Source organism: Strongylocentrotus purpuratus, unplaced genomic scaffold, assembly GCF_000002235.5.
Source record: "Strongylocentrotus purpuratus isolate Spur 01 unplaced genomic scaffold, Spur_5.0 spur5_scaffold_1, whole genome shotgun sequence".
NCBI lineage: Eukaryota > Metazoa > Echinodermata > Echinoidea > Camarodonta > Strongylocentrotidae > Strongylocentrotus > Strongylocentrotus purpuratus.
Genome location: NW_022145594.1, coordinates 31,398,406 through 31,462,521, shown reverse-complemented (window position 1 = coordinate 31,462,521; position 64,116 = coordinate 31,398,406). Strand labels below are relative to the sequence as shown.

At 37.2% G+C, this 64,116-nt stretch overlaps 1 protein-coding gene, 2 long non-coding RNA genes and 1 pseudogene across 5 annotated transcripts in view; 2 read left to right on the top strand and 2 right to left on the bottom strand.

Moving 5' to 3' along the window:
* Positions 1 to 23,608, bottom strand: part of LOC100891249 (zinc finger protein ZPR1) — a 24,254-nt gene extending 646 nt beyond the window's left edge. Inside the window, exons 1-13 of one of the 3 annotated variants that reach the window (XR_004062713.1) lie at positions 23,516 to 23,608; positions 20,496 to 20,628; positions 18,506 to 18,667; positions 16,733 to 16,823; positions 11,112 to 11,182; positions 10,456 to 10,533; positions 8,675 to 8,797; positions 6,521 to 6,674; positions 5,066 to 5,226; positions 3,799 to 4,002; positions 2,785 to 2,850; positions 724 to 1,846; positions 1 to 665 (exon numbers count right to left, since the gene is read on the bottom strand). The exon at positions 1 to 665 is cut by the window's left edge and continues 646 nt beyond it. Coding sequence is in view for 2 of the 3 variants with exons in the window: in XM_030978055.1 (XP_030833915.1) it covers positions 1,694 to 1,846; positions 2,785 to 2,850; positions 3,799 to 4,002; positions 5,066 to 5,226; positions 6,521 to 6,674; positions 8,675 to 8,797; positions 10,456 to 10,533; positions 11,112 to 11,182; positions 16,733 to 16,823; positions 18,506 to 18,667; positions 20,496 to 20,628; positions 23,516 to 23,583 (1,464 nt within the window). In the remaining variant the exon portion in view is untranslated. Of the gene's footprint in view, positions 1,847 to 2,784; positions 2,851 to 3,798; positions 4,003 to 5,065; positions 5,227 to 6,520; positions 6,675 to 8,674; positions 8,798 to 10,455; positions 10,534 to 11,111; positions 11,183 to 16,732; positions 16,824 to 18,505; positions 18,668 to 20,495; positions 20,629 to 23,515 lie in introns of all 3 variants that reach the window. The other 2 variants (XM_030978055.1, XM_030978056.1) reach the window with 2 other exon arrangements.
* A 2,431-nt stretch (positions 23,609 to 26,039) lies between these two features.
* LOC764141 lies at positions 26,040 to 28,333 on the bottom strand (annotated as a pseudogene).
* Positions 28,334 to 37,353: 9,020 nt separating this feature from the next.
* LOC115921043 lies at positions 37,354 to 38,502 on the top strand. The gene is made up of 3 exons (XR_004062712.1): positions 37,354 to 37,433; positions 37,883 to 37,993; positions 38,384 to 38,502. It is a non-coding gene; the product is annotated as an uncharacterized LOC115921043 (long non-coding RNA).
* Positions 38,503 to 41,369: 2,867 nt separating this feature from the next.
* On the top strand, positions 41,370 to 55,239 carry LOC115921042. The gene is made up of 3 exons (XR_004062711.1): positions 41,370 to 41,499; positions 51,331 to 51,502; positions 52,515 to 55,239. It is a non-coding gene; the product is annotated as an uncharacterized LOC115921042 (long non-coding RNA).
* The last annotated feature ends 8,877 nt before the right edge of the window (positions 55,240 to 64,116 follow it).

The following is a 64,116-nucleotide window of genomic DNA, read 5'->3' as shown; positions in this document are numbered from 1 at the left end:
ATAATGGCCATTTATGGCACTGTCTTTTGTCAAACTCGGAAAAGAAAAGAATCGAAACATGCAAATTCTTCTGTAACACACAAACTATTCATGATCATCTGCTTGAAGCCCAATTATACAATTTCATAATCATCTAATGATTTATGTACAATACAACCACTTACATTTTTAAAATAAACATGTTGAAAATTGCACAGATGGAGCACTTTGTGCACCATCTCCTTTATCATCATTATACCAGTTTTAAGTCTCTGAAAATGAGGCAAACATACACCTTTTTTTCCACAATCTGTAATCTTTTTAAAGCTCATTATTATCTCATTATACAATTGAGCATCATCCCCCACCCCCCCCCCCACTTTCTTAATGGTTTGTAGTCTTTTCTTGAAGCCCCGCAAGCACGAGTAGACAAACATTTTGTTCGGTTACGCAATGGTAAACTGCAGCACATTTTGTTTTATGATCAGGTAAAGTGTAATACACTTCATATTTCCTATTATATCCCTCATGTATAGTTGTTTGCATTGCGATTGTACAGAGCACAAAAAAGGTATAGATAAGTACTATCTACTTGTGGGACTTGTTGTACTACGATGTGGGATATAAAACAAATATTAACCTCCTTTACTCGGGCAATGGATACAAACTACCATCGCCTCAATGATCTCGGGGCTACCATCATCCCTCGCCATGGACTTGGGAAGATAGTAGCCCCGAGATTACCTCGGCGATGATAGTTAGCACCATTACCCTCGTAGTCGATTAATATTTGCTTATCTTAAAACATAGACCTACCGGTACATGACCTTAGTTGTTAGCAGTCGCCATTCATTTGATTGTAAAAGAAAACGGTGGCGTATTTTTAGGGACGATTTAAATGTGTCATACGCGGTGAACGGGGGGGGGGGTTGTTTCCTAAAGCTGTTCTTAAAGTTACACATTCTTATTATAACATACATTTTTCATGCTTTGTTAAAACATCAGGAGAAACTTTGGGCATCCCATCTGGCACTTCATATCAAGTCATTCGCAAAGTCATACGTTACTTTAGGAACAGCATCATGAAACACCCCCCCCCCCCACCCCCAGGCCTTATATTTTTACTCGACAACATTATGCTCTATGAAGATGATGTGGCATCATTTTATGCTCCATCCTCCTCCAGTTTCCCATACTTTTTCTTGTCTCCAAGTCTGTTGGGTTAACCATTTTCCAGGATATATCAAGGGTTCAGTGACACAAAGACGTAACTCCACATTTTGCTAAAATGAGTATTTGATAGCAAAATGTTCAGAAAAACATGAGCTTTCCAGGAAATACAAAGGCTGAACTCCACCCAACACCCCATTGAGGTAAATGGCTAGTGAAACATAGACTAAACTCCTTAAGGCCCAAGTGGACCTCTATCTTCAAACCAATTTTTCTCAAAATTGCCAAAATGGAGCTACTTCTTTGTGTCACTGACCCCTTGATATATAGGACTACGACGCTAGGTTATCGTTTTGTGCACCATCTTCCCCTGTTCCCTGTAGTTTTTATTGTTTTCATGTTTCTCAAGCTAATTATTCTCATGGATATAAATTAGACTATGGCGATGCTGGGGTATCACGCTGTGCACCATCTCCCTCCTGTTCCCCATAGTGTTCTGTCCTCGTGTCCAAGAGGCTAACTATACTTATAAGTATAGTTAAGACTATGATGCTGGGGCATTTTGTGCACCATCTCCCTCCTGCCCTACATAGTTTTCTGTCTTCATGTCTGTCACACCAAGGTTGTCGTTCTCTTCCTCTGTCCTATCAAAATCTTCAATAGTCATCTCGGGGTCAGTCTCGGGAGCATACACGTTCTAAAATTCAAGAGAAGGTGGTCATGAAAAGTCATTAACCCTTTAGCAACTAAACCGCCCGAAACCGCCCGAAACCGCCCCTCCTTTTACTCGCTGAACCGCCTGAAACCACCTGTTTGTTTTCAACGCGCTGTAGTATCCATCTACAATGTATGGGGTCTACCGTGAAAATGTTATGCATGCATAATTCTTACAATGTCTACAGTTGGATTCTGCATAGAAAAATAGTGCATGTTTCATATTGTTCAGAAAAATGTCAAAATGAGAGCAATATTGCAACATCTTCCAGCGAGCCATTTTTTACAAAATCTCTAGTTGGTAATGGATTAATCTAGTCTTGACAATGGTCAAAGGTAAAAGGTATCAATCACCATTTAAAAAATATTTCGATCTGTATATTAATGGTTCAATATCATTGACTATTTCAAATTATGAACTTCAAATATTGCTTCTGAAAGGAAACAGTGGAGGTTTGAAACGCTCTCAATTACCATAAAAGCGACTTGTATGCTCTCATATGCACCTATGCATGGTTGCTTAACATTGCATAAAGTAACATAACTTAACGTAACATACCGTAACGTAACGTAACATAACATAATAAAACCTTACATAACATAACGTCACAAAACGTAACGTAACGCAACAAAACATAACAAAACGTATCATAATGTAACATAACGTAATATAACTTGATATAACGTATCATTAAATAGACTTGAAATCAACAGTACATGCACCCAAACATGCTTGTATTGTCTGTGAGAAGCTGGCTAAGGCTTTAACTAAATCTAAATTGAAAACATGGACTCATGAATAAAGAAGGACCTAACCCCATCAAAACATTTCGTTCCCAATTTTATAGAACCTTAATGTTTTGAGTTATGTTAACATAAACATAAAATTTTGGATCAAAATGAAGTCTGTTAGTAACATACCTGTAAATAGCTGTTGCCTGTTGGGTCCCTGAGTATGATAGTAACAAACAAGTCTCCAGCAATGACCTGTGCAGAAGAAACACAATTGCAGCAAAATTGTTGGAGATAAGCATGACAGATAGGAATACAATGAGAGGAGGAGGAGGTGGTGGTGGTGGTGGTGGTGGTGGTGGTGGTGGTGGTGGTGGTGGTGGTGGTGGTGGTGGTGGTGATGGTGATGATGATGATGATGGTGATGATGATGATGACAACGACGATGACGATGAAGAAATCATAATAATAATAATAATGCAGACATGTATAATGCATAACATAACCACCCAGATGGTGCTCAAGGCACTTACAATAAACAGATTAAATCTAATAACAAAAATACGCTGAAAGTGCTTACAATAAAAGCAGAAGAAAAACAAAAAACAATAATATTAATATCATAAAAATAGTTTATCTGATGATTGTAACAACTGCTCCCCCCCCCCCAAAAAAAGAAGAAATACCCAGTCTTAAATTTGTAGAACTGATATTCTAGTCAATTTGAACAACATTATGGTGACATTACCATTCAGACTATTTGAAAATCCCTTATTTAAAATATTGTCAGCTTTCAAAAAATAATCTACTTGATATTTAGCAATTGCATACACACTGTTCTTTCTTCTTTCCTTCGTGGCAAATAGCTACCAAGGCTGGAATTCCCTTTAAAATCAAAGATTTCAAATATTACATTACTTCAAAAAAATCTTTATTTCCCTGATCTTGTGTTGCCAATTCAACAGGAGGCGCGGTAGCTCAGTCCGTAGAGCAGTGGTCTCGTAATCCGGTGACCCGGGTTTCGAAACCAAGGCGATGCGCTAGTGCCCTTTGGTAAGGCTTTAATCCTCACTACCAGGTCCCTCGGAGAGGACCTAAAGCCGTCGGCCTTCTGGTTGCTTACTTACAAGCATTTATGCTTTCTTAGCAGTCAGGTAAAATAACCATCACATCACATAAGCCACATCCTTTCACATAGCTCACCGTATCCAGTCTATCTATAAAAGACTTCATCGAGTTCTGCCCTGGTGCCGCTGCGCTGTCTCCGAAAACAAGAGGATTGTCCCTATGAAGAGCGCCTTTGACATCCGCAAGAAGGCCCTCTACAGTTGTAAATTTGCCACCCTGGGATGATATTGGTTCGTGCCCAAAGTCAAGTTCTGGAATTTCAAGGGAGCACGTCCCCGACTGCAGTAAATCAATGGGAAATAACAAAAAAGAAAAATAAACACTTGAAAAGAGTTGACCAAACCTCTCTACAGCATCTTATGCATGCATTCAGTAAAAAATGTATCAATGAAACCACCTGATATTACAGTCATACCCTCAATTTAACTTACATACACTGTATACTTCAAAGTTGTGAAGTTTAGTTCCTGAGAAGGATGCTTAGAATTTTATGGACAGAAAGAGTTTCAAATAATGAGGTATTTGCCATGGCAGGAACAAGACAAGAGCTTTTGAATAATATAAGAGGTCGACAGCTGACCTTCTTGGGTCATGTTATTTGAAAGAATGGCTTGGAAAATCTTGCACTGACTGGAAGAATAGAGGGGAGGAGGAGTAGGGGTAGAAGGAGGATTCTGTGGATGAGTAGCTTAAGGAGTGGGATTTCTGCAAGTGGAATTGATCTCGGGAAGAATGAATTACTTCATAGAATACGGGACAGAGAGTTGTGGCATTCCATGATCGCCAACATCTCAGGACAAGGCACGTAAAGAAGAATACTTCTGTCTGTATAGAGAAATTATGAAAGCCATATGCAACGTAAGAGTAGTTACTCCTGACAGCCAATCACTTTTTCTACCAACAATAATTCTTACGTCGGGCCTTGTCGAAAAATGTGGAGATAAAAATGAAACAGAGGTGATGTTTACTTTTTGAAGAAAATGTTTTATTTTTCTTCAACATATGACCAAATTACTCGCCTAACAACACGCCCATTTTTTTCCCCAAAACAACGTAACTAGCTGATTATTTTTGGCTCCATTTGGTTCAGAGTGCCATGATAATTATATGAGCTTCATACTGGTTCAACTACAACCTTCATCCAAACACATCATGCAAATTATAATCCGTCAATTTAGTAGATACAGGTATATTACATGTACATGTATAGCTTTATTTCATATTTTGCCATGGTGATACTTTGGATTTCATGGTTGTCTCTTCCTTTATTGAAGCCTAAAATGGGGAGGTTCAGGGCCTGATTACTGGAATCCCAGAGGATGACCTTTGACCTATGACCTACCCTGAGCACATCTCTGCTGAGGTCGCTGATGTCGGTCATTTTGAGCGTTATCTGGCGACCTTTGTCCTCTATGCCACCACCTGACTTGATCTCGTTCGTCTTGGTGCCACAGGCGTCACACGCCATAGCCATGATGATGACCTCTTTGAAGAACGGAATGTCTGAAGTCTGGGTTAAAGGTCAAATTTCCTTTTCTTATTCATTTCTATTTTAGAAGAAGAAAAAATTACAATATAGAACTAAGAAATAAAATAAAATCTGCATTTGAAAATGGGTAGATAAGGGTTAAGGGTTGTACTTTCCTTTGTTTATTCATTTCCATTTTAGAAACAAAAATGCATAATATATTACAGGAACATACACCAAAACTTGTACTTCCATTGGGTAAAATGAATAAGATATAATGCATTTACATAAACAAGACAAATGCCTCCACCCTAGATTCAGTATAAGAAATTGATGTAATTACTTGTGACATATAACGATGAAAAAACAAAAGCCTTTCTCTTGTGGTTCTTGAGATATTGCAACAAAATGTCTTCCTATGGTGATACATATTATCACCAAGTTTGAGCCTCAATTCTCTTGTGGTTCTTGAGATACCATGATAATGAATTCATTATCTGGAATTTTCAACAGCTGACCTCTGTGACCTTTAACCTAGTAACTCCAAAATCTAATCAGATCGTTTTCCTATGGTGATACATAATATCACCAAGTTTGAGCTTCATATCTCTAGCGGTTCTCTAGAATCGTGATAACAAGGCCAATACCTGAAATTTTCATAAGTTGACCTTTGTGACTTTAACCTTTGACCTAGATACTCCAAAATCTAATCATGTTGTCTACTTATGGTCATACATACTATCATCAAGTGTGAAGTTCCTATTTTTAAAAAAATTCTTGAGATATTGCGTTAACAAGACAGCGGGACAGACAATGCAATAACATAACGCCTCCGGCACCACCTTCAGTGGGCGGGGGCATGAAAATATTTCATTAAACATAAAACACAAACAAAGAAATAAAGAAATTAATAAATATAATAAGGAAACAAATACAAATAAATAGATGAACAAATAATCAAAAAAAAGAATATACATACAAAAAAATAAATATATGAACAAATATTTTAATTAGATGCTGCTTGTAAGTGTCGGCTTGCATGGTGATGTAGATATACAGTAGGCTTGCGGGTGCACCATGTGAGAGAGAGGATTGACGACGGATAGTCAATCTGTTCGAAACGTCGAGCCAGTCATCCTCTTCAAGCGCTATAGTTCTCCTTAGAACTATAAGCTAAGAAAGATAACAGTCCTTTTCAGGACTACACACCCTTAAGAAAGATTACCGAGTCAGAGTCCTTTTCAGGACTCCTCAATCCTCTCTCTCACATGGTGCACCCGCTAGCCTACTGTATAAATATTTTAATACGATTGTATTAACAAAGGATACTGATTGGCTTCATCCGACACTTGGCAGGAGCATCACAATTGCTACAGTTGACGGCAAACTCGTAGACTTCTTCTGGTGGGGCAACGTCGTCATCGACATCGTCATTAGTAACAGCAGCAGGTGGAGCATCTCCGTTAGCGGCAGGGTCAGAATCCTGAAAGAACAGGTAAAATTGATATTATTTGAGATGAGAGAGAAAGAGAGAGAGAGAGAGGGGGGAGGGGGAGGGGTAGAAAGAGAGAGATAGGGGGGTATAAAGAGAGAGAGAGGGGGGGTAGAAAGAGCTAGAGAGAGAAGAAAGGTATGCAATATAAATATATGAGAGGAAGAGAGAGAGAGAGAGAGAGATGGAGAGTAAACAGACAGACAGAGCCAGAGGGAGGAGAGAGAGAAAGAGAGAGGGAGAAGAGGTAGAAGGAGGTAGAAGGAGGAAGAGAGGAAGGAAAGAGAAAGGGGAAGTGGGAGTGGGAGAGGGAGAGAGAGAGAGAGAGAGAAAGAGAGAGGCAGAGCCAGAGGGAGCAGAAAGAGAGGGGGAAGAGAGGGAGAAGGAGGAAGGAAAGAGAAAGGGGAAGTGGGAGGGAGAGAGACAGAGACTAATATTCATGGCAGGGTGAGCTTTAGGATTTGGACAAGGGTTGAGGTTAAGGTCAAGCCATTGGGTCAGAGTTAGGGACAGGGTTTTGGACATGGTTACAATCAGGATTAGAGTTAAGGATATAGAAATAGAGGGGAATTCTGCTATTGCTCCATTTCGTCTGTTCAGAGCCAAACGGGCTTTTACCCCAATATAAAGGAACCCTGTGTATAAAGACCATTCAAGGGTGACACGATAAGCAGTCTTTATAGGCAGGTGGCCATTGTGTAAAGTTTCCTTTAGTACACGCTTCAATGACAGAAAATATTCCCGGGGAAAAGAAAATGTGGACTTCATAGACAGGTGGTCTTTCTAGGGGAAGTGCACCCTGATAAAAATTTGGTTCAAATAGAAGCAGAACAAATTAGAAGAACAGGTTAATGAAAGGCTGAACAAATTTTGATTAAAAATATGATGGTTAAGAAATTATGCAAGGAAACCTGTTTACTTGCTAGACTTCACTGTCAGACACTATTGAGTGACTGACTGGCTTTTTTTCTTCTTTGGTAATAACTTACATGAAAAGAGTTGTAAAGGGTACATGAGCATTTGTCTACATCAATAACCCACTTCTTGTGATGGCCAAGATTAAACTGATTGAATCTTTGCGCAGCATAAAAAGTATGACCATTCGGTACAATTGTCTGAAAATCAAGACTGTTACTTTTGGGCTCTATAGCCCTAAAGTCGATTTGACAACTAATAGTTGTTATTTTCCCACTTGAAGACATTTTCAAGCCCCACCTTTTTTAGGGAAGTTCTACATTAGTATTATCTTTCAAATGCAGTTGGAATTTAACTTTTTCATTTTTTTGGCCTGCAAATGGGACATAGTACCTTTAAGGTGCATGTATGATTGAAAATTTTCTTGAGGGAAATGAACATTTCTGTTTTTTTATATTTTTAGTAAAGATCAATGGGGGCGACCTCGCAAAATAGAGTTGCCAATTGATCTCAACTTCAAAATTCATAACTTTCTTAATACTTTTGATATGAATTCGCTCAAACTTTCACTGACCTGCTCCTATCATTTTTCTGCTTCTATTACAACAAACTTAATACTAGTCTGGACTTCCCCTTAATGGGATTGGGTAACTTTGTCTCTGAAACACAATCCTAAATTAAGCTCCTGCTGCAATGATAATTATAAACCTTTAGGCCAGTAAGGAACCCCATGACTTTTACAAGCCGATCGCCTGTCTGATTATCAAGATATTTATGATTGAAAGTCAAAATCAAATTTTGCGTTTTCATAACGGTTTTCATAACACTACAGTCTATTGGGGAAAATGAGTATGGTAATACCGGTCACTCAAAGGTTTTTACTTTTTTGAGGCACTTCTTGATCATTTTGAAGCGCAATTTTTTCGAGGGCTTCAATATTACACCCTATCACAGACACTGATAACACGTAGGGCCGTGCATCACCGATTTAACACCCTTTAAGCACCCTTCTGCCTCTGAACAGATAACATCATCTTTAGCATTAAGATGCATAATAGTTTGGATAAAATGCTCACTGCGTATCCAAGCGCCTGACATTGTTCCTTGGTGCGTTCGTAATGGCTGATCTTCATGGCAGGATCCGCTTTCGGTGCCAAGGGATTCTCGATGAAGCTGTTCCCAGAAGGATCGTTCACCACCTACCGGGAGAAAGTAATAATAATAATGATCCGTTCTTAAAGTGACTCAGTAACATTGTTGAAGGTTGATGCATAAAACTGTGTAATTTGTGTATGAAATGTTACTTCTTATATTCCTTCTACTGTACTTACTCTCTAACATGCACAAAAAAATGAAAAAAAAATGAAAAAAAATCTCAAACCACAAAGATATTTATGATTTCAACGTGTGACATCCTCTAACAGTAAATTCTCCCAATCTTTTTTGAAATTTACTAACTATTTTTCCATGAAAATAAGACATGAATCAGGCTTTTTAAAATCTTTCAACACTTAAACATTGCAATGGTACGTAGAGTCATTTCATTGCGACAATTGTCACTCACCTAAAATCTAATTACATTGTAATAACATAGTCGGGAGAATTATGGAATTTATCAGATCAGTTTTTCCCAATTTGTATCATTAATAATGGTCCGCTTTCACTCAAACTGTCAGATTATCTTTAATCATACATCTAGCATTAAAGTCCCTACCTTAGAACATCTGAACAATGTTACCAAGTCCCTTTAGGCAACACATAACACAATATAATATAACGTCCTTTTGCGCTTCGAAAGGTCTCAGAATGTTATTAGCCCAGCTTTAGGTCTTGCAACCATAAGGGTCAGTGCACTGATATCAGATGTTTGATTAAAGTCTTGGCTAAGGAGCTTAGTGCTGCTGCAGGGATTTGAACCCTGCACCTTATGGTTCACAGTCCCAGAGCTTCATCCACTAGCCCACAACACCTCTAGCAAACATGCAGGGCTGCTAGCTCCAGCATAAACATGACAAATAATGATGTTGATAATAATACTCAGGATAATGGTACTTATAATGCTAAATAATCTGTATGTTATCTCTTTATATATCACACAAATAATCTTCCTGTGCCACATTGTATTTATCATAGGATAGCTATACCAAAGGGTTCAAGATAATAATAATAATAATAGCCTAATAGTCCACTCCAAATTTTATTAAACCGAAACGGAAATTCTTTTTGCCCAATTGATCGTGAGCCCGGCAGCCACTGAGCAGCGCCAGATCGACGTTGCTCTATCCCTTATTGTTGAACGCCAAACAAGGTAGCAACAACTCCCATTTTTTAACGTCTTTTGGTATGACGCGGCCGGGGTTTGAACCCACGACCTCCCGGTTGTGAGGCGGACGCTCTACTGACTGAGCCAACACTCCGGTATTTAACCGTTTCCAGTGCAAGATTACTTTATACCGGTGTTAAAAGGTTGTCATGGAGCTAATCAAGATCAGAAATTGGTAATTCTGCATACATGTAGCCACTGTGTTGCTTAAGGTAATCCTTCCATCAATCGATGCTTATTGTGTTGTGCAAAATTGCACGTGTAGCAAACAGGCAACTGTGCCAAGCAACCAAAGTGATGACAGTTTAGTAGAAGTTAGACCATTGTGTTTTGATAACTCTAAAAGTGTGCACAGCTCAGTCGAGGTACTGCTGAGAATATTTTTTTTATAGATCCTTAAATGTTAATGATGTTGATAATTTCTCTTGAAAAATCAGAACTCATTACCAGAACATGTGACTACCCTTTAAGGAAATATATAAATATAATACAGTCCCATACATTCATGTTCGTGTCCTGTGGTGAGAAACTTACAAGATGGAATGGCCTGGAGATGTTTTTCAACTTCTCGATGAACGCACCGATCTGGACTGCTACATCCGGTTGCAGTGCCTGTCATAGCAACAAAATTCAAGGCTGAAAGTGAAAAATCAAAAGCGCACCTACAAACAAATACTAACATTCATCAAACTTTCAATATTCCTTACCTTTGGCCTAACGTACCAACAAAGGTTAAAAATCAACCCGCAAACCAAATAAAAAAAGCTAACGGTCGTCAAACTATCAATACATCTTCCATTTTTGAAAGAGAAAAGCAACTTCTTTTGTGTTTAACAGATGTAGACATATTATTTACTGCATACGTCATTGATTTGGAAAGTGACAATTTTTCATCAAACAAAAATGGAAAACTATAGCCCTTCACGATTATTCACGATTACATATACATGTGTATTCACTTCACATGGTTAAATCATTTGATATGGTACATCCTAAAATGCAAATTTTTAGTTTTTTACAATGATTAAATACATTCAAGCGCTGAATAAATCATTGTTAAAGTGGTTGGTACACTTCAAGTCAAATTCTAATCCCTAACTGTTCTTTTATCACAACTGGTTAGAGCAAATGTTGAAAACAATTGTTGAAGAAAACAAAATGGTTGGCTAAGACTTTGTTTAAGTCCTTACCTTTCGTAAGGGTTGCTCTTGTTCAAGTCCCTCCACGGCCCTCTGTAATACCCCTTCCACCGTCGACAGAGCTGGGTACAAATAAATGATAACATTGTCTTTAAACACAAGGATTTATAATAAATATCCTCGGCAGTATCTATGACTGAACTTTGAGAATTATCAAAACACAATGGTCTAAATTCTATTGAACTGTATTTATAACACTAGGTTTGATTTTTCTCTAAAATTGATTTACTTAACAAGTGATTAGAATCAAGATTCTAACTGCAGAAATGAAATTTAGGTTCCTATGCTAAACATAAAGTATAAGCAATTTCATCTTTAACAGACTAATATATTTTGAAGTCATCAACTGAAAAATAAATAAATAATGCAAAAATATTGATATATTACAAAACGCTACAAAGGCTTTCGTGAAGAGGGAAAACCAAATTTATATTGTTTGACAAATGCATTCAATAGTTTTTTTCCTATCACAGTACTATAATTTGATTTAAACAGTAATTACAATACCGCCCAGAAGTTATTGGGCATGTTTTTGCGGGGCGGGTTTTCCCCGATGTGTATTTCACGATAAAATCACGATAAAATATCGATGAAATACTGATAGAATCACGATAAAAATCACGATAATTTGCACACTAGTGAATGATTTCCTCTATCGGGGGATGCGTGTAACCCGCCTAATCCCCCGATAGTCTATCGTGTTTCATGGTGCGCGTATTTGCAACTAGTCAAGTCATGTCCTCTGCAAGCGCATGTCTTGCTCATCGCGCGCGCTAAGTCTTGATATGTATGATTTGTACGCGCAGTTCCGTATGTGTCTTTGTTTACGTCACAATAGAAAGTATTCACGAGTAAACATTACACACAGTTAAATACTAGTAAAAGCCGTCGCTAAATCACCGACACTGGGCGCGGATAAGCATCGGGTACTGATGCGGTGAAGCAACGAGTAGATCTAACTATATTCAAGTTGCAAAAACTTGCATGATTTGCATTCATTGAAATTATAATTGTGAGCACAATACCTTTCATTTTCACTGCCATATTTTCTGTTCGCCTACTCCATATATGCGTATCTCATTCCACAACCATGAAAGTGGTGAATAAATTCAATTCAATTCAATTCAACCTCCACCAAATAAAATAAAAATATTCCCAAGATCGTCGCTTCAGAAAACACGCACGCGATCAGATTCTTTCATTTGCCCTATCAGTATCACTGACAAGACTGCCGTAAGAAGGGTCTCCACCCCTAAAAGAGAAAACGTCCAATCATGGACATTCTTGCCTACTGGTCACGCGTAAAAGTTGCCAGGTGGACTAGTAACCAAGGTTACCAAAACACGCGTAAATAAACATTTTTAGTGAACGGCATTGGATGATTGATAAATAATAAAATCTGTAAAAATGGCATGGATCAATTACTGTAACTGTCTTCGGAGTGTGGATTAGACCAGAGTTGAATTAACAGGAAAACATGTAGGAGAGAGAGAGATAATTGAGAGGGAGGTAGTGTTGAGCTGGAGATAGATGAAGATATTATTCGAGAAGGAAAGGAGTTATGATCGAGGTCAGGATGGGAAAAAAAAACAAATAAAATGGATAATTATCTACTTAACAGGGTTGACTAAATATAAGTAGGCAAGACACCAATACGTTAGTCTATTTTCCGTACACCTTTCTACTTCCACTCCTTATTCATCGACACTAGACGAAAACGTTCATGGGTGGAGAAATGTGACAAAGAAGAGGGTGAGAGCATGGACCTACGTATTTGGAGAGCAAGAGAGACGAGAGGAAATCCCACTAGTATCTTCACGAGGGGGGGGGGGGGGCTACACGTAATAGAGAGAGAGAGAGAGAGAGAGAGAGAGAAAGAAAAATGTTTGATGGGAGCGCAGGCTAGCGAAATCATACTAAGGGAGACATTTACGTACATTTACTTTTGAGAAATAAACAGTAGGATTATGTCTGCCACATGCGTTGAGAGCTGGCTCCCCTCGGCTGACACATCGTAAATAACAAAGATAACATTCAATGACATTTTTAACCGAAGATTGAAAACTAGGTCATTCACACCTCTTTTTCTTTTTATCATTTATAATTACTTTGTACGATGGCGATGTTAAAAAATAGGATGTTGGAAAGGAAGAAAAAAAGTTGGATCGTAGATTAAATGACATTGATTTGGAAAACTGGAACGATGAAGTTCATGAAGTTCATGTTTCAATTACAGAATTTTTAAACAGGTAATCGGTTTGGAAGAATATATGTTAAAGTTGGATTTCAGTGATAGAACATCTCTTTATAAATATCGATGTGGTAATAGTAAGCTGCCCTGCCGTCTGCACCTGACCGTCACTAAAGTCAGCCTCTAGAAATTGTAGAATTGTGTTCCATATGTGATCTCAAAGTACAAGATGATGCATTTCATTATGTTCTCGTATGTCCAGCCTTTGGCTTTGATTAACATTCGCAATTATTTGTTAAGAGATAGTCAATTTAAGATTAAGAATTAAAACAAACCTTTCAACCTTTTAGATTCATTCATGGTTTGCTGCTTCGCATTAGAATATGATATAGATTTTATTTTTAAAAGCAGACCCGTATCACTATCATTCGCGAAGTTGTGTTTTATTTTTGTGGACATTTTTACAATAATAGCTCCTGTTCTAGTCCCTCTAACGTTTATTCGCGCTAATAATATTTATAATTAATTTGCCTGATGTTGCATTCAATTCATTTATGGTTTGCTGCTTCGCAATCGGATATAAAATAAATGATAATTTTAAAAGCAAACTCGTATCATTGGCGACGCAGGGGGGGGGGGGGGTGGAGGGGAGAAGAAAAGAAAAGGAAGGAGGGGAAAAGGAAGAAGAGTAAATCTCAAAATAAAATCAAATGGACAGACGAAACAAGCAGAGAATTCATCAATCGGAAATTCTAATTTTTTCGCCAATGAATTGAATGTTTAAATGACAAGAGAGCTTGCGTACATTTCATATTGTGTTTCAAGTGTTTCTAAACAATGGGTTTGGAGTCAAGGTGTCTGGCAGCATGTGGTTATCTCAGAAGTTAAGTATAAACAGATCATGTTCGCGCCGTAAGATCACATGATCATAGTAGTGATGATTGAACCTTCGAGAGAAAACTATAAGCGCGTGCATTTTTTTAAATCTTTACCTCATCATCTTTTCTGTTTTTTTATTTCTTTGTTTTTACCTTTTCTCGAAATATAAATATGTGTATGTATTCCCTTCGCTTGTTCCTTACGGTTCAAGGAGAATTACCCCCTTGCACAATCACCCCCTTTGTTTAATTCCTTGTTTTTCTTGCTATCAATTCGATCAATCATTTTTTTGTTGTTTATCCTTATTTCTTACCATATGTAGATCTTTGTTAAGCCGTTATTATTTATTATTATTATTATCATTATTAATCATCCTTCTGGTTTATTCCTTCGTAAATGTGTTTTAATACTTTATGTTTTTCTTAGATTTCTTTCTATCATTTTATATTTTGTCCTCAATCCTCGTGTATTTCTTTGTTATTTCCTTATGACTTATGTATTACTCCAATTTTGATTACGGGAGCTTGCCAACCCAGGTATGTGTACATGTATTTAGCTTGCATGCAAACTGAATGTCATAAAATAGAGATCGAGATCGAGGGGTTTTCCAATTCCGGGAATCCCTGAGCGCGCGCACTACATATCAAATTTCAACTACTTTGTGGACCACGAGGTACATTGGCTGATCGAGATCGCGTTGCTTTTGTTTTTGATAATACTGGTTTATGAAAATGCCGTTTGCGGTCTGTGGCAAAATTTGTAATGTGTAGGGACAGGGTCAACCGATTGGTATTATGAATGAATAAAATAACAATATTTTTTTTATTATTTGGAGTTACGGATCCTTTATTTATTCTGTTAATTTTCAATTCTCTATCTCTCTTAATTATCTTTGTCTGATATATTTCACTCTTCACTCCCTTCCCTCTTTCTTTTCTGTCCCTGTCAAGCTAACGGTACCCCTCCGCCTCTTCCCTTAATTATTCACGCCTTCCTGAAAATCTCACAACATACACATAATTCTTCTAGAAATAACAGCCGCATTTATCCATAAATTCTAAGATTCTACCCACATATTAGATCTGATATGTACATGTAATGATGAATACTCTCGATTAGACAGAAATAACCGTCTGATATGGGTCATTACTCTTTGATAAATCTTACATTTGTCAACATTCCTCATACACAGACGGTGACCCTTACGGCTCGCACGACGGGGGGGGGGGGGGGGGGGGGGGTGAGCCTTTCTTTTCTTCCCGTTTTTCCTTATTCAGATCTAATTTTCCGATCAATAAATCGGACATAAGAAAGTATGTATATTTCTTAAAATTCTTACAATTTTAATCAAGTAATTGCAATGGCGAAATTTAGGCGAATTAGATCACGCGTTTATGAATATCAAAATATCACCGGGTCAAGCCGTGCTGACTCGTACGCACATGTAGGTATCGGACGTCCGGGAAAAAAATGAGCATTCATCAACTCAAATCAAGATGGCTGCACAACAAATAATGTTAACGACAAGTCTTTCTTGGATTAAACATAAGCGGAATAGCCGTCGATATTAGAGACTGAAGCTTTCGGTCTAACTCTTGATATACTCTCGGATCTCCTCTGCCATGATATGAGCTATCCCAAACATTCCTCCCCCCTCAAATAAAAAAAAGATGTCGTATCGTGGGAAAGGCCAATTAGACACCTGGTTCTTGGTTTCTGCACTTCTCTCATCGGATAACTTTTCTCTCCGCATGCGCAATCCCAAACATTCCCCGTAGCACATTGTCTCGTGTATTTATGCATGGAATGAAAAGAGCATTCATTCACGCTTTTGTGATGTAATAATCAATTGATTGTGACGTCAGTGGCAAGCGCGCATCGGTATGTTTGAGGATGCGCAGGCTCAGCAAGCGTATAAATACTGCATGCTGTGCGCAGTTCTATCGTGATATAAAAGGAAATATCACGATATGCATCGGGGATTTAGCGAGTTGATCAAGTTGAGGAAAAAAATCATGATAGAGATGAATACAAATCACGATGTTTCTCACGATAAAAACACGATAAAACCCGTCTACAATCACGCTAACCTCCTATCGTGAAACACGATCCCGCATGCCCAATAACTTCTGGGCGGTATTGTAAATGAGAAAAGGAGGGAAGAAGGAAGGGAGAGAGAGAGGGAGAGAGAGGGGGATTGAGGGAGGGAGATAGAGGGAGGGAAGGGGGAGAGAGAGAGGGAGGGAAAGGAGAGAGGGAGGGAAAGGAGAGAGGGAGGGGAGGGAAAGGAGAGAGGGAGGGGAGGGAGGGAGAGAGGGAGGGGAGGGAGAGAGGGAGGGGAAGGAGAGAGGGAGAGAGGAAGGGGAGAGAGGAAGGGGAGAGAGGGAAGGGGAGAGGGAAGGGGAGAGGGAGGGTGAGAGAGGGAAGGGGAGAGGGAAGGGGAGAGGGAGGGTGAGAGAGGGAAGGGGAGAGAAAGGGAAGGGGGGAAAGAACAAGAAAGACGGAGACAAAGATAAAGAGTAAGATCTTCAATCATACTAACATCCTTTTTGAGTGAAACCGGGGATTTCAAAATCCAGTTCTGGAATACGCACAGATGCAGAGTTCGTCCTAATAACTTGCCTGTCCATATCCTGTTGATAGACAAAAGAAAAGAAAAAACAATTGCCTCGTCATACTACAGGAAATTTATATGATACAAATTCAAAGGAGTGTTATATAAAGAACCATCATATATCAAAAGTTGTACAACATATGCAGAGATGCCAACCTTCTTCAATAAAAAAAAAGTATTCTTAAGAGCAAAAAACTGTATTTTTGACAAAAAACAATATTTTTGAAAAAATCTCTCAACTTAACATATCGCCCAATCGAGCAGCTTAAAAAACCCGGCAGTACCACGTTTAGGTACCCGGATCGGAGCGCGACGTGCATACATTACACGTGGGTCGTCGCAATGTGCGCAGTTTGGGGCCCGTATCACCATCCTGCGTGCATCGATTGAAGATGTAGGTGCATAATACACTTACGACACAAAGCCCATGATCAGAAATTCAGAAAAACATCACTAAAAAAAAAAATAAAAAAAAAAAAACGTAACAAAACATACAAAAAACGTACTGCCGTATTCATAGCGAAAAAACGGAACAAACACAGCAAAAACAGAACAGTTGGCATCTCAGCATATTCTCCTCCCACAATATGTTCTGCTGTAATTTCATACTAACCAAATTCTTAACTTTAACCCTGGCCCAAAAAGTACACATAACCCTAACCCTAATCTTAACCATGACTCTAAGCCGAAACCCAACTGCAGCCTAACCCTAACCCTATATACTTTGACAAAATAAAACCCGAGCAGTTAGTTGGCAGAGCAAATGTTAGATCACCATAGCGTAAGGCGCATGGCAACATGCTTGAATATTGGATAAATATATAATTGTATAAAAAAGCATAGTACACATTAGAAGAAACTAGTTTTTAAGAGGTCAGCTGACATGACAGCTGGCAAATCATTGGTGCCCGCTCATGGCAAGTCCAACCACATCCTTTTAAGCCAAACATTGTACAGCAAAACACATGTTTGAGCATCAATTCAAAAGGAAAAGTGATAAAGAATCAGGGTCCTGTTCTATTCTGAACGTCGTATCATAAAGGTATGATATAACTGGGCAGGGCTTATCTTGAGCATGCACTAACGATTGGCCAGCTGTCGTGTCCATTGACTTCTCAAAAAACAGTTTCTTTATACAAGGTTTGTTTTAAATACAAGGTAGTTTTCTAGTCTGCACTCCTCTTTCACAATACAAAAATTCTTATTGTGTTTCTTTATATATGACTTTCATGTAGAGGTGCAGTGGTCGAGTGGTTAAGTCGCCGGACTGTCGATCACAAGGTCCGCGGTTCAAGACCCGCCGTGGTACTAATGTCCTTTGGAAAGACATTGATCTACATTTGGCACACTCAACCCAGGTGATGTAAATGGGTACCTGGCAGGAATTAATTCTTTGAAAATGCTAGAGCAATGGCAGCACAGCTAAAGCCGGGTAATAAGTTTGGAAGCGCTTAGTGATTCTAATAAGCGCTATATAAAAACTGAGTATTATTATCATTATTATGTGAATTTCTTATAGTCTTCTGTCTTGATCTCAACCTCATAGACAACAGTCAGCCGGCTATCTATCAGTGCCCACTCACAGTAAGGCTAGGGCCCGTTGCATAAAACCATCAATGGCAACTACCATGGTTACAGGGCTCAACAGCCAATCAAAATCAAGGTTTCCATAGTAGTGATTGACATGAAAAAGTTTGTTACCTTTTCCGTCCTAATCTCGACCTCGTGGATACATCCTTGTGGTTGCAAGGCACTGGCCGGCTGGATCTCGTTGTTGGTGTAGTGACAGTGGGGGCAGTCAAAGGAACTGATGACGACAGACTTGAAGAACGGAATCCTGGTCAGGAGAAGCTTCGTCGTCCCCTGTGAGAGTGGGAGAGAAAGAGATAAGATGAGAGAGAGAGAGAGAGAGAGGAAATGGAAGAGAATAGAAAGAGAGAGAAAGAAAGAGAGAAGTGGGATGATAGTGACAGATAGAAGGGTAGGAAGGGGATGAGAAGAAGAGGGAGAAAGAGGGGGGAATAGAGAAAGAAAGAAAGAGAGGGAGAGAGGAAGAGATCAGGAGGGGGTAGAAAGTAAAATGGCATAAGGGAGAGAGAAAGACGGGAGAGAGAAAGAAGGGAGAGAGAAAGAAGGGAGAGAGAAAGAAGGGAGAGAGAAAGAAGGGAGAGAGAAAGAAGGGAGAGAGAAAGACGGGAGAGAGAAAGAAGGGAGAGAGAAAGAGGGGAGAAAGAAAGAAGGGAGAGAGAAAGAAGGGAGAGAGAAAGACGGGAGAGAGAAAGAAGGGAGAGAGAAAGAGGGGAGAAAGAAAGAAGGGAGAGAGAAAGAAGGGAGAGAGAAAGAGGGGAGAAAGAAAGAAGGGAGAGAGAAAGAAGGGAGAGAGAAAGAAGGGAGAAAGAAAGAAGGGAGAGAGAGAAAGAAGAGAGAGAGAAAGAAGGGAGAGAGAAAGAAGGGAGAGAGAAAGAGGGGAGAAAGAAAGAAGGGAGAGAGAAAGACGGGAGAGAGAAAGAAGGGAGAGAGAAAGAGGGGAGAAAGAAAGAAGGGAGAGAGAAAGAAGGGAGAGAGAAAGAAGGGAGAGAGAAAGAAGGGAGAGAGAAAGAAGGGAGAGAGAAAGAGGGGAGGTAGAAGCTTTCTCAAGGATCACTATCTAAATGCAATATTACTTTATCTACCGGTATACTAAAAATAAACTTGACTTCTTTTTGTGCAATTGCATCCTTAAAGAATATGTCCAGAAGCAATTAGAAAAGGTTGATTATATAGCAACCTAAGACTCAGTGTAAGCTGTGGGATTTTTTTAATCATCAAAATGATAATTGTTTCACATAAAAATCACATAATTATATTGATTACAAAGAAAAACACATGAATTATACTTATATCACAAAAATTAATGATACCTCTTTTAACATTTAAGTATTATTCAATTAATATATGATGGGGGGGGGGGGGAGTAATTGATTAGGTCTTACCTAAAGTCACATGTACTTCACACAGAAATGTATACACGGGACAACACACACATGTCTGGGGCATGATCGTATGGTCCAAACTCTTCAGCTAATTCTCATCACAATTCAAGTATGAAGAGGCCATAAGAGCCATTCTTTTCAGGGGAAATTGCTTCCATGATATCCTCTCACTTTAATAAAAGGAATGAAAAAGCTCACAATTTATTGTTTGCCTAACCAGGAATCCAGGGCCCTGTTTCATAAAACGTGTTATCAATAACACACACTAAGTTTCTATGACAAATCTGCTCTTAGCCAATCAAATGCGTGCGCGCGTGTGTGTTTGAGTATTTGTGTGTTCAATATCATGTAGCTTAGTATTTCCATCCTTTGTACATGTATAAGTTCCATTCTTTTTATTCACCTTGCCATATTGTTAATGTACGTATTTTGTTGACTATAGGGCCCGCTCACCCCCTTCTAAAGGGGTCCTACACCATTCATTTTATGATGTAATCAAGTTAATATATGTTAATTAAATGTACTATTACCAGTCTCTTTTTTATGTAAAAGATTATATCATGTTTTGTGTGGTTTTGGATAAAATTAACTTGAATGCTACTATTTCAGTAGCTTATAACAGTTATTGTAACTTGTTAATGACAACAAGCTTCATGAAACACTAACAGGGCTCAGAACTTAACTTCTCCTTGATCTCGAAAAATTTCACATCAACTTACATTTTCCTCACAGTTCACACACAAGCTCTCGATCTCCGTGGCCTCGAGGTCATCCAGGTCACCAGAAATATTCTTGAAGAGGGGCTGAGAAGTGGCCTGTTCTTCAGTTGCCATGGTAACTCTAGTATTCCTTCTGGGAAAAAAATTGATGCAGAAAGGGTAGTGTACATGCATGACGGGTGGTTCAAATGTCACAGTAAAATGCAGCAGCTTAAAGTTTAAAACCGCAGATGTGTTTTTAGCGTACTACCGGCACTGCACTTCATATCTTATATCATACGGACAAGACAGTACACAGGGTGACTAATGCACTTGTCATTTGTAAGACGCACCTCTTGACCCCCGGGAATGGTGCGTCATGGTTGCGTCATGTTCCCCAAAATCGCGACGCACAGTACCGTCATGGCCGCAAAATGTCCGTCACAATACTGACCCTTATGTGCGTCATAGTAAGTCACTTTACCACGTTGCGTCATTTGGTGTGTCAATGGGACCGTCACTTTCTCCAAGCAGAAGTATTTCTCAAATGTGCGTCATTGGCTAGTCATTTTCATGAAATGGTGTGTCATATGTTTGACTCAAATGTGCGTCGATGGAATGTAATGGTGTGTCACTTTCTGTGACGGAAGGTGCGTCATGGTATCAAAATGTACGACTCACATCGGTACAATGACGCACCATTCCCGGGGGTCAAGAGGTGCGTCTTACAAATGACAAGTGCATAAGAACTGACATGTACACAACATTAACATGATGGTCATCTTGTATTTTCTGATGTAATTGTTTCATCGACTCCTAGTCTCGACTCAAAAAATTATGATTCATCATAATTCACGTCGAATTAACGAATTAAAATCAGAAATTAAAGTCTTACTTTGCAAGATTTTTAAGGCATTTATCGAGCTTGAAATGTCTACAACAGCTGTCGCTAGCTATACATGCAGCGTGCGTTCATTCTGATTCTGAAAGTGACATACATGTACGTTGTACATAATTATACTGTACATGTACGTACATGTACTATGATGCTAGCTGCCTGCGCAACACACGTCGCTTAACTAGCTACCTTGAAATGTATTCAACATCAGCCAAACAAGACAAAAAATATAAACACACTGGCCCGTATTCTGAAGTCGTGTCTAACTCCTGTTTAACTAAACAGTTGTCCAAGTCCTGTCTAAGTCCCGTCTAACTTTAGTCACAAAGTCGTGTCTAATAACTTTTTTTGTATTCTAAAGTCGTGTTTAAATAAGGTTAAACACGAAGTCCTGTCTAAGTCCTGTTTAACTTTAGACAACTGCGAGGGGTTGTTTAAGTCCTGTTTAAGGGCGCGATTCTGCTGCTTTTCAACGTGTATGGTACTCTCTACCTGCTGACCCCGAATTTGCGATAAGAACGATAGTACGGGCATCCTCTAAAATTTCAAAAACGTTTTGCAAGATTTGTTCTCGTGTAGCCTGATTTTTTTCTCGATAATATCAACTATTCTTATCTACTGGTGACATCTTGGAAATTCCATAATCTCTATAATAAGCTAACCATTCTTTTGGAGAAGTTTCTTTTCTGATTCTTCCGAGCACTGAGGCACTGATAAGTGATATTATTAGTGTGTTTGTCAATCCAGTGTGTGTACACGTATACGTAAGTACGTACACAGTATAAGTACAAAGCGACATGCAGTCTAGTCATTACGTCACGATCACATCACCATGGTACCACTACCAGCACGCACACAGCTAGCTGTGCGCGTTAATTTATTTATCTGGTGCGCGCATGCATGTGCATTGGGTCTATCGTCAGAATTAACGCCTACTGGGCATGCGCCGAAGTCGTGACTAAAAGTTAAACACGACTTGCGCAGAACTTAAACAAAAATTTGGTTAGACAGGACTTAGACACGACCTCGCATTTAAGTCGTGTCTAACTAAACAGTGGTTTAACTTTAGACATGACTAAGTTAGACACGACATCAGAATACGGGCCAGTAAATTTTGCATAGTATAGTAAGACTTAATTTTTGATGTTATTTATTGCTCTTAAGTCTTAAGACTTAAGTAAAACTTAAGTATGATGCACATGCATTTCAATTGTTTCAGGCTCTTGGCGTGGTAGCTGTGCCAGACTCAAAGTTGCTTAAGCAAGCACGAGCGCTGTGTATATTAATTATTAGACTTGGGGTGGATGCAACGATAAGGACTAGGGATACGTCAGAAAATAATGGATGACCAACACAGAGCTATCAAGTATCACACATTAGGCGTGACATCACGCAGTTCGAGGGTCTGAAAAGGCTCTCACGCACAATGCGCGCCCTCGATTTAGAATAAACGCTATACCTTATACGTGTGTTATACCCTCGCCCGCGCGAATGCGCGTCGATTCATGAAAATGTCACGCATTGCTGACCTTTAAACTTGGCGTCTCTGCCAACATGATTTATTGATTAATTTACTGAGGTCAGGGTACCGTACAGTTTTCAAGAGTGACAGTTATTGCGATACGCTCACGCTCACACAGCTCAGAACTGATGCTAAACGACAGCTAGGCCTAGGCATGCATACATAAAGATCCCAACCCAAGGGGGCGTTGTGGCCCGATGGCATGCACCTGTGTAATTGAGCTATCAAACAATGGAAGTTACCAACTGATTCAGCTGAGGATGCAGGTTCGAAACCCGAGTCACGTCTTTTGGATGGTGACGTTAAAGGTCGGTCCCCAGAAGTAAATAATCATATCTGATTGATACACGTCTGTAAAATCCCAATTACACACACACACACCAGCCAGAGTACTGCGCGAATCATGTCGCTCGGCGTTGGTAACAACTGCACTGTACCCGTACCCACCCAAACCTTAGTTTTGGATTGACGATTATGATAGACACGTTGTGGCAAAGTCAATCATCGTTTCACAATTTTACTCATTCAAAGTCACATAATTAATGCTGTCAATTTATTTCTCAGCATGTATCGACATATTACATAAAGCTTAGTTCTACGTTACGGTTATCGAATACATACCTAGTTACAAAATCAGGTTTGAACTTGAAATGTTGAAGTTGAATTATCCTCTCAGTTTCGCACTGCATGCATCGCTTAGTATAGTAGAAACATGTACATATGTGCATGCAAGTCACACGAAGACTGGATCAAAAGTTGGGGACATTATTATGTGTACGTCGTAATCGCTCTGCTCTGGAGAACGGAGTACAGTCTTGCTGTGACATCACGTTAGCCTAGAAGATTCGGGGACTTTCCCCGATCGGCCGGTCATTGACGGGCGGGGTAAAAAAAATAAAGAAAATGCTGTAAACTCAGCAAGCAAACAGTTTTGGCTGTAAGAAATAATCGTTTCGTTATGTTAAAGTAAGAATTGTTTTCGGGGGGGGGTGGTGGTGTGTTGATACGCATGCATTAATACAATTCAGTATAAACAATTAAACAGATTAGCTGAAGTACTCTAAAGACTAGTAGCTATTTGTAATTTTTTTTAAACTGTTTAGAACAAACTAAAATCAATAAAGAAAGAATGATTCCACCTGAAGGTTTCCGACAATTCTTATAATGCATCAGGGAGGGGGGATCGACATATTGATGCCCTCAAAGCTGATGATTATTTGAAACCAGGGTTTGTACACTGGTTACAACATTCCATCTAGTAATTATGATAAGAGAAGCGACAAGAAGAAAAATTTGTACTTCGGAAGGTTGAATCTCTATTTTAGAAAACTGGGAAACTTATCCATACTGCAAATTATTTAGACATGCTGTCTTATAATACGAGCTGGGGCGGGGGCAAAACGAGTTTACCTTTTTTCGGGGCAGTGGGGTAAAGAATTTGTGAAGTACACTGCATCCATAAGCTCACGAGGGACTGTAGCGACCGAGCGAGAACATTTTAAAGTTTGTAATGATATAGCCGTATTGTATAGCCATCGTTATGGGCCTTTACATCCACATCCGGATTCACATAATTTTCTCTTGCGAGGGGGCACATTGGGAGGATCCAAATCCATTGATACAATCAAGACAAGATAGATTATTATTTTTTGTAACTTCGCATTGTTATATCATGCACTATGCAAAGCTATAAATTGTTATACTTCAAAATTATGGTCTTTTAAAGGGGCAACAATTATCATGCAGAGGTTTTCCCTGAGTGAAACCGTTATCCTTTAGCGGCTCTGAAAGCCGACAGGATTTAAATAAAAGTATTGAATAATACTCCATCTGTGAATAATACGATCGAGAAAAAAATTATGTTTGTGAAAGTTTTTATTTTGGAGCAATACTGCAAATGATTGATGTCACGAGGTTTTGTCTTGCAAGGGGGGGGGGCGGGGACAAAAATCCTTGACAAAATCTTCAACATCTCTTTTGTTAATACAATAGTACTCTTAATTTTACTGTGGTTTGAAAACACTGTACTAAATGCAGGCACGTAGCAAGAGTTTGATATTATTATTTTTTTTTTTTTGGGGGGGGGGGGCACATACATGTAATCGATCGAGGTAAAAAAAAAGGGATCTAAAAAAGTTCAACCGATCTTGGAAATTTTGGGGGCACGTGCCCCCCCCCCCCCCCCCCCTGGCTACGTGCCTGACTAAATGGTCAAAAATTAAGGGGCAGATTGACCAGGCCGGTCAATCTCCTTTCGGTACCTTACCCCTTTAGAGTGGGAAAAGTTTGCATTTCAAAGTGGAACGGTCACAATACTCTCTCTCTCTCTCTCTCTTTCACTCCAATCTCCATTTATTTTTCTTCTGTGCTGTACACTACATCAAATACACAGATTGGATCATCCCAATGCATTTATCGATAATTTGACTAAATTGCCAGGGAGAGATGTGGGTTTTCACGGCTAACATCTACATGTAAAACCTTGTCAACTATTTTGTGTTGATAGTGATCGGTTGCCCTAAACTGCTTTGACTTAACTTTACCAAAGTATTACATAAAACATGTTCTCAGTGAATAATCCGGATTTGAACTTTATGTCAAACACTGTTGTTTGAAGCTACCAACAGAAATAGTTATCCGGAAGATTGCGGCATATTTCAATGATGCAATTATGGTTGAATAGAGTATGGCGCTCCTCCAACAGACGTAAAGCATGTATAGATTGAGCTCGAAACATTTGCGTAAATATTAATTTAGAACATGTCATACGTCTTGAGACAAGTGAACAATATTCAGTAGCTGCAATTCCAAGCTTGAAACATCTGCAATTAACACAATACCCAACCTATTTTCCAAGCTATATTATATTTACAGGCAATATAAATATAAATATAAATAGCTCTGGACCGCATGACCCCAAAATATCCATAGATCTTAGACACGATGGATACTTCCCACCTGTGCATTTTAGAATATTCACTGCCAAAGTGATGGAGGTGCTTCATGAACAGTGGCGGATCCAGGGGGGGGGGCGGCCCGCCCCCCCCCCCCCCCTTGAGAAAAAAAAACATGTAAAAACACGACATTTATAATTTATTAATTATAAACTTGACTAAGTTATGATAAAACATCGATAGTTCTCGGTTTCGTTTTTTCTGGGACGCACTGTATAGCTATAACTAAGCTACAGACTTGTTGTAGATCTTCCAACTTGGAAACGAGATCATTATTGACAGCAGCAGTCAGCAGAGAAGTTGTTTTCAAGCAAATGGGTGACGTCATCGACGGCCTTAATTGTCACAGTACTTTTGACATCAGAGCCCAGCCATGTGAGTGCGGACTTGACGTTGAGGGTGTCATCCTGTAGAAGATTCTTGGCGGCGATGCCTTCGCGCTGCACATCATCCTCGGCTTGGAATCGCTCAGCATCCTTCATCATGCGTTCGATGTCGTCTTTGGACAGTCTCTTATCATGGTGGATAGTGATCCCGTTGGTGTGGCCCGTCATCAAATCCTTAGCAGTGACGGTCAATAATTCATTGGCGTCAATGTCGAAAGTAACTTCGATCTTAGGGACGCCATGCGGAGCAGGAGGTATCCCGGACAACTCAAACTGGCCGAGGCGATTGTTGTCCTTGACCATAGCCCTCTCTCCTTCAAACACCTGTATAGAGACGCCTGGTTGGTTGTCCGAGTAGGTAGTGAATCTCTGGGATGCTCTGGTTGGCACCATGGTGTTCCTATCAATGATACTTGTCATCGAGCCAGCCGCCGTCTCGATACCAAGAGATAGATGAGCAACATGCAAACAGACAATATCTTTGATCTTGTGTACATTGGCTGCATACAACGCTGCTCCGTGGGCTACAACTTCTTCAGGGTTTATGGACATGTTGAATTCCCTTCCGTCCAGGAATTCTTGAAGAAGCTTCTGGATCTTCGGGATTCGTGTCGATCCGCCAACAAGGATTACTGTATCAATCCTCTTCTTATCAATCTTGGCATTCAGCAGTACTCTTTCTACCGGCTGCAAACACTTTTTAAAGAGATCCGAACACAGCTCCTCGAATTGTGTTCTGCTAATGCTAGTGTAGAAGTCGAGGCCTTCGAAAAGAGAGTCAACTTCGATACAGCAATGAGTGCTGCTTGATGCACGTTCCACTGCTTTACGAAGGCGGTGTAGTGTTCTTCGGTTAGTCATCAAGTCTATCTTGTTCCTGCTCTTGAATTCCTCAACGAGATGGCTGACGAGTCTGCTATCGAAGTCCTCTCCGCCGAAATGTGCGTCTCCAGCCGTCGTCAGTACCTCGAATATCCCATCTTCAATGACAAGGAGTGAGACGTCGAATTTACTTCTATCGAGATCGAAAACAAGAACATGCAGTTCTTGACCGTCAGACTTCTCATCGAGACCGTAGGCGAGGGCGGCAGCGGTTGGCTCGTTGATGATCCTGAGGACGTTAAGACCCGCGATCACCCCTGCCTCCTTGGTCGCCTGTCGCTGTATCGTTGAAGTAAGTAGGAACAGTGATGACGGCATCGGTGACCTTCTCGCCAAGGTAAGCTTCTGCTGTCTCCTTTATCTTGGTCAGAACCATGGAGCTGACCTCTTCTGGAGACAGTGTCTTGGTTTCTCTAATGTGCTTTACCTGCAGCATCGGCTTGCCGTCCTTGTTGATGACGGTGAAGGGCCAGTGTTTCATGCCTGACTGTACAACCTCGTCATTGAACTGTCGCCCAATCAGACGCTTGGCATCGAAGATTGTATTCTTGGGATTCCTGAACAGATAGAGAAACAGGAAAATAGAATTACCTATCACATAGGCCCAAATACCATGTTATGTCAATATTAGTAGGGAGATCTGTGACAGGAACAAACAATCGTTTTTTGTGGGGAAGGGGGGGGGGGGGGGGGACTTCACCGGACCTCCGAATCGCTCATAGAGGGTGGAGTGGGAACAATAATTATCATCCCGACATAACTCCCAGCTCGCTAAATTGAGGCCGGGGTAACAATGTCGGATTATAAATACACGTACTTGGTTTTCTCTCTCTCTCTCTCTCTCTATATATATATATATATATCTTTCTCTCTCTCTCTCTCTCTCTTTCTCTCTAGATCCTCCTTCAGGGGTTCGCGACTGTTTGGGTCCTGGATTTCCCTATGAAGACACGTTTATATATTCAAATGTTTCTTTCGTGGAACAATGTCACACTTCATGAAACGTGCACTAAATCTCAAATCACTTACTCTGACATCTGATCCCTGGCCTCATCTCCAATCAGTATCTCCCTCTCTGTGAAAGCAACGCAACTGGGTGTGGTCCAGTTTCCATAGTCATTGGGAATGATCTCCACCTTCCCATTCTGGAAGACTCCTAAACAGGAACACGATGTACCCAAATCAATCCCGATCACTGGGGATTTTCCTGAAGCCATTGTATTTTATTTTATCTCCAGCTGCCTGGTTCCTCAAATATCAACTTTGATGATGTTCAAAATAAGCGCTCCTGACTTTTTTCTGAAATAGTTGCCGCAATAAATTCGGGAGTATCCGAATGTGTGGGCTCATTTCTATATTTCTATACTTGGTGATTATTTGCAGAATCGTTTGTTCTGAACAGTTTGATAGTCGAAGCTTGAAGTGAACTCTGACAAAGCGTCGATTTTTCTAATTGGCAAAATGTTCGTCGTCTATTTGTCTGCAGCTCTTCTAGATCTTTCGTATGACGTTATGCACATTAACTGACAAATCGACGTTTATATCAACTTGTAATGAAATGTTCTTCCAATTATAGAAGAGTAGCGACCTCGTGTTTAATCAATGTGTTCTGCGCCCGAAAGTTACTGACAAAATTAACAGCGTTTATAATTTTATTTGATATAACGAGCTGAATAGGCCTATATCATTGTACCTTGAACATGTAGTAATTGTTGTCTAAAAGGAGACTGTGTGTTGTAGAGTGGTCTATGACAGAATTTATCCCGATATATCATTGTTCGTTTGAGCGGATTTCCGATCGTGTGATTGTTTTTTCTCATTGTAAACGTAGCACTTCCGATATGCTGGAATATTCTCGATTGAAACAGGAAAAATAAAAACAATTAGGATGTTCGAATTTATGTAATATAGAGCGTAAAGTATACAAAGAGTTATAGCACCTGCCCAAATCCCCTCCTCGGGGGCATTGTAGCAGAGGGAGTAAAGGAGGGGGTGGGAGTTATTTGCCCGTCAAATCTGCCAGCTGAATTGTATTCGTACGAAAAGTTTTTAATAAGATCGCAAAAGACTTAGGAACAAATTTATTAACTTTGGCCATCACCTAATGACATATTTTTGTTTTTAAGATTCATTTTTAATTCTTCCATTTTAAGGTAACATAACATAGCAAGATATAATAACATGACAAAGTAACATAACATTACATAACAATCACAATTAGAAATGGAAGTTTATAGATTTTTAAGAAGTAAAAAGAAAGGGGGAAAACCTCCTTCCTGCACCCCCCCCCCACATGCCCTCACGCCGCTAACGAACCATGTACTGTTATTATTATACTGAGAACTAGTGGCGTAGCGTGGGCTCAGTCATGGGGGGGGGGGGGGGAGCAGTCTTTAGTCTACGAGATCAGTGTTTGTTAAACAATTTTGTTTTGTCACGGCACCCTTTTAAGAATAAAAATAGCTTTTTGTCATCCCGATCCCAAACCCATCACATACAATTCTTTTTTTCACATTTCTCTGGCACTCGTTATTTGCCATATGCACACGAACGGGCATATTTGATTCTAAATTTTGGGAGCGAGCGAGCAAAGAAAATTATAATTTTTTAAATGGTAAATAATTATTTTGTGATCAACACACTAGATAAGATAATGTATGCGGGCACCTCACCGAGGAATGTACATGAATACAAAAACTCATATATCCGGTCCTCTCGATACATGAATATGAGGATATTCAGCCATCTCATTGCCCAGAATTATCCTGATGCTAAATGGTGCAAGTGAGTAAAGCGAATGAGCGTGGGGAACGTAATTTCGGTAGGAAAATATAAGATATATTTGGATACCTCTCTGTCAAATAGAAGGACATTCGGGCTCAGACCTCGTTGCCCACATGTCGAGATGTATAGGCACATGGCCTGCCTTAAATCATTCTGTTTCTAAACTTTGTGAGAGAGCGAAGGAAGTGAGGAAGAAAGACTCATTAACATCTTCAAAATGCTACTTCCCAGTGTAATTAAAAATTGTATAGATGTTTCTAATCTTCGGTTTTCATGAAACCGACGTTATTCCATCAACATTAATTTAATAAAATATATAGATATATAACCAAATTTCTCTAGTGGCACCCCTAAATGTCTTGCGGCAGGCCTTGGTTGAATGGTTACAATTATTTGAGGGGGCAGATTGACCAGGCCGGGAGGGGATATACTCCTTGCCCCCCTTAGAGTGGGAAAATGTTGCATTTTATAGTGAAACGGACACAAATACATACTCTCTTCGTCTCTTTTCTTTATGTCTTCTGTATTTCACTCCAATCTCCATTTCGTTTTCTTCTCTGCTGTACACTACATCAAGGATATATGTTGAACAGAAAACAGTAGGTTGAACTTAAAAATTAATGATAATGATATTGTTCAAGTTGACAAATTTAAATATCTAGGTATTTTTATTGATTGTGAATTAAAATGGAATGTACACACCGATGAATTATGTAAAAAGGTTGGAAAAATGATTAGTTTCTTAGGAAGGTTGCGTAACTATGTTAATGAGACTGGGTTAAAACTTGTATATAATGCCGCAATAATGCCACATTTTGATTATGGTGACGTGTTATGGCATTCGGGCACTAAGTCTCAAGTAGACATGTTACAAAAATTACAGAACAGGGCAGGTAGAATTATTCTTAAATATAAATTATCTGAACATAAACCAATTAGTGAAATTCATAATATTTTTAATTGGGAAATGTTAGAAAATAGACAAGTTAGGCACAGTTATACTTTGATGTATAAAATATTTCACAATTTGGCACCTGTATATTTGAAAGAGAAGTTTATTGTTAAGACTACTAACTATGCCCTTAGAAGTACTAATTTAATTTTGCCTAAACCGAAAACACAGAATTGTAAGCGTATGTTTCTGTATCGCGGAAGTAAATTGTATAATGGATTGTCTATGCACATTCGACAATCAAGAAGTTTGGCTATATTTAATAAGAACTAAAAAGTTTAGTTTGAAATGTTATGACAGAGATAATATACACTGGAGGACTTGGAAAGGGGTGGCGGGAGGGGTTGGCAGTATCGAGAGGGTGGCGGGGGTGGTGAGGTTAGGGGGAACGATAAGGGGGGGGGGGGGTAGTGTATTGGTAAATTACTTTGAGTTTTATAAAAATTGATATTGTATGTAAATTAATATGATTTTTGCTTTTGGACCCCATGGAAGAACAGGACCATTTTGAAAATGGTTCTGAAATGGGCTATCCAACCGTTTGTCTATACTTTACACATTTACTTACTTTCTTATCGTTTGAAATGTGTTTTATATGTATGTGTTTTTTTTACAACTTGTATGTATATATGGATTTCGGAAATAAAAACAAACAAACAAAACAAGGACACAGATCTGATCAGTCAAAAGCATTTTTCGATAATTTGACTAATACAAGCGAGATGTAAGTTTTTACAGATAAAACCTACCTTAAAAATAAATAAATCATTATATATATATATATATATATATATCATTCACCAATGCCAGCACTATAACACAAAAGAAATACACTCATGCAAAGAGTTCAATGAGAGTATAGGGGGTAGCCAAATGAGTAATAGAGATACCCCCAACAAAGGAGGGAAACAATTTGTCATTGACTGGAGAAGCTAAACAACATATACTCAGAGAGGGTACACTCTCCCTGATATACCATTCCAATTTACAACATGATGAAGAATATAATAACAAGGAAATATTGCCACATAAAAACTGGCAGTCCAGATCGATGTGAAGAAAATGATTAAGATTGTGGCCAACGACCATAACTCGCAGCCACTCGAATACAACAAATATGTGTTTATTGATTCTCATTTAGCTACTCAACCCCTTTTGGCTATAGCCGCATATTGGCATGGCGAATTCAGCCATATGTCACAAAAACAGAAAATATTCAAGGTTTTAATACAAAGGAGGAAGTAATAATACATCAGTTGAAGCTAGGGAAATGCAAATTAAATTATTATCAGCACATTATTAATCAACATGAAGATGGACTATGTATCCATTGTAAGGTTTCAGAAGCTATAGAGCATTTTTTACTACAATGCAATAAATATAAAAGAGAAAGAAGGATAATGCAAAGACGATTGAAATGTGTAACGTTAGATTGAGTACACAATTATTAGGGAATTTATCGGATTTTAGAGTCCTCTTAGATTATATTAAAGATACAAACAGATTTGAAATGTTTGAATAGATCTAGTGCGTTTTCCTCTGTGAGATTATGATTATGATTGAAATGTTTGAATATTATCAGTATTAAAATCATAGGGATGACATCCTAATGATTAAAATGCACGACTAATGGTGAAAGGAAATGAAATATAATTAATCTTTCACAGTAGCACTTCGCTGAGACAGGTGAGCCAACTCTTAACTCGAAAACAGAAGTCTGGAAAGACAGAGCCCCATCAGTTAAAGTGAGCCATGAGATCCAGTTCGACAAGATGAACCTGCACCAAAGAAGGAACGCTGTGGCGCAGATAATCTGTCAAGATTGAAGAGCGCCATCTAAACGCCAACAACAACAACAACAACCATACAATTTTAGGGGATTCCCCAGGCCCCCCAAGCTCCGCCATTTTGTCCGGATCCATTAGAAGCCAAAATAAGCCCCCTTGCATAATTCATGAGCCTTATGAATTATGCATTCTGTAGGATGCTCCCCGCGAAAAGTGTACTGGAATGATGTTCACTACACGGTACAAGACAATACGCGTATCAGCGTAATTAGAGAGGTCAAATAATCTACTGTACGGAATTATGGGTAATTTATTCATCATGCTGCGCGCTAGCAACGCAAGTGATTCAGCGAATCAGCGTGGATTATTCTGATGCGTTAATATACGCGCTGTTATTTTTATTCGATATTGTATGACCGTCAAAAATTAAATGATCGTAAAAAAAGACGAGAAAAAAGGCACGAAAATCACAAGTTATTATCTAGAATTTCATTAAATTAGGACACAAAATTAACCAAAGCACTAATTCATTTGCATACATCGATAAACCCTATTGCATTGAAATATTAATATCAAGGTGACGGCTATTTGTCTTCAAATGATAGTCGAGGACGGTCGAGGAGGTGCAGCGTTCTGATTCTGTCTGCAAGTGTCGGCTAGCCGAATCCTCATAGGCCACACCCCCTCCTGTTTTTTTTTTGGGGGGGGGGGGGGGAGATATTTCCCAAATATTTGGTACTTATGAACTCTCAATTGTAATGCAAATGTTAAGTTTAAAATTTCCATTTTTTTTACAACCATGAGTACCTATAATAAATGAAAATAGCAAATATCTTGATCATCCATTAAATCCAAATGGATATGTGTTGCTATGACAACACTTCCAGCTGGCCATCAGCTGATCGATTTCTTCGTGCCGACTAATAATTGATTGGCATCCTCATATTTTTAGTCTATTTGTCTTCTAATTTCCAACCGATCAAGCTTTTTCGGCCACAATGCCTTTAAGATGTTCAGTGAAGGGATGTTGGTCAAAATATAGGACTCAAGAGGATTTGAGACTCCATCGGTAAGTTATGAAAAAGTGGTAGTAGGCGATGCTGCGTGTGTGTGTGTGTGTGTGTGTGTCCGAGTTGGGGGGGGGGGGGTTACAAGTTCCAACAAAATTCTTTTTACCAGTCATTCTTTTTACCAGTCCTCTTCTCTTCTCTTTCTCTTAAAAACAACTTCTATGGGGGGCCAGGGGTATGTCAATTATATTTGATACATTTTTAATTACTTAAATTATTTTATTACTACAATCCTCATTTTCATCGTGATAGATTTTGACCCTTCCTTTTAAAAAATGAAGGTCATCACAGTTCACTAATGGAACATGGCATGAACCTGGGAGCCTGTGTGTGTTTTTTTGACTTGGAGCAAGTGAAGAAGCAAGGTTGGAAAATACGAGACTCATAACGTTTGAAGGCTTCCCCCTTTTTTTTTGGGGGGGGGGGGGGGGGTTGCGGCTTCTGATTCAAGAATACTCTTACGAGCATGATTAACAAACACAAGGCCCTCTTAACTGGCATCCAGGACAATGTACATGTAAGATATTAATGAGTGTGAACAAAAGTGTACAAAACTACAAAATTCAGTCATTTAAAAAAATAATTTATTTCATGCAAAGGTAAAAAAAAAAAGATCAAAACGTCACTGATTACCGGTACTGTAAATAATTAAAATTGACAAAGTCAACAATAAGTTAATACAAGTACAATGTACTACAATGTACTACATGCATATACACGTATGTATTTTTTATAAATTAATCAAATGAGCACCGAAGGTGGACCTGTGTGCTATACAAGGAGCCAGTATTATTATTATTTCTATTTGTGCAAAGCTGAACGTCATAAAGAAAATACACTACTGAAAAAACATTGTACAAGCAAAGTTGACAATCTCACTGATAACTTTTTGAGGGAACAAAATAATTTCAGTCATGGATACAATCACATCGCTTGGGGGGGGGGGGTTAAACATACAGGTTACTAAATTTTTAGGACTTCTTAAAGGTACGATTTCTTAAATTAATAATATCATCGCTGGATAAACATACAAGGTCACTAAAAAAATGTTGAGAACTTCTTAAATGTACAATTAATCTAGGTAATGTCCTTTTGTGCCCATGTTGGCAATGGGACAGGGAGGGGGTTGCATTGTTTTATGAATGTTAGGACAAATAAGGCAATGACAAATTTGTGTAAATTTAGTGTACAAACATCAGGTGCATACAACAAAAATCTGTAGTAATACCATTTAGCAATGTGTCTATCAGTTGGAAAGACATGTAAACTCACCCCCTCCTACCAAAGCCATGTAAAGGTAAAGGGAACCATCAAATTTGACTATTTTTTCAGAACTTGTTAAAATGTGGAAAGGGGTAAATGCTCAATTGTTGACATGGCAGGAGTGGTGAAATGTATTCATTTTTACAAAATACACAGAAATGATTATATCAATAAACTCAGAATCAAGTTTTATATGGGATACAAAGCTCTTATGAAATGATCTTTCTTTTTCCAAGACTGCCAACAAAACCTAGCATTCGCAAAGAATGGTTGAAGGCTCTTGGAAGAACTGAAGATCCAATAACAAGAACATATGTTTGCTCGATGCACTTTGGACCTGAAAACTATTCACAAACTGTGAAGAGGAGATGTCTGCTACCTTCAGCTTTACCTTCATTAGATGTGAGTTACTTTTTTATCAAATAAGTAATTGGAATATCTTTAAGTTAAGTAATTTTTACCCGTAAGTACCTATCCACAAGGGTTTGACTTCTCTCTAATTAAGAGAGCAGTGGCTTATTAGAGAGCAGTTATTATCAAAAACCGTAAATCAAGTTCAATAAAACCCATAACAATTATTATTTTATTTTAAATTTCTTCACTAAGCATAATCAAAAAGATACATAGATTTATAAATGAAACATACAAAATTACCTTAAAATAAGATAAATTTTCACACAAGAGTGAAATTTTCACTTATATTTGTTGTTTTGTGGTTACAGTGTATAACTAAAAATACATTATTATAATCAACTAAACATTTTTTTTAAAAGTTCAGGATCAGGGTTAATAGGAATATTGTAATTATATTATCACTAAATTATGTCCTGATGTATGTTAAACTTAAACGTATGTGTATTTTACTTTAAATTAATTGATAATAGTAGGACCGCAATTATACAATTTTCACACAAATGCACCAGGAGTGTCAATTTTGACAGACACGGTGCATTATAAATGTTCACTATAATTATTATCAATATTATTGTTATTTCATCAATGAAAATTATTAAACTTGCCCAGTTCAGAATTATGAAAAGCCTTTGCATTTTTATGTAAATACATTTAAATATTTCAATCCCTTAAACAATTTAGATGCCAGTTTCAAATCCTATTCCATTCTACCATGAGAGGACACCTGTACCACTTCCTACACCTGGTAACTTGCATGACCACAGCTACACAGTGAGTCCTGGCACAACCAAACGTAAGCTGGAAAGAGCCCTAGGGATAGAGAAGATAAAAAAGCGCAAGGCACAGATGGATAACATCAAGAAATCTATCAAGATTCAATCTTTAAAAGTAAGTAAATTATGTAAGTCCAGAGGCATGGTATGTAAGGGAATGATAAACAATTATCTGAAATCATTGAACTAGCTCACATCATGGAACCAAAATATTTCAATTTATAAAGAAATCTTGGAAATGTTGATAATTTTACAGCTCATTCTTCATAGAAGTGTAATTCTGTATCTTAACAAGTAACATATACATGTATAATCCATGATTCACATGTATTGATAAACTCCGCCAAGACTTACTCACATATGACACAGTTTTTTTTCTTTCTCATCTGAATGAAAGGCAAGTGTGGTTCCAGAATTCAAATATACTCTTTTCCATATTTCATCACTAGGATCTGAAATCAACAATGCAAGACCATGGGATGGAGGATGAAGCCATCCAATCTACATTCGACTCTGTCCATGGAAACGCATATGTCATACTGTCGAATCAAAATGTAAATAGTGACAAAATTTCTGCCAGAAGATACAGCCAAGAACTACTCAACCTCTCTTTAACATTACATTACTTGTCCCCCCGCTGCTATAAATTTCTAAGAACTATATTTGCCCTGCCATCCGAGGTGACACTTCGAAAGATGTTAGCATCTGTAGATGGTAACCCAGGATTCACTACAGAATCAATAGAAACATTAAAATATATTAAAGACAACTCTCCTACTCAATTACATTGGACCCTTATGATAGATGCAATGTCTATCAAAAGGCAGGTAGCATATGACAAGAACCGCGATTGCAATACCGGATTTACCAATATTGGCAATTCCAAATCGAAAGGGGAATTGCCAGAGCCGGCAACACAGGCATTAGCGTTCATGGTGGTTGGGATGAATATGCATATCAAACTAACAGTTGGATATTTTCTTGTGAAGAAGTTGTCGGCCCCTTTTCAGGCTAGCCTGATTAAGGAGTGCCTACAACTTCTTCACGAGAAAGGCATCCAAATCGATGCCATTGTTTGTGATGGTGCAGCTGTGAACAAGTCTACTATGAGCATGTTGGGAGCAAATCTGGATCCTAATAATCTAAGAGGAGACTTTCCCCATCCATCAAATGGACACCCGATTACCTACATCCCCGACGTTTGCCATAACCTGAAATTGCTCAGGAATCTTCTTGGAGACAAACAAGAGTTAACATTCAATGGTACAGAAAAGGTACGTGATTTTTTTTTAATCTTTAAACAGAATATAAATGTTAATATTTTGTTAATGGAAGAATAAGGTGTATGAAGTATTTAATATAATAAGGACCAAATTAAACTTTTTACTATGAAAACAGATGATACAGTCCTTCAAGTTCAAAAGTATCAAATTTTTGTGAACCCTTCTCCAAAATTTCTGAAGTATATGGATGATAATTAAAAAAAAAAAACTTATTTTCATGATTTCTATCAAATCTGAATAAACATTTCATGTTCATCGTTTTGTATAATGCCCACGGTGTAGACATAGATATACACATACTGCATAAAGATCAATTTTAATATAACAAAGGAAATATCCCTACACCTGTTTATAGTACTTGACAAATCTATACAATTCATTTTTTAATAATCGCTCTATTACATTGATGAAAACACAATAATGATTTGTCTCCGTTACAGGTCAAGTGGAAGCATATCAAGAACTCCTATGAAATCCAGCAGCGTGAAGGAATGAGGGCTGCAAATAGGCTAACAGGAGACCACATTGACTACTCAAAAGCAAAAATGAAGGTAGTGATCATTCATATAGTCTTTACAGGCTATTGATTTTGTTAAATACCTTTTGGCAGGTTGGGTACATTTTGATAAGAACGATCTTTCACATAGTAAATATATATAGCATTAATATAATTGAGATCACCTCTAAAAATTTGAAATAAATGATATTCTGATGTATACAGGACTTACAGGCACATGTCATTATCTACATGTGATCCCATTTAAATTCTGGTAAGACTACCTTTGCACTGTAACGCATGATGTTCTATGCATTCTTCCTTTTTTGAATCAAAGCACTAATATTGGCACTTGTACATAGATAATTTTTTATTCATGATTTCTTGATGAAACCTTATATTCTTTGTTTATCCATTTTAACTACTTATGCATAATTTCATGCAGGTTAAATATGCAGCCCAGGTTTTTAGTAGCTCAGTAGCTGCTACAGTTGACATCTTAAGGCAACTGCACTTTGAAGGATTTGAAGATTCGGAAAGCAGTGCCTATTTCCTACGACAGATCGACAGGTGAATAAGATTAGTGTAGAGAGTACAAAAAGTTAAAAACTACTTTATACATAAAGACATAATTTAGCCCTTTACACATTTTCTCCATATATCTTTTTTGTATTAACCAGGCGATATGATCTGCGTTCTCAATGACATATTGAGCTATTGTGGAATAATTGCACAATGCATATCGTACTGCTTTTACAAAATATCCAGCTTGTGATAGGTATTGTATCAATAGCATTGAGTCGTAATTATATGTGTACAGAAGGGTGTTAAATGTGGCCAATTTGATGTAAATCTTATATTTTTGTTTAGATATTGGTACACGTTTTAAATGTCGTACCCTTCAAAATACTGACATAAATACTGTTTGATAATATACATATCAATAACAATCTTTTGTTATTTATTGTTATTGATTCTTTGCTTATTCACAATCATCAAAGTACAATTACAAGTATGTTTTTAGAAAAGGCCAAGCTTTATGATGACGTTTAGCCACATACGTATCTATTCTTTCTGCAGCAACCAGGCAAGTAGCCAATTTGAAGTTCATGTACAGGAATAAGGATATTTTTATTGGAAAAAACAAATTCCTTGGTTTGCTAATGTAATAATATATATTTTGTTAGTCTTAAATTATGATAATGCTTATTGTTGCTATTCAAGTGGAAAGTATATAATTGTGAAATGGCCTACACATGTATTGATAAATGGTACTAGTCTTGAAAACAGAAATAATTAAATATTATTATTATTAAAGTCTCAATAATCTCTGATTGACTTAGCCCTCGGCAGGGCCTAGGGAGCATGAGGAATATTTGCGTGTGTCTAAAGATGTGGCAGTATATTTTGTCAGAGAGAGAAATTGACCATATACAACATCTCGTTTCAACATTCAACCATGTAACGTCGTAACCTGTTGATTATTAAAGACTACCTACTATAGTATACGCAGTAATGTTTTTTTTTTTCCATGTTGCCGGAAGTTAGTCTAATTTTCTCAGACATCAAATTGGATCGTGGGGTGAACAGAATAAAATAATGTGAAATTGTAGGCGCATCTCACTATTATCACCCGTTTTATTTCGTATATTTTTTATTTGATTTTATATACCTCACTTAAGAAATCCAGCCATCTGATTGGTCGAATTGCATTCATAAACTTCAACTGTTCCTGTAAAATTCCCGGTAACCATGCTTAAAACATTTCAATATTTTTAATAACCATGGTTATTAAAAAAATAGGTCAGTCTCCATGGTTACCCCATAGGTTTACATGTTAAAAAATGGTTTGAGCGATGGAGGATACCATACGTGTGCGAAAAATTGGTCGGCAATTTCAATACAATTGAATCTCGATCGATCTTACCGACAATTTTATCTTGCATTGTTGACATGAAGACGAAAATTAACTCTCAAAAACAAAAAAACAACATCTGCCGATAGATCTTGATCTAAGTTCGTGCCAATATGCATTGCAAAAGTAAAAGAAGGGTCCGTTTCATGGAGCTTTTGCGAAGCATCCCTCACGCGGAGCCGTTTTCAATCCATTTTAATGTATATATTGGAAAAAACTGCCAAGCATGTTAACGGCGCGCGATAGCCGAGTGGTCTGAGCGTTGGTTTTCGATGCACCTCTTGTTGTACGCAAGAGTTCGAATCCCGTCTTCGACAAAAATGTAAATTATTTTTTATTTTTTATTTTTTAGTCTATTTTTTTTCGGCATATAAAAGTATTAATGACTGCTTTAATATTCGAGAAATAGTTGTTTTCATACGCTCTCGGGAAGGTTACAATTGGGCTATTCCCCTCGGCAAGCCTCGGGGAATAGCACAATTCTAACCTTCCCGAGAGCGTAATAAAACAACTATTTCTCTCAAAGCAGTCATTAATACTATATTATTTCTGCATATTTTCCAAATAAAATATAACTGAATAACAAAGAACATAAAATACATGTAAGGTATAATAAAACATAAACAAACAATAATTTCTTAATGTCAAAATGTTTTTTGTACATAATATATGTACATATAATAACGAAACTTATTACTTCCATAACATATTATCATAAATTTAAAGTATTATCTGAACTATTCTGTTGGAAAAGTGCAGGAGACCGCAATCATAAGCAAAGCTTAACATTTCATTTATTTGGTCGCTTTATTTGTTCAGCATAAATTTTAGTTTCGACCATTCATCTAAAACACAGCCACATGTACATGGGTATCGACGGTTTCAACACTGCTAAAATAGACTAAGGAACAGTTCCAAAGTCTTAACATTACCATAAACTTTTTTTTTTTAATAGGATAATTTGGGCCTATTATTATACCGGTCAATTTTTATGTTTTTCTAAGACTGTTGTTCTAAATTGCTATACTCATCAGAATAGACGTTGGATTGGAATATAACATTATTAAAGTTTATGATGGAGAGAAATGACGATGAAATAATTATAGGAAATAATGTTTGCGTCAAGCTTGTGAAAAGACTATTGCAGTCTAAATATACACGCCAATAAAAACTATAAAACAACAACATTATGTGATCTTTCTGATGGACACCACGGAAGTTCCGTGATTGACACACGAGCAACGAGGGGGGGGGGGGGCGGGGGGTATTGAGCACTGCTTTTTTTTTTTTAAATCAACACCCCCACCCCCTTTTTTTTGTGCCCACCCCAGGGGAGGACGCCCGTCTTCATTTTGATTTGAAAACAGTTTTTTGGCCAGGGGGAGGGACCCCCTCTCCCCCCCCCCCCCCCCCCCCCCTTAGATATGCCACTGGGGATAGCCGTAGGGTCGACGGTCAGTTGGAGTCGAGATGAGAGTCATGAGACACACTTGATCAGCTTAATGTCACAAATAGCGGTCTGCGTGTGCTTAGAACTAGACTAGTCTATTACTATTAGTTCATCGTCGATCCGTCGTCCCATGCCCTCCTCAGAGACAGACCACGCCACAGAAGCCGCTAAAATGGTGTTTTCGAGATGTTTTAAGGTAAGGTTTGTTTTGGTTTTTCCTTAATTGTCAATAAGAGTAGTAGATTAAATATATATATATCTTATCATAGCTTCATTAGTTGAAACTGTGTGCTTCTAACGCAGTATCCAGACTAGAGCTAGGGAAAGCCCCAAGCCCAAATCACCACCATTGGTTGAATGAATTGAGCCCGGCTGCGCCCGCCAGGCCGCCTGCCAGGCCGCCTGCCGGCGGTGGCCTAAGAAGATGAGACTATAACTTCGTTAGTCAGTTAATTAATGCATTTTAGTACAAGTACTCGTCAATCGATGAGCGCGAACCTAGCCTGCATGTTCCTGATGTTGGACCGATGAAAGCCTTGCCTTTGCTTTGCCTTTGGTCTCTGAAAAGTCTGATATCAATGGTTATGGTTGTTCTGCTATAGGACCTAAGTTAGACCTACTAATTACTACAGTGTAGGCCTAGGCCTAGACTCGGCTTAGCTACATGTAGCCTATACTATAGATCTAGATCTAAACATGATAAATAACTACGTCAGGCTCCTCCATATTCACTGACTGCCTCTATACAGAGCTGACTGAGTGTGGCTGTGGGGAGCTCAACAGGGAAGGGTAAGAAGTGCCCACTACCCCCCCCCCCCCCCCCCCCCATGAGCAAACAAAATCCATATGATACAAGTACGCTGGTTTATTTTACACGTCTGGCGTGAGGTTTTTTCATAAACCAGGAGCTTGCGGGAGAGCAGGAGGAAGGGCATGTTGGCGAGAGTCTCCTGCTACGAGCTGGTGGGACGGCGGGAAAAGGAGTGTGGTGGCATATGACTCCCTCCAAATGCGGGAGGGTTGGCAGCCCTGGGTTATGCAATGCAGTTTGTGTGTGCATGAGCGCCGTACCCATCCTGCACAGATCAGTAGCTTCACAAACTGGAGCTGGACAGATACAGTAAGCTGAAAATAAGTCCATAGATCTACACCTCTACAAATGAAAAAAAATACAAATGGAAAGAATGCAAACTGCCATTGAAGAACGTGATACTACAAATACACGCAAAATCTTGTCACTCCAAGCAAACGAGCAGGAGAATTACTCACGACGGAACTGAATTCAGTGTACAATTGTAAGTGCTAACAATATGGCACAGATGCAATCATCCTCAAAGCAGTCATTGAGACCTTTGGACTTGGCATCTCTCTCGCCAATAGACAGAAATAACTGTCTGGTATGTGGAATTTTGAAATAAAACTGACATTTGTCAAACTTCCCCATACACCGACACATTTACGGTTATCCTTGGCATATGCACAATGGAGGGGGTTGGGGGGGGGGGGGTCAATTAGAGATTTACTCCAGAATCTAGACAAAATGATATAGAAAAAAAATGATTGAAAACAAAATGAATCTAATTTTCTTATACCGGTACTATGAAAATAACATTAATTGTAGAACATCGAAATAGAAGGACTTACATGTACTTTCAGCTTATCTGATGCTTTTCTTGAAGCTTCTGTGCGAGTTAAGATGGGTGATCACACACAAACTGCATTGCATAGCCTCCCCTCACTAACCCGTACGTATAGAGACAAAATCTTGCCCAATTACAGCTAAATTCAACTTGTATACAAAGTGCATTGGTCTTTGAGTGGAAGAAAACTTACTGGAAAAAATCAATCCAAGAAGACCCTATCAAAAGAAAAATGCTGGTCTGCTATCCGCAACAAGATCCCATCCTAAACCACTGGGAGGACAAGTCAGGATGAGTTATTGAACTCATCCCCTTAATAAATTATAACAAAAATGTAAAAAAGCTAATCTCATGCAAAGAAGATCTTGATCATTTGCCTGCAATGGATAATTTAGATACATACCCCCAACTACATATTTGGCTGGTACATATCTTGTACAATGAACCATAGTGAACATTTCCCTTGCAGTTTAAAGCCCCTCTAAAGTGTTGGGAGCCCCAAATTTGCCAAAAATTTGATGACAAAATTTCACTTAAATTGTATCATAATGTGAAAGACAAGGATGTCATTTAAAACACATTTCTGCAAGGATTTTCAAAAAAGTTGTGTTTGAGGATAAATATTGATAAAAAAAAAAATACTTAATTTTGTTTTTCTGTTGCATGCAGAAACGTACATTTTGTATTACTAATTTAGATGTTTTTAATTCCTAATTAGGACAAATTAACATACATGTATAACCTTATTTCACTCAAGGAACCTCCATAGAAATTAATGAGATTGGTGAATATATTGGTAGTATTTGAGGTTTCATTCTCTAGCTTTCTCTGAAACATGGATTCATGAAAGTACTTCATTATTGTTCAATAAACAAGGTTACACTATGCCATGTTTACGGTATTTCAGATTCTCTTGACATTACTGTTAGAGATGACATCATGACTCGGTCAATGTGATGGTTATTTTATCTGACTGCTAAGAATGCATAAATACATGTTTGTAAGTAAGCAACCAGACGGCCGACGGATTTAGGTCCTCTCCGAGGAACCTGGTAGTGAGGATTAATGCCTTACCAAACTAGCACATCGCCTTGGTTTAAAACCCGGGTCACCGGATTACGAGACCACTGCTCTACCGACTGAGCTATTGCGCCTCCTCAAGTCAGATGATATTAAATCTCTTTTTACTGAAATAATCAAATTGGCAAGCTGATAGTAGTTAAATATTCAGAAACCCAAATCAAACATGCAAACATTTACTTATACACTAGATGATTACCGGTATATAAGGATTAATGTTAACATTGACCATATTTATATTTGTACATGTACATGTACATGTATGCCAAATAGTGGTAATGATTTTGTTGGTATGAGTTACTCACATTTTCTATACCAGGGTAACTATTAAACAAGACTGCATCTCTGATTGAACAAATCTTTACTAATATGTAATGATGTACATGTATGTGCCAGTATAACTCCTGGTATTCTTTATTGTGATGCAACTGATCACTTCCAATTTTCCAATTAAGTAACCACATAATAACTCCTCCATCTGAGTCCTTCAATACCGTCAAATCAATGATGACTCTTAATTGGCCCTAAAGGTTGATGTACTGTACAATGTACAAAAATCTCCTGAAAAGAAAAAGGAATGAACTGAAAATAGCTGTAAAATACAACAACACCACCATTCTTGGATGACATTTGAGTTACTGTACATGTAGTTTGGTTGATAGTTGATACGCAATGAATTCTATGAATGCTTCTGAAGATAATTTAAAAAAAGTAAGAATGTGTAGAAGATATTTGATAAATTATTATGCAGAACCAGACTAAATTATTATCCAGAATAGTGCTGCGACCGTGTATAGGCACGAACCACCACTACACAACAGATAAACGAAGAACAAATAATCACCTGTTTTTCAGCATTATAAGAGTCTGAAGTCAATATTTTACAAAAATGTCATCAGTCTAAAAATAAAGTTTAAGTTCCACTGCTACTTCCTTGAATAATCATTTCCATACACTGTACGATTTTGATTCAATGCCGTTGAGTCTCTTCTCTTGTCATCATGCAAACAATGCCAATCATTGTGATCTAACTTTCCAGCGAGCGCAATGGTTTTGTGTGCAGTATGGTTACTACACCTGTACAGTTACAACTTTTCCAATGCCATTGAGTCTTTTCTCTTGCCGTCATGGTAATAATAATAGGCAATTTTTTTCAAACTCATTGCGGAATTAGAATCTGCGGTTCGTGTGCAAAATCGAGAAGATACTATAGTAACAGTTGGATGACCACTGAGGCCCTGAAATCTAGAACGGGTTTTGGCCAAATCTACGGGCGTTCTCAATGACGCCCCAAGTGAATCAAGTGCCTCGATACAAACCATTTCATTCACCTGATAATAATAGTATTTAAATAGACAGAATCCAATCTGCATACATTAGTTGTTGCCACACTTAATACATGCAGTTTGCATTCTGACTATTGCGAATCCTAGACAGGTGAATGAAATAATTTGTATTGAGGAACTTCACAAAGACGTACAGTATGTATTAAATTTGATTACATTACGAAAATGGCCTGTTCCCTTCAACGCAATACAGTACAGACGGGACTACACGACTAGCACAACTTGTCTCAACCAAGCCACAAAACGGCTTTTTATCAAATTTCAACAATAATTTATCATCAAGTTTTAAAACAATTCATATCCATATTCATGTTGTTACTGTTCAGAAACAATAATCGGAAGAAACAAAATTCACCGAAGAGTCCTTTGTGCCAGGGGCGGATCTAGGGGGGTTAGGAGGTTTAAATCCCCCCTTTGGCTGGCCAAGGTGCTTTCTACCTCCCCCCCCCCCCCCCCCGAAATATTGGTTGGCACTTTTTTCAAATTGAAAACAAATTTTAGTGCTCCCTACCCCCCACTAAGCAAAATATTGGTTGGTGCGATTTTTCAAATGTCAACCCCGCCCGCCCACGCCATAGAAAAGAAGCTAGATCCGCCCGTTAAAATTTGTCATCCTTCGTTATTAGACGACAAAATTCTCATAACCATCTTTGGTACAAGCTCGCTGATTGGCTGTTTATTCACTTGGGGCGTCATTGAGAACGCCCATAGATTTGGCCAAAACCCGTTCTTGATTTCAGTACCTTAGCGATCACCCTGCTGTTACTATAGTAGCTTCTTGATTTTGCACACGAACCGCAGATTCTCTGTCCGCAATTAGCTTGCGAAATACCCCTAATGTTTGTCGAACTGGCAACAACTAATGTATGCAGTTTGTATTCTGTCTATTGAAATACTATTATCCTTATCAGGTGAAAGAAATATTTTGTATCGAGGCACTTCACAAAGACGTTTGCATTAAATTTGGTTACATTACAAAAATTGCCTAATGGCATTGCAAATGCAATACCTCCGTAGAAATACGTACGCATTCACCGAAAAGCAAAACCACATATTGTATTGAGGGCAGTCTGTATGCGACGGCCGTAAACCTGAGTGCTCTGCGTCCGCGAAGGTCTGTATGTTGCTGAGCGAAAACTCGCTAATATGTCAATCATTGCGGTCTGACTATTCCATGAGCATGATGATTTTGTGTGCAGTACTGTTACTACTGTAACAACTTTACAGAGAAAATGGTTGTTGTGAATGCGCGCTGGATTGCTGGTCTTAAATGTACTGCACAACATACTATACATGTACAAATGTACCTAGCTGAAATACTGCTTTTGTTTTTGGTAAATGTCATAACTGTGTACACGCAAAGATAAACTGGCTGTGTGCACTGAATGGAAATTACACACTAAACTCACAGCACTAATTCCAGAAACAATTTAATGACAATAAAAGATATTGTATAAATACCGGTAATTGGAATATTATTGAAGACTTGCCTGGTAAAAAGGTTAAAGCCTTTAAACCATCACATGACACTTGGTGTTCAAGTTATTCAACACCAAAAGAGTACCGTATTTGAAGTTACAATTTTAATGCTTATTTTGTGACCCTTTTTTATCTAATTAGTAAAGATATTAAAGGTAATGAGAGCCATTAGCAAGTATTGATAGTAATAGTTTTTTTATGGGAAATGTAACCCTAAAAGTAAGATGCTCTGAAGGAAACAGAAAAAATTTAGAAGCAGGCTGGTGAAAGTTTGAACAAACTCAGACAAGTAATAAGTAAGGTTTTAATGTTTGAAATTTGTAGTCTGTATGAATTTCAAATTTTTGAATTGATGATTGGGCATGTATAGTGATGTAATGTTGGACCAATATCATTCAACACTTGCACATGTAATATGACTATGATAGAACCTCTTCATTTTTGGAGGACCTATTGAGCTCTCTGAATATATTTTTAGTACAGCTCTGAGAGAAAAGGGACTGGTATACTGTAAACTTTGTTTTAAAAGTGTGAAACGAATGGAGATTTACAATTATGTCCCAGTAGAATGACTTACAGGGTATTGTACATTGCTGGTTGTGAATGTTAAGTGATTACAACTTTCTAAAAATTTTGTTCTTCTTGTTTTAAATCAATTTCTTTGAACTTTCCTTTTTTTTTTTTTTCTTTTAAACTCTCACCAATTTTTTCTCTGATCTTTCTTTATTTACGGATTCAACTTGTTATAAAGGTTGGTATATTATATGATCCAACAACATTATTGATACTTTGCAGCAGAAGCATGCAGTTGTACACTGAATATAACAACTCTATATTTTGATGTTGTTGCTGATGTGTTGTTCATCAAACAGCCATGAAATTCATCATTATAAACTTCATTCATCATCCAAAAGTCAATATTTAAAAATTGTAATGATGTTTTTAAATATGGAGTGAGTCAAAGTCATTGGCTAGGTCAATTGGTTAACAACAATATGGAATGAATAGTGATTACCTGTATTATTTTCATAACTTCAATTACTGAACAACTCTTAGTAGAAATTTTTTTAACACAGTGAGCAAATATTTCACCCAACAGCTAAAAATGTTTTTGTGGTTAATGTTGAATAGAAGTGTAACATTTTATCAACCCTAGAGATATTATTGTATTAAAGAACTTTTCAAATGTTGAATAATGAATATCCATTTTACATGTAGAGTGTATAAAAATACCAACATTTAGCAATCATACAACAAACATTCTGTGATATGAGTTCAGGCTCAAAACATAACACAATTTGTTAATGCATGGCAACAAAAATGAAGACACCTTATTGTTTATGTCTTGCAGTGTAGGAAATGATGTTATCTCTTATTGTGAAAGCTTTGTCAAAAAGCTGTATTACAGAATTTAAATACCTGTAGCTTTATTTTCAGTAGACAAGAATATCAAAAGACATCCAACTTCAGGACCTTGCCTATTCTGCAATTATAATTTTAATTTTCTGTCAACATGATTGTATGAGTACTCTTAAAAGTTTGTTGTTTGTTAATTCATCATTTGCATAGCATTGCATAACATTCTTTAACCAATGAATTTCTGTTTACATTGGTGCCTAAATAATATGGATTTTGTAACTTTGATATGTGCAGTATACTGCTGAATGGGAAACATGATACATGTAAGTGACAATGTTGCAAAACAAATAGTGACTCTTAATATTAATGTTGATTCTAAAATACATACATGTACATTAATGAAATTCACAATGAACATGACGGACAAAGAAAGCGGACAAAATATACATTTCCTCATTCTACCCTCAACAATTGCTATGGTAGACAAAGGAACATCCTTTCACTGCTATTATGTAAAAATCTGTAGAACGGGTGTCACATGCATTTTGTTCTACACATTTTTACATAATAGCAGTGAAGGGATGTTCCTTTGTCTACCATATATAGCAATTGTTGAGGGTAGAATGAGGAACTGTATATTTTGTCCGCTTTCTTTGTCCTTAATTTCCATAGTGATTGTAGATTTCTGCACCTAAACAGATGTCTTGTTATCCAAAAGAACTGGTGAAACTCTCAAAATGATAACTCTCAATAATAGCACCACAATCAATTGGGTATCATTGCATAGAGAAATAGGTCTACACGTATTACAGAATAAAAAAAGGATAGTATTATATTCTCATAAGTGATATTAACAAAAACCAACTTTCTAAACAGGGTGGATTGTTTCAGAAATGCATATTTCCTTCAAATATTTAATATCTGTGACATTTACATGCAATCTAAATTTGAAGCTCCATTTACTACCGGGTAGTTTGGTTGAAATTGGTTGCGAGTGTCTTTCTTCAAATCACTTTTTAAAGCAAAACAGGTTTTGATCTGAGGTATAATTAGAAAATTAAAACATTTGTGTACTAATAAAAAGAAATAGATTAAATTCCTCTCCTGGCAGCTTCAACTCTGAAGTATGGATGAACTATGGCCTGTACCTGCAATAGAAGTGGTCAAAAGCCTACTATTTTGAGTAGTATAAAATTCTAATCTTTGGAAAATCCTGTTTCAATTTATTATACAATGTTCAGTGAGCTGTGAGGCTGCATTATAGATTTAAGTGGTATCAGTTACGATTGATGGGCCATTCCCTTTCTCCATCTCACTGAACATGTAAATAGTACCAGTATTCTTTTGGGCTATATTTAAAGAAATGTAAATCAAATCAGACTACCGGTAGTCATTCTCTTTCCATACAGTGATGAAGTGAGCAATGTGGTTCAAAATTCTGAATACTTTGTTTTGGTAATGTGATCTTCCAATGTCTTCCAATAATGGTTGTCTTGCTGACCCTGACTTCTAAGCAAATAGCCTACCTTTTTTTTAAATGGTACATTGTAGCTGCAATAGTTTTGAGAAAAAAATCTTGATATACACCCTGTACATGTAGGTGTCACATTAATTCATTTTCTATTTATGTAAATAATAGTAAGCATATCAACACCACCCTTATGTAAATAAAAATGTTAACAAAAATTCAGGGCAAAAACTTTTCCTCACAACAACACAGCCTCTCTAAATCAAATATGTTGGTATGTATTACATTTGATGTGATACATGTAGTTTGAATATCATGATGATACTGTACATGGTTATGAATAGCTACATGTATTATGGATCACATTCTTTGCCCCCAAGATATGTGAAATTCACCTATGTAGAAGATTTGGGATGAAGGGTTCTCAAATGGTATAGTTTGGCATAACCTGTCATTAATTGGAGCTTAACATGATTGTCATTTACATAATATTACTGGCCTTGAGGGAGAAACAAGGTAATACACCCTGTATTGCCTTCACTGATTCAGTAAGGGCAATACATGTACATATAAATGCATATCACTGTATCTCCCAAAAGATTATAATTATTACCTATTCATTTGTGAATCACGTACGGTCACTATACCCTACTACAGCGCCGCATGATAGTCTGCTCAAACTTTGCGGCGATTTTAGCTGTTTGAAAGGTCCAATATGGAACACAATCTTTGTACTCAAAGTGAATGGTGAAACCCGAAAGAGAGAAACTATCAGGAAATATTGCCAGCTCAAAACTGTTAGTTTGCGGACCGGGCAAATATGCATTTTAATGCATGGTACATGTACATGTAAAATTACCTGCTACTGTATACATGAAGGTAATAAAGCAAACAAAGATCAAATTCACTACTGGTTCCTGTAAAATTTCACCTAGAGAGTACATGTTGTGGATAGACAAACTACCAGCCATACAAGAATGTAGGAAAACCAAATCGAGTAGGAAATTGTTAGTTAAAAATTCAAAAATATTGCTTTGTATAATGTCTTATAATGTGACACTGAGAAAATCCTTTAGAATAGTGCTAGTACTCCAGTACACTGCTGAATCATTTTACATAGCAGCTCATGAAACTTAAATCACATTTTAGTCTTTTCAAATCCTCTGTGAAGTCCTTTTGACATTAGCTTTAATGTGGCAATTTTTTGTAGTACTCTGTACATGTACATGTACATTCAATCCTATGGTCATACAGAGATTGAATCACATTCTTATGAAATTTGAATTGCCTCCTATACAGGGTGTACATGTACATGTACTGTACATCTTCAACAATATTCACATACACAAGATTTGTGTAATTATCACTGTTTTGTATACTTGAGATGCTTTTCGCAAATATTTATTGGAAGATTTGTATATCCTTTGCTTACATAACATGGATTTCTTTGGCTTTGTCAAATAAATTTCTAATTGGTTTAGCATGTACACATGTAGACATATTGATCTATCACCTACACATACAGTACTGTACATGTATGTAGTGTACTGAAATATTATAAGAATACTTTCTTTTGATCCTGTAATGTAATCTGTATGATATGTTAGATATTTGATATAATTTTATAATTCTTAAAATGCTTATTCATTTTTCAGAGGGGCAGGTAGACACTTGATGACAATCAACGCAAAGGCACAAGGTCACTGTCAAGATAAAGGAGAAATGGCATGTGTACTCCACCGATTGTGAGAAGGGGCTCTTGATTATCCTTTGAAAAAAGTGGTAGATCAAGTTGATCCAGTGTAACAGTAGCAGCAAATCTATGAGGTATGTACAATGTAGATGGATTGTAACAAAAACTTAGGGGTGTTCAATGATCAAGGTACATGTATTTAAGACTCCTACCCCATTTTTTCACAATTTTTTTTATTGATGGCTATTAAGTGCTGCATGCATGTACAATGTAGTTTTTCAATGAATGGATGTAAAAATTGATGCTTTTGGATCATAATTGACTAATATGCCCATGTAGTAGACAATTTTCAAAATGTATTCAAATGTAAACATACATGTATGTGTACCTTGCGATGAGCTATTACATGTACATGTACATTCACCTGTTTTCTATTATTGTACCTCAATACCGGTAGTCAGAATGCAAATTGTGAGGATTAGTTGTTGCTACATGTAGGTTGGGTAAACATTATGGCCTGCCTGACCTAACAACACGTAATGTGTGGTATTGGTATTCTGAAAGTGTTTATTATTGAAATACAATTTTTCAAAGCAGGAGAATGAAATGATTTATTAAGAGGCAGGTAAAGAAGATGTTTTTGCATGAAATGTATTTACGGTATGAAAATGACCGATCAAACCAAACTCTTGAGTATATTTGTCTTTACTTAGAATATATACTAGTATATGATAATAACTCAACTTTGTTATTGTTTTGTTCCTGAAAGTCATTTCATTTGATATATGCTGTACTGTGACTTATCCACATAGAAATTGTAGAGCATTGCATATAATACAATTTATAGATTGTTATGTTATAGATAATTATTGGGGAAAAACAATGTGAACCTTTCCATTTGTTAGTATTGGCAATACAGTGTACACTACAGGTACAAGATTACAACAATTGTAGAATACTTAATACTAGACAATTATATGATATGATTGTATGGTATGGTATGATAGGGAAAAAATTCATCTCGGAAGAAATTGTAGACATTTGAATGAATTGTACTCCAAGATATATTATTGTTAGCACTGTTCACACTGTTCTTGAGACCAAAAAATAAATGGAAGCTCTGTTCTTTATTTTTCAAACCAACAGATTTCATATGGGATCCCTTTAAGTACAAGGTCTACGCAGCTTCACACACGCACTGAGAGGGACCTGGCAGAGGCTAATAGCATGGCCCTTGGTATGATCAGCCTAAGGTTAAGGTTGATTCAACGAGACATTAAATGGAGATTTTTCAGTGAATATTTTTTTAATGTTTAATTCCAGATATTTAATTGTCTCAAGTAAAAAAATATGTGTTCACTAGTGTTGATTTGAAAAAAAAGCTCCTGCTGTGGCAATCGAAAAGAGCGCTATATTTTGATTTCTTACAAAGAAGTTTCAGAACCTATGACTATAAAATTTCACACTTTATATCTAAAGGGTTTAATTATTTAAAATAATTTGCAAGTTTCTTGGAGGTTACACAAATTTGAAAAAGTGTAATTTGTAAGAGTTTACAGAACTCAATATCACTTTATTTTGATGATATTTAATTTGGGTTTGAATTAGAGCAAACAATTTAAGATTATACAAGTTAAACAAATAGGGTGTGTAGTTTGATAAATGTGGGATATCCATTTGTTTCATTATACTACAAATTTTTTTGAAAGGTCGATCATCCACTATTGTTAGAGGAAACCTCACAAAACCTCACCCTAAAGAATAAGCGTAGGTATTCTGAAAAGTGAGATGTATTTCTGCCGGCCCTATGATGTACAAAATTCCTTACGAAAATGGAAAAGAGCTACCGGTATGTAGGATGCGAAAGTTAATGTGGTTAGATGAGCAAGTGTGCACTTGTAAAAATGACACCTGGCTGGAATGATCCCCAGGAAGTAGAGAATGTGCATACATAGTGTGCGGGTAAGCCTGAATCTGATGACCGGGGTAATAATATATCTGTAAAGCACTTAGAGACATCATACGCTATATAAAAGCGGAATCATTATTATTATTATTTTATTTTAGGCATCAGATGAAGGAAATGGGTGCCGAAAGATATCCTTTGAGCACCTTATTTCTGCCAAAACTGCATTAATAATTTAGCACTTTATGTAAAGTCCATTAGATAATATTTATTTGATGGTATTATCGTAATGGCATTCAGGAAAAGTCAACTTCAGGTGTACAATCATCTTGCAACTAATAAACCTTATATGTGATTTAAATAGTTTGTAAAATGATTAGAATAATGATAAAAGGATATGAGAATGGTTATGGTATACCACTTATAAGCTTGTATTACAAGATGATTTCAACATAAAAAATAAACCCAAACAAGCAAAAATATTGAGCATTCAACCATACTATTTTTTAAAGATGTGTATGTACACAAGAACCAAATGAGATCACTTTAAGGCGCCACGGAGGCATATATTACATGTAGTGTCTTATAGCTCATGCAAAAGTTGGTAACCCCCTGCCTAACTATTTGTTCAGTTTTTTCTGATATGTGTTGCTAGATAGCAAGATGATTACCATTCTACAAGCTCCTTGAAATTATTTCTTGCAAAAGTTGAATACTGTACTAAAACATAAGAGGTGACAATTATTAGTCCCCTGTCATCATCTAAATTCCTATATGGCTTCTTTTCTTTTCTGTAACCATGTTAAATATCACAAACTAGTTATTAAAAGCTCCATAAGTTTTCTGAATTCAAAGGTGACCAAGTGCCTACCGGTACTTCATTCTTATTATTTACTTTGACTGGCCTTATTATCTCTTGTGCTATGTTTCAGGTGTGGGCAACACATCCATATTTGTGTGGGCGTATTAAACCTGACTGCAGCTATTGCTCTTTGTACATTAAATATGTAACAAATGAAAGCATTGTAAAGTTGTAAACATGTTTACGGCATAGCTTCTGTATGAGGCTATTGATATATCACCTGTGTAAATATATACATTATTTCAATAACATTTGCTATTTTTTGTGGGGATAATAGTGCTATACATTCCATTCAAAATATACAAACAGACCGGTTTTATTGTACATAGGTCATGCTGAAATATAATAGTGTAAATGAAGAAAAATTACCATGTAGTAAATATGATTTCAGGAACACGATGTTGGTTTGCTGCAATTCGAGAATTGCTGTGTTGACAATTGTTCCGGGCTTTAGTTTAACAAAATTGTAGGGTTAGGGTTAAGGTTAGATTAATATTTAAGCAAGATTTAGGGTTAGGTATAGTATTGGTCCAGGATTAAAGTTAGTAATTCATTTAATGTTGGGAACTATTGTGAAGCAATTTTAGTAGGAGCATGTGTCACAAAACTCAATTTTTCCTCACATTTTGTAGGAGGTATTATACTTAAGTATTCATCATGGAATACCCAAACAAAGTCTGTTTTGTATGTGCTTTATTTTTTGTTTGGTGTGCATGTTGATATTTCTGACTGTAGTAGTAGTAGTAGTAATAGTAATAGTAGTAGTAGTAGTAGTAGTAGTAGTAGTAGTAGTAGTAGTGGTAGTAGTAGAATTAGTTTTACAAGCTCAGTTTTAAAAAGCCTCTCAACAAAACTTAATATAGACAAGTACAAATAATACACAGTACAATAGGTGACAACTTATTACTTATTCCATACTTGCAAACAAATTGATGATAAAAATAGAATAGATTCGTCATTAGTATTATTTTTTATAATTATTGTTAAGTGAGGAATATTCATATTTTAAATAGAAATCGAGACTGATTAATTGAGTGTGTGACAAGTAAATACTGAAGATTTGTTTGATTTTGAACCATATTAAAATGCAAATTTATTGCCTATTCATATTCTATAATGTAATTCATGACAGTCACACACAATATATGAGGATCTATCATAGAAACATAATTGAACAATACTGAAAGAGAGAGAAAGTGTCAGGGAGAGAACAATTTAAAGAGAGAGGGTTAAGTTAGAAAAAAAAGAAGAAGGAAGAAATGCATGAGAGAGAGAGAGAGAGAGAGAGAGGGAGGGGGTGGAGAAGAATGGAACAGATGAACTGTGAAGACATGGAGAAGAAGAATAATGATGGAAGTAAGACGACAGAGGGAAAGCGATTGTGTGTATAAGTCAGTTTGTGGCTCTGTATGTTGTAATGAGGGCATGCGATGATGTAGCATAGCAAAAGTGAGAGTTTGGGGTGTAGGAGTGAGTTGCAGGGCGTCGGACGGGGCCCGTAGGGTGTCGTATCATCTCCTTTTTACTTTCTCTTCCACTTCTTATCTTCCTTGATTTTCTGATTTTCCCTTTCCCCCGTCTTTTCCCCTTTCAATATTTGGTTAGGCCTCCAATCTTCAACACCAGAGGGTGTGGGGGTAATCTCGCTATTCATAACGTCGAACTGCATATATAAAACACGAAGGCGGTAACTATTGATAAAAGCATGAGGACCGTTATTCATAATGTGAGATGAGGGTCGCTTTTCATAATTTATATTGGGGGTCACTAGGACCGCTATTCATAAGATAAATTTAGGGGCACTATTTATAATTAATGCAGAATGAGGGTCGCTATTCATAATATGAGAAGAGGGTCGATATTCATAATCCGAAAAAAGCGTTGCTTTCCATAATAAATACGCCACAGCCATAGGGGTGCTCCTAGCCAACAATTAACTCTCTTGTCATTTTGTTGCTTATTCATTTTTTTTAATGAATAGCGACCCCCATTCCGCATTATAAAGAGCGACCTTCATTCTGTTTTATGAATAGCTACTCTCTTCTCAAATGATAAATATCGACACTCTTCGATTAAGATTAGCTATCCTTATGAATAATTACCCTTTTCTCAAATTATAAATAGCGGTTCTTATAATAATGGTCCTAATAAATAGCGGTCTTTATGAATAATGGTCATTATAGCTAGTTGGCCTCGGGGGGGGGGGGGGGATTGGTGTCCGTTTATGTGTCTTGGATGAGCTTGGATGGGCTTGGATGTGTATTAACGGGGGGCACGGTGGGTATGCTTTTTTTTATTAAAAGTTGCAATTAGATTTAAGTAAAGATGATAGATTTAATTAAAGATGGTTAATTTTGATAATCGGGGAAACAAGATCGGTCAATCTTCATTGATTACTATTTGCAAATTAATTCATCCTTGCTGAACCTATTTAAAAACTGAATTTATAAATCATCCGAAACGAGCTGAACGGGTTGAACGTAAACCAATTTGTAACACTAATTGTAACATTAACCCTAGTCCTAAACCTAGATATAATCCTTAACCCTAGATCTAACCCGTAACCTTACCCTAGTCCTAACCCTTGTCCTAACCCTAACTCTAAACCCTGAACCTCACCCCAGTAACAACCCTCTCCCTGACCATAACCTCAACCCTAAAATCATTATTATTGATGGTGGATTATTCTGCAGTTTGCCTGATGTTTTAAATAAAATGCTACCCGCCACTTCCTTATTTGTGTCGATCGATCGACTTTACGGCGATCAAATTCAGAAGGGGGGATAATTTGTGTTGGATGCGTGTTACGGGGGGGGGGGGGGGCAGTATGGATATTTTTTTGAATTTTTCATCAACAATTGCATTTTGATTGAAAAATAGTTAATTTTGATAATCAGGGAAACAAAATTGGATAAAGACGGCAATCCTCAATGTATTAATATTTTCAAATTATTTAATCTTAAATTTAACCTGCTTAAAAAAAGGATTTCTAGGTAATCCAAAATGAGCTGCATGGGTTGAACAGAGCAACACTAATTGTAACCTCAACCGTAGTCCTAAAATTGCCCTAACCCTAGTCATACCCCTAACCCTTGTCATAACACTTAACCTTACCCCAATCCTAGCTTAACCCTACTTCTAACCCAGCCCCTGTCACTGACCCTAATCCTAACCCTAATTCATTATCATGGATGGTGGATAATTCTGCAGTTAAGCCCTATAGGCCGTTTTAGCTGATGTTATTAATAAAAATTAATGAACCCCCGCTCCTTTTGTATATGTCCGATTAGACGACCATCGATCAAATGTCAAAACAAGAAGAACAAATATTTTCTTTAAATGGAAGATTATCCTGATGAATAATTTGCAGATTAGGCATCATGCAACAAACAAAACTGTTAAAAAATTCTTTTAAATGAAGCCAATTGATAAGTTTATGACACTAACAAGAAAAAGCGGAAAAGTACCCTTTTTTTAAACCATTGGTATTAAAAACGTAAATACACATGCACTTTGAAATATCATGATAGAGAGTGTTGTTATTATTCAACAATCATGATATGCGACCCATCCCGAAATTTTTCATCTGCAAAACAAAATTAAAGATAAATTTGAAGAAAAAAAATAGGGGTTTGTCTCAGTTACTTCGGATATTTTACTTCCAATTTTACAGCGACAGAATTATGAGACTACGTACCGTTGTTTAAAGTGGAAAAAGCCCTCTATTGACTCTTTTGCAATCGACGCAAATAAAGAAATTGAACTACGCAAGTGGCTCATAGTCTCTTTCTTCAGGCTCATTTACTATATGAAGCGTTATTTGACATATTCATTGTAAAGTGTAGAAAAGAAAGAACAAGAAAAGACAACAACAAAATGAAAGGAAGAAGTTTTTACAAAGCTGTTTAGTCGCCGCTATACCCGAATATAGTCAAATTTATCGATTATCGTTATTTGCTGGATAAAAGCACAATTTTTGGTACAGGGCTTCGTTAGGACTTACTAAACGATATTAGGCTAAGAGCCCCCGGCAACAAAATCGATTAAAGGGTGTGGGGGCGGGAGCGTCTTTTTGGAGCCCCCAAATAATTTTACAACATTGATTTGTTGCTGTACAAATGCCGTTTTGGTACAGGGCTCCCTTAGGACCTTCTGAACTATATTAGGGAAGGAGCCCCGGCAAAAATATCATATAAGGGTGTGGGTGGGGGCGTCGCCTCGTAGCCCCCAAATATTTTATAAGATAATATAACATTGGGTTTTTGTGAAACCCATGGGGCCCCCAATCGCACATATATGAATAATTATGCCGGGGGCTTCTACCCTACCATCATTCAGCACAGGCGCGGATCCGGGGGGGGGGGGGGGGGGGTAGTGAGCACTATTTTTTAAATTTGTTTTGCTCCCCAAAATTAGAAAATCGCGCCGGCCGAAAAATTCGCTCAGTGGGGGGGGGGGGGGGGTTCGGGCTCCCCGGGCCCCACTCCCTGGATCCACCACTGATTCAGCAGGTCCTAATGAAGCCCTGTACCAAAAAGGATGACTGTACTACAAATCTCAATGTTATAATACCTTATGAATTTTATGTGGTCTACGAGGCGACGCCCCCGCCCACACCCTTAAATGATATTTTTGCCGAGGCTCCTACCCTACTATCGTTCAGTAGGTCCTAAGGAAGCACTATACCAAAAATGGTGCTTTTGATCTGGCAAGTAACGGTAATTTCACTAAGCCACCTGAATATTAAGCTATTTTTCACAAAATTCTCGTACATTGATTGCTTGAACAACTATGGTGATTATTATTTGGTCATCAATGCCGATCAACTTATTGTTAAAATGTGACAAACATTTATCTTCATGTGATTTATACCGCCTTGGAGAGAGAGAGAGAGAGAGAGAGAGAGAGAAGAGGGGGAGGGGTGATGATGACATTGGTGATGACAATGATGACTCTCCCTGTTGAATTGCACGACAAGGTTTATTTTTTCTGTAGTTACATGTACTTATTTCGATTTAGTCATACAAAACATTTGAATTTAAAATGCACATTAAAAGGTATAAGTTTACTTGTTTTTGATAAAGGAAATTGCTTTAAGGAGTGGGATATTATTAGTACATGCTTTAATATTATTGTATAAATATCATTATTATACATGTATCATCACCATCACCCTTGGTGCCATCATCATCACTACTACCATCATTTTCACCACCACCATCATCACTACTACCATCATCATCACCACTACTACGATCACTATCATCATTATCACCACCATCATTACTACCATCATTATCATCACTACTACCACCATCATCACTACTATACTATCATCACTACCATCATCATCGTCGTCACTACTACCATCATCATCACCACTACTACCATCATCATCACCACTACTACCATCATCATCACCATCATCATCACTACTACAATCATCACCACCAGCATTACAACTTTCATTATCACCATCATCACCACCATCATTACTACCATCATTATCATCATCATCACTACTACCACCATTACCACCACCATCATCATTACTATACCATCATCACCACCATCATCATCGTCGTCGTCACTACTACCATCATTATCCCCACTACTACCATCATTATCCCCATCATCATCATCACCACCAACATCGTCACTATTATCATCATCATCTTCATCTATTCACAGTAAAGTTTTCAATGAATTCGGTGTTGTCTGCCAAAGTTAGCTTACAGTTTAAATTTTGATATTAAATATGCAAATCATGTAAGTTCCACTGCAAACCACCCTTAATGCTGTGGTTCATAATTTGAAGCAGTTGATAATTGTCATAGATATTACAAATTCAAAATTATTCAGTCTAGTCCATTTTCAAGGTGGCATATTTTTACAAGTTTTAACTTTCTTATTGTAATTTTAACACAACTATTGTGAGAACATGAAAACAGAATTTAAAATTCTTGATTTCAACAATTACACCATAAAACTTTCATCCATTTGAAAACGTTACAACTACATGTACATTTATTTCTAAAAGGGCCCTAATTCACCCAGTCAACCTTTCATTCTTAAGTTACAAAAAAATGCATCCCCAAAAATCACATTTACAAGGAGTATGAATAATTCACTTGTTAACTCTATATTTTATATCTCAAACAATATTGTTGACATTTTCGTAGCACATGTACATTGCAAAAAGGACATGTACACGCATACAGTGTAAGCCCATTGACATAACATGATGGAACTGACAAGGAATATCCATTAGTTCACAGCATATGCTCTGAGGAAAAGTAGAAATATTGAAGAAATACATTGGTAAAAATGTAATGAACTGGATAATAATAACAAATTATGAAATATTCTAAGTTATTCCATAATACACATATATACATGTAATATGTATGTTAATTTCAATTAAACTGTTCTGTAGTTGTGATGTTATGTGGACAACCCTCACATTTGCTTTTATTGACGCAAAAAATACATTACAGGATAAGAGAAATGTAATTGCTTTGGAAATACTTTCTTGGCATCTACTAAATGTCCCTTTACTTGCTGGTTATAGTGAACAATACAAACAATGGTAATTAATCAATCAGCAGTTTTTCTATCTTTAAGTCCTCCAAACTATATTAGCTATAGAAACTACATGTACAAGATTTGATATACCCGAACACATGTTCATTTAGATCATTTGCTGACATTTAACAAAAAAGATCCATTACTTATTTCATCTGGGGACAAAATAGTATCTCATTTGAAAACTTACATTTTAGTTGATACGTATAGAGAATATATGTAACAATCTTACCTCAATCTTACATTATTCTTTACACTACCGTTTTGGAAAATTATGACATATTTTTTTTTGTAATGAACAAAGTATTATGCTGAATCATAAATATGCAATTATTACAGCTTTGATACCAAGGAAGAATCATATGCAACAAACAAACATGTACATATTCACATCATTATGGATACTCATGATTTTTTTTTTTTTTAAAGCTATCCTCACACTTTTTCCTTCTGAATATACAATGAGGTATAACATACCTTTTAGATTCAATGGCGATTTAATCAATTCATAGTGAGCATGCTGTAAATATATTCTTACTTGACCAACTATACCTGCATGTATCATAATGCAAATGCATTTTTCTGAAATATTGAAAATAAAAGAGCACTGTTTATGTACTGTTAAGCCAGGATGTGAAAATAATTGCACAGGAAATGACAAGAATGGTTGATGATACTTTTTTTTGTTTGGTAACATGCATTACAAAGACATTAATGTATGGAAATTCATAAGTATAACATCCGTGCATGTCAGTTGAAGGAGTGTTCTAAAATTCCCTTTTTAGGAAACTTCCAACTTTAATTTTAAGACTACAACAAATTTAAAGCGTTTTGCTGCTTTTTCTCATCAATTGATGTACCTAGTAACATGCTATTAAAGTAAATCAATGCGGTTGTAGTGAAGAGAAAAGAATTGCACTAACTCGTACATGGATCCTGACAAGATTCAGATAGTTAGACAGTGAAATTTTTATGACTTACATTTTGATTTTCAAATGACAGTGTTTCTCCCTTTTACATTTTAATGTTTGATGAAATTAATAACAAGCGTACTGAACTGAAATATTGCCAATAAAAAGCATGTTTATGTGCTACAGTATAAAGCAACATTCCTTTTGAAGGAAAGGATAAATGATCCAATATAATGTCTAAACTATCTGATTCTTAGCTTCCTTCACCTTCACCTTCACCTATCCCACAGTCTGGCTGACCCTTGGGGCACCACTGAAGATTTATACTACCAGCTTCCTCCACTCCTCGTGGTTCTTGGCTTTACGAAGTATGATGTTTCAGTCAAGGTCACTCGTTAATGTTGTCTTTCCCATCGTTTCCTCTGCCTGCCTTTTCGTCTCCCTCCTTGTAGGTTCCATGTAGAATAGTCTTGGCCAGTCCAAATGATCATGTGACATACCATACCACTTTACTTTGCATCTTTTCACTGAAGTCAGGAGGTCTTCATACGGCCCCTATGGTGTTTCCAATTCTGATTTTCACTACCTCGTTGGTTATGTGATCTCTATACCAGATACTGAGGAGTTTGCGGAAACATTTCATCTCCAGTGCCTGTATCCTTCTTTTAATGTCTGCTGTCATGGTCCATTTTCACATGCATACAAAAATATGGACACATGGACAAGATCCTATAACCGATTTTGAATGGGTGGTATTCGTTTTCGACTGAAACACTGCACATGTGTGTTACTTCCAGCCTGCATAGAAAAAAGAAGAAAATGATAGCGTGAATGGTAAAAATACAACAATCGCGTAAACAAATCAAAATTGATTCTATCAGGGTTTTACAAAAGGTCTCTAATAAAAAATTTAAAATCATATCAATTCTTTAACCTCCATGTAACAAATAAAGTGGGATAGACTTCTTTTTTAAATTCATGTATGCTCCAAAGCCTTTCTTTTAGGAATGAATGAATGCATCTAATTAAGAACACAAACTGATTATTATCGAACATGTCATTATCAAGTCCCTAGATATCATTCTTTATATACTGTACATTTATCTATAGAGAGAATGATTGGAAATTCAATTTTAAATATATATCTAAAGGCTATCCTCCTACATACGTGGAAAAGGTTCTCTCATACTGTAACCACTTTGACATATAATCTATTAAGAGGTAATGACCACATCATCTTGAAAAGCCTTGTGAGGCATTTTTCTATCTACACATATAAGTTATAAAAAAAAACATGAATGTGCCACTTGTTGATTTCCCCTTTCTGTAAAGGAGGTTTAATTGAAAAATTGTATAGTTTAATAGAACCATGATCATAGATTTGCAGGATATCCTCCTGAATATGATAAAGTTTATGGGTGAGTGTATATTACATGTAGGTACATAATAATACAGTACTGTTTCATCAGGGTTAGCATTAAAACAGTTATAAATCAAATCATGAAAACATGAAAATATGAACTTGCAAAGATGCATTACAATTAATCTATAACTATTTAATTATATTGCGAAAGTGTATTGGAAAAAGAGGGAATGTTCACTACACACACTGATGAAACTTGGTTATCAAAGGGGAAGTCTACCTGGATATAATGATGGTTTTGAGAAAAGCAGAAAAACTACAGACAAAAAAACTCAATGACCAAAAAACAACACGTCTGCAACTACCTAAAGAGAAAGGAAAAAAATCAACTACAGGCAATTTCGGAAAGAGTTCCATATATATAACCCCACTAAAATCGATGCACAGCTGTATAGCCTACCTCACTCTCATCCTAATCCTAACCCAGCATACCCATTTTTTCCTTCAATTTTAGTGGTGGTACGGTACATATGGAACTCTTGTCGTAATTTTGATGGCCTTGCAGGGTTCATCTTCTGAAACTTGCAAACATTACAAAGATGTATTTACAAAGATGTATTATAGAATCAGAACATAATTGCCGGAGTTGATTTGAAAGTTGTTGGAATGGTGTAAATGCAAATTAGCATCTTGTGAATGGTGTTAGACTTTATTTATTGACATTCCTCTTGCAATTTCTTTTTAAGGCTACAAACATTACTGTTTATGATAATTGTAGATCTATCACATAAAAGATGACAAGTGACGTTTGAAATTAGATTTGGCTTCCTACATAATTAATCATAAAATGTCTCAAATTATTTGCTTTGTGTTTCTGCTACGTGTATACATGGTGATGGTCTTTCTCTTGCTCCCATTACTCTGCAAGGAAAGACCCAGTATTTAACAGCTCATTTCAAAAACTATATTGTGTCTTGAGTGAAGCCCAAAATGGTTCCTGCTGCTTAGCCTTGGCTGCATTCTCCTTATAGTCTTCTAGCTCAGATCCTCTCTTCCACACTTCATTTCATTATCGCAATTTGTTCTTATATCTTATGGGTTACCGGTACATATCCCTAATC